This window comes from Solanum verrucosum, unplaced genomic scaffold (genome assembly GCF_900185275.1).
Source record: "Solanum verrucosum unplaced genomic scaffold, falcon-dt-bn FXZP01000128.1, whole genome shotgun sequence".
In the NCBI taxonomy this organism is placed as follows: domain Eukaryota; kingdom Viridiplantae; phylum Streptophyta; class Magnoliopsida; order Solanales; family Solanaceae; genus Solanum; species Solanum verrucosum.
In genome coordinates this window covers 863,045-923,142 of record NW_026020327.1, presented here as the reverse complement: position 1 = coordinate 923,142, position 60,098 = coordinate 863,045, and the positions used below count along the sequence as shown (strand labels likewise).

Below are 60,098 nucleotides of genomic sequence, written 5' to 3'. Positions count from 1 at the left end.
CATCTTACCCCTAAAACAAAACTTACAAAACTTTCTGAGCGAATCTGAATCTAATCAGACCCTAATATAAGTATCGGCTATCCCTCCCAAAATAAAGTAGACAAGAAAGAGTTAGCGTGACATCTATCTCTAAACATGTATGATGGTAGGTATATATGGAGTCCATTAATTGTTGGAAGAAATAACCTTTATATAGAATTGTTAAGTTGTAAAAATTTGCAATTTTTTTAATTGTAGATTACTTTATGGTTATATATTTGTTTTGTTGGGTCAATATCAATTTATTGTTATGATAATAATACATAAAATACAAGTAAGTTCCACTCATAGAACAAGTTCATGTGATCACTCAATTTGTTGGTTTTAATTAGTGATAAGTTGTTTAAGTTTGTTGACCTTAAAATGTCGAGTTATTTTTTGATGACGAATTTTTTTTTACTATTCTAAGGAATTGTATTTTCTGAGATATTAACGTATAGTTCAATGATGTGAAATATAATTTTGTGACTTTCTTAATATGGACATAGTTTGCCAAAAATAAAAGAAGGGGATTCAGACGGAAGAGATTATTTGTACCATATGAAAGAATTATATTAAAGAATAAATAGTTACTATTATTGTTGACTAATGAATTTTTTTAAAATTTTGTGTATTTGAATATTTGTAATAGCAATTTATAAAAGGTAATGGAAATATGTGATTATTAATGCAGCGCTTTAAGATATTTCTTTATCTTTTTGATGAACTATGATTTGTTTATATGATAAGATAGTATATAAAATAAAAAATATTTTGATACTTTTCACAACTTGTATAATTTTCATGTTTATGAAAAAATAAAATACCACTTAAAATATTTAAATTTTATGTTCAAATAAAACTTTTAACTTTATATCAATCTAATATTATATCGTGTGTCCAAACTTCCCCTAATTATGGTTCTTTGATTAGTTCAATTTGACTTGTTTGGATTGTTAGCAACTTATAGTTGTTTTTTTTTACTATTATAGAAAGATGAAGAAGTAAAAATATTATTATCATGATAAGTTGGCTTTTATTACAACTTTAATACAGTAGTTGTAACATGTGAAGTTGTTAGCATATTTTTCCTTTGTTTGACAAAACAATAAAGTCATATTTTATTTATTCCACATTTGTCGTACATAGAGATAAATGATTTTACTAAACTTGTGGTATGATTGATCAAAGTTTGATAAGTGACATGTAGAAATCAGAGTCTCAATCGATTTACATCGCTTTTACTCAAAAAAAAAAATCCTCAAAAAAGAAAGCAATAAGTCAGTCTACGCAAGGACTAACAAAATTGAAACAACTAAATTTTTGAGTCATCTTAATGGATTCAGAAATCAGTGATCTGGTCTTAATCGAAGTCAATTGACTCACATAGAAAATGAAATTCGCTTTTATCATTTGTGAATTAAAGTGCGGATTAGTGCATGTTCGCTTGATTCAGTCATAGTCTCATCTGATACGCAGTCAAAGCCTATATTTATTAGATAAAACAAAAGGGTATGGTAATAACCTTACTCCACAAATTGCACACTTTATTCATTCACAGTGGAGTCGGACTAAATTTGAATTTGCATCGAAAAAGTCTCACATTAAGTAATAAAGTGGGAGACTCAAACTCAAGACCTCTGATTAAAAAAAAAATTAACTACTTACTACTCTGCCATAATTCTTGTTGATAATGTATCTTTATTAAATATTGACATAGAAGAACAGTTAGACGATAAAAAATTGTCTATAACAATATATTGCTTTATTAAATTGTATGAATTTACGATGATCTTCAAGTACTACTGCAACAACAATAACATTAGATTTTGTCAAATCTTTTATCATAATTAGAACGAAAAAGGGTCAAAATTGCCGCCGAACTATATGAAATAGACCATTTATACCCTTCGTTACATTTTGGGATCAAAAATGCCCCTGTTGTTATCCTAAGAGACCACAAATACCCTCAAGAGTTAACACCCCAAATTTTTGTTGACGTGGCAAGCCACGTGGGACTAATCCTTCCACCTAAGCGTTGCCAACTAGGATTCACTACAAAAGAACTACACCTTTAGCGGCAACAATAGTCGCCACAAAAGCCCAGAAAATCGTCACTAAAAGTTTTTAACATTAAATTCTAATTTTGTGTTTTTTTCTTCATTGTTTTTAAAAAACCAAATATGATATCGATTAAGTAGGAGTTTGAAGACACAATATGTTTTATTTTTATGTCATATGTAAATGTATAAAATGTACAATGATGCATTATATATATATAGTAGGAGATTTGAATTGAGAAGTAATTTTGATTATTTTTCGTAATAATATTGGATGTTTTTAATATGGACATTGCAAGTTATTTATTTTAGAAAATTAGGTCGCAATCGAAAATTAATTATCATATTTTTTTGTTGAAAAAATAGGTTTTACTAGCGAATGGTTGTTGGAGCCTTAGTCCCACTAAAAATCACTCATAACCTTTAGTGGCAATATTTTGGGATTTTGTGGCGACTTTGTCGCCACTAAAAGTCAAGTTCTTTTGTAGTGAATCTTAGTTGGCAATGCTTAGGTGGAGGGATCAGTCCCATGTGGCTTGCCACGTCACTAAAAAATTGGGGTGTTAACTCTTGAGGGTATTTGTGGTCTCCTGGGATAACTGCGGGGGTATTTTTTATCCCAAAATGTAATGGAGGGTATAAGTGGTCTATTTCGCATAGTTCAGAGGCAATTTTGACCCTTTTCCGTAATTAGAATTATCTTTTTGGGTAAAAAAAATATCTCGTCATAAATTTTTATATTTGGTTAGGTGTGTCAAAAATGAACCCAAATATAGGTAATCCGTTCAATCCGTTCAAAATTTGAAGGATTGAACTCAAGATCAATCTCAACTCATTCAAGCCTTAACTCATTTTTAAGAGAATAGTCAATTGAGCCCAATTCAATCTTCATTTTCAATCCGTTTTAAGACTCTTTATGTAATATATGTTCCTATATTGAATGTATGAATTATCATCTATTTAATATCTTTTAAGATTTATCTATCTATTTGTAACTTTTTATAAAGAAAAAATCTTGAGTTGAAATTCAAATTGTAGTTATAAAAGTTAAATATCAATATGTTAAATTATGGAGATTAAGCGGATCAAATTGGGTGGGACAAGATCCAACCCGTTTTTTAAGCTCATTTGAGCCTAACCCATTTGAACTCAAAGTAAATTTGGGCGGGTTAGGACCCAACCTGATTTCTATTTGAACCCATTTTAATATCTTCAATTTCAATCCAACCCGGTCATTTGACATCCCTACATTTGGTTTAATTTTTTTAAAACTTTATTTCTCACAATAACATAATAGAATTCACGATTAAGTTGTTTCAAAAATTTTGTTTAACAAGCAGAAAATTTTAGTTTTTTTCCAACAATGAAAAAAACTGTTTCTGCTTCCATTTAAAAGCAGTTTTATTGATTAAATGCCTTATTTTTCAAAACAGTGTTCTCTTTTTTTTTACAAAATAAATGTTTTTGACCTTCTAACAACAAAAATTTTCACAATTCAAAAGCTGAGGTCATGATAACACACACCCCGATATCCCCCAAAATAGTGTGTAAGCCGGAAAAAAAATCGATCCAAATCTAAAATTAAATTAACTGATTAAATAAAACAATGTTTTTAAAAAAAATGATTTGATTTTAAATTTCAAAAAATAGATAATATTTCATTATATATATATATATATATATATATATATATATATATATATATATATATATATATATATCATTTTTATAAACATTTTGTATAATCTTTAATCAACATTTATTTTTGGTATTTACTTATATCTAATGACTTTAGGCCTTAAGCTATATATATATCATTTTTTATAAACATTTTGTATAAACTTTAATCAACATTTATTTTTGGTATTTACTTATATCTAATGACTTTAGGCCTTAAGCTCATTTCTTAAAATTGAGACATGAAGCAAAATCAATTTATGTAAAAAAAAAAAAATTTAAAGAAATGAGACTTTTATCTGAACTTATTTTTATGAAAAAAAATTCTAATAAACTTTATTCACCTAATTATAACTTATAGAGGGGCTTTTAAAATATAACAAGTCATGTTCCCAAATTTTAGAATTGATAAGCAACTAGGGATACTAATTCTGATTATGCATTTTACTTTAATCAGTTATATTTTTGTTAATTAAGCTACCACTTTCTCCTCATTGTTAACTATACTCACATTAATCCCTCTTATTCTTGGTTAGCTTATATTAATATATAACAAGATAATTGGGAAATAGACTAACTCAATCAATGTAAATGGAGAGATTAGGTTTTATGTTCACCTTTTTCATTTGTTCACTTTTTGAATTTTAATCATATATAATCAAAGTTTACACCTATATGCAGAAACAAATTTCAGATAATAATATTTGAAGTATCAAACTTTCAAACTAAACTTCAGAAATTAAAAAGACTCAGGTTTGATAGTTAGACCACGACAAACCTACTTCAAACTTTAGACACATATTTTTTATATTCAATGTTTTTTTTTTTTCATTTGTGTATCACAAAAAATTAATACAAACGATATTTGTGTATTTATTTTAGAAGTGATATAATGTGTATTTGTGTATCTATGTTTTATTTCAAACATAATATGTGTATATGTGTGCAAGATTGGGAGAAAGAGGAGAGAATCGAGTGAGATTTGAAGGAGAGATGAGATTGTATATAAGTATATCTGTGTATCTCAATTTTAGTTGAGATACATGTTATATCGGAGATATCATGCTCGTCTCTCTCCTCTATCTCTCTTGATCTCGTTCATCTCTCTCCTCTCTAAACTAAGCTATGGACTACAATTAGGCAAACTATAGTTATTATTCATAAGTATGGTCCAAACTATAGTTATTTAAGAAAATTCCTCTAAAAAACTTAGGAAAATTTACATAAATACACATCTTATTTTACCATAATCTCTAAAATTATCTACCATTTAAAAAAAATTACAAAAATCTTCTTTCGGATACATCTATGTCCCCTCTTGACTACATCCCTATTTCTTTCAGATACATTTCTCCCCTCTATGATACATTCATCCCCCTCCCGGATACATCCCTATCCCCTTTCAGATACATCCCTCTCATTAAGTAATGCATTATTTGCAATACATGAGCTATGTATCCGAGATCCTATAATTTTAAGGAATTTTGTAATTTGTAAAAGAGTAGGAATAAAATGTAGTAGTAATTATTTGAAAAAATTACAAAAATCCCACCTTTTAATTTACTTATTACCATTATCCCCTATAAGTTTTACAAATCTCCAAAATCCCTTATTTTCGCGAATCAGATTAGTGTATCTCGCGCATTAAATTAGTGTATCAGCGCTTATATTATTGTATCTCGCGCATCAGATTAGTGTATCATGTATAAAATGTACATTAGATTTGTGTATCATGTATAAAATATAATGTATCTTATTTAACGATTTAATGTATCTCGCGCATCAAATTAATGTATCAGCGCTTATATTATTGTATTTGTTTGAGGAATTTCTGTAATTATAAACTTTTTAAGGGATATATTGTAATTTTGCCTTAAAAGTATGTTATTTTTGTAATTTGCCCTAATTATTTGTGCACTTGGCCCTACAAGAAATGTACTTAAGGCCCATACTTCACATGCCCATAGCTCAAAAGCCCAATGTATAAAGTCTAAAAGCCCAAATATAACGCCCAAAGAAATGTATAAGGTCAAGCGTCAAACATGGTCCGATGTTGTGTATACTACGTTGTTTTCCCCCAAAACAGCTCCTTCCTTCCTTCCCCACTTGTAAGCAACTAAAAAACACCATTGATGATTCATTCTTTGTACAAAATATCGAGAAAAAAAGTTCATTTTTTTACCTTTTATATTTCACTTTTTGGGTCGTTTTCAAAATTTCAAGAAAATGCAAGTAATACCCAAATGGCGTAATGTTTTGATCTTGAAGAACTCACTTATTCAATCCACAAGAATAGTATCTTCTACACAATCACCAAATACTCATTTGAGTTCTTTCCATTCTACCTCAATTTGCTCTGAGAAATGGAAAAATAAGTGGAATTCTGTGAGTTTTCTTGCCTTTCCCTTTTCTTGTTTTTGCAGAAAACAATGAAATTGAGGTTTTTTTTTTTTTTTGTTTAGTTTGTTGGCTATATCGTAGGTTTTAGGTTATGTAATTGTTGTTTGATTTAGATACGTGACATTAATGGATAAAGTTTTGATCTTTGATTGTTGTAGACTAGTAGCTGCAAAATAAAGATTTGATCTTTGATTGTTGTAGGCTAGTAGCTGCAAAATAACTTTCTTGTTTGTTTAATAACTGTGGTGTTCGAGCCAGCTTTCGTGCTCCCACGAGATATCTGACACCTCCCACCAACAATAGGTACTAGGTAACTTTGTTGACAAGGCTAGGCATATGGGAAGAAATCACCTAGTGTTTTTGTTTGCTTGGAGCAAAATAAACTTTCTTGTTGTTGTAATAGTTGCACAAGTATTTGGTTATTTGAATTGTTTTAGCTTCATAAATATATCTAAACTAGCCTATTGATTGAAGTTTCTATGATTGGACTATAATGTGAGGGAAGAATTACAGTGTTGGTCAAAGTATTTACTAATTGAGGAAAGAAAGAAGATATACACGTTTCAAATAGTGAGAAGGGATTAATATTTGTTGGTTTCTTAATTTGTTTGGTTGGAAGCTATTTTCTTTTTTGTTAGCTCAATGATTCATGAATTACTAAATCGAAGACGATTAATTTGCAGTTCCTTCAGTCGTTTCTATCTTGTCCTTGTCCCTTGATTGGAAGAAGGATTAACTGGTCGTACAAATTTGTGCAATTTTCTATGGGGTTCTATAGTATGTACATTTTGCTATTTTTTTCATATGGAAGTGTGATGATCATTCTCAAGAGGTGCTTTAGGTCATTTAGTTTAGCTGCTCCGCCATTTTAAGCTTATCCTAAAATTATGTGACAAAGTGCGATTTCAAGGGGAGTGATTTCCTTCTTTCAGCACTTTTGCAGACAGTGTCATTCATGCTTATAAATTTCCATTTGCAAAAAGACAGTAACTATTTCAATTTGTGTGTCCTGCACGTGTACAATACGGTTCCCCATTTTAATTTAGATTACCTATTTTCAGAAGTTTTGGAGAGCGGATAAGCTTTTACCTCTTAACAGGTTTAGAGCTAGGAAATGAGCAATTAAACAGTTTTATTTCATGCGAAAGTATCTTACAATGACTTGAGATTTAATAGTGTGTGGTGGAAGCAGTTAACTAAGTTTTTCTAGTCTTTAAAGTGCTCTTTTGGAATGACTTCAGTAGGATCTGAAACCTTTGTCTGTAGAAGTAGTTAAATAAATTTGAAATAGTTCAGTATTTCACGTGCTGCATATTCCTTTATTTCTCCAGTCATATTTATCGGCTTTAACCGCACCTCTTTGCTAGAGGAGAATCCAAGATTTGAATTTTATGGACACTGGATTGTAGGACAACGAAGGCAAGTGCTAAGTAGTTCTGAATTTAGTTCTTGTACATATTTACTGAATTTCTAGGAACATATATAGTGCTTAACAAAAGTTACTGGTTCAGTCGAACACATATCATAAAGCCTACATCCACCCTTGCACGTAGCCATTAAATCTCCACCAAGTTATCTGTAGTTGATTTTCTTATAGATAATAATTGTTTGATTCTATTCCTTGCACCAACACTCAAGCCCTCTACGTGCGAGCAAAGATATGGAGGTCTAAGCATCTGCATAAAATGTATCTCCTCCACAATTTAGAAATAAGTAAGAGGCTTCGGGGATGGTCTCTGAATCTGCCTATGTGTCTTCTCTTAAGTCAACAAGGCTTATGCTTTTGGTTATCAAAAGCAAGGCTTATGCTGGCAATTTATCATGGTGTAGACAAGCTGGTCCTTTTGGCTAGTAGCAACTTTTCACCCCCTGAATTGGCGAAAAAAGGGTCCTTTATAAATTATAAGCACATTGAAGCTTGCTCATAATGTTCTTTTGATTTCTTCCAGTATTGATCAATTTCTGGAGGACACAGAATGATGTTATCTCACCTTAGCCACTAGAATTGCTCAGGCAATAATGCATAGCGGAAATATACTCAGCACCTCTTATTGGTTCCAATGAGACAATCTGAAATGGAGAATGTTTGGCTGCCACTTAAGTTGACTAATCTGTTTTAGACTGTTTACCCATTTCCAGGGGCCAGTTCATTATTTGAAAGCAGGAATTGGTTAATTAATCAAAGGTTTTTGTCATATTCTTTTCCCAGTTTCAGGCTGGCGGCACATAGTATGAGTATTAGAAAACAGAGGCATGCATCAAGCCAATCACTTTTTAAGCCGGTTAATTGCTGCCAAAACCTCAGTCTCTAGTTTGAACATGGTTAAATCTTGGCGCCAGTTCACCGTGCTCTTAGTGAAATAAATGGGCTAAATGATTTTGATTAGGAAATAAGATAAGGATTGGAGTTCGTTTGTCACCTTGGAAGGCGTAGTGGTTTTAGAAAACACTGCTTAAATTACACCAAGAATGGAGTATACTTCTTCCTCCTCTATGTGCTATGTTTCAATTCTCTATTCTAGTATTAAATGAAAAGGTTTTTCCTTGAGTGTGAGGGGAGGGAGGTGGTTTGTTCTATGTTTGCTTGTATATGTAGTGTCAGTATGCTCCCCTATCCACCCCCACCCCCCAAAGAAAGGGTTCCGATACTCCCATTTGAGACTGGTAGATATAAGGAAATTATTGTGTTTCTGCACTCAGTTTTAGCATTCTCTACTCATTCACAATGTATTTTCATGCTTGTTACCTTTAAGTTCAAGCAGTATCTTTCTTCAGTTTGCATATGTGACCTTTCATAAATTATTCCTGCAGGATTTTAGAGGAAGTCAGCAGCCAACTAAGGTAAATATCTTCACCAGCTTCCAATATTATAGTGTTTGAAATTGGCTAGGATTAGAGATATCATCACGAGTTTTTTTCGCTTGCTTTTCTCTGGTCAGTAATGTATTCTTTTTCCTAACATTTCTTTTTCTTTCCATGTAATACATCTATTAACTTCTCTTGTCCTCCTCGTTTTCTTATTTATCATCCAGCTTTTCCTTTATTTTTCAGAATTATATCAGATATGAAACACGTCAAAAGCGTGCTGACTCCAAAAAAGCTTTGAAAAATCTTCTCTTTTATGGGGCATCTGGAAACTCTTTTGAGGTAAATATTTAATCTTTTTTCATTTCATAGATATGGTAAATCTTAGTCTTAGTTATAATAGGTCAACTATTACTGTCTTTGATCAGGGATTTCTTTCTCTTTATGGAGTGACATAAAATGTTTTCATTTAAAATAATTTCTTTGGATTAGTTTGTTTCCTGAATTATTTTCCGGTGTTTGGTTGGACATAAGGTAGGTGACCTGAGGCAACAATAGAAGTGATACGGGGTGTCATTCCGGTAATCATTTTGAGTATTGAAGGTTGATAGTAGTATTTACTTGGTAGTTGAAGACTTGAAGTGATATGAAGTACAAGTTGAAATACTTGCAAATGGGACGACGTACACACTCATTTTCCCTTTTAGGATATGTTATTTTTTGTTGAAAAACATTTTTAGCATGTGAAAATAACCAAACGCTACATTTATCAAGGGAATCATCTTCCAAAACGACATGAATACATCCTAGATTGCTATTGCTGACCTCAATCATTGAACGCAAGGTCATTTTGTATCTTGGAAAACTGAAAATCAGTTCTGCTATTTTTTCTGTTTCCGGTCCTTCCCAATAGGAGTTCCTATGTTTTCCATCTTTTACCAAAAGCAGGCTAATAGATAGTATTTTATTGATAGATAAAATTTGTGATATCATTAGCTTATCACCAAGGTTGCTTTCACATATGTATCGGTGTCTAAAAGAAACAATTACTATTTACCACCTACAGTGGAATGCGAGGAACCAGTTCCCCCAAAAAGTGGACTAAAGCAAAAAGTCAACTGCGATAATCAACTAAAGAAAGAAAGTTCTTCCAAGAAGATATGTCATCATCATATAAGGAAGAAATATCTTTGCACCAAACGAAGTGTTGTCGGATCAACTATATGAATCCTGATTATCCATTTCTTACCATTTGGATTGATTTCTTTCCAATACTCAATAACTTAGAGGTTCACCAACACTAAAGGTCTAAACTGGACTAAAAAGACTCCTAGCCAACATTGAACCTAATGTAGGCACACCATCATGACTAAGCCTTAATCTCTTGGTATGCCCTACTTCTTTCCAGTAAATACTCCAAACATGGGAAAAAACAATTTATAGAAAAGGTTTCCTCTTCCTTTGCGACATCGGCTCCAGCTAGCAAACATCCGGTCGCTAGTAAAAGGTGGTCAGTGGTGCGATTCCGCAACTGTCAAAAGAAAGCTCCAGCAAGAAGCAGCTCAACCCCGTCACATTCTCTGTACAATAATTTCCATGAAAATACTAACGTAGTTTCCAAAGAACTGAGGGAAAAGTTTGAGACCTATTCTTATGTGTTATTTTGTTTCTTCTCTTTTCTTCTTCTAGAACATACCCGCTTTCTCACCTCACCCCAACCAAAGGAAAAACTGTTTTATGTCTGCTTCCGAATGTGACGCTTGTTCTGTTCACGTAATCTAAAAAACTGTCCTAATCAACCACAGAAACTTCAGTCTTTTCAACGAATCTCACATGTCCTCTGTCTGCTTTTGAAGTGAACGAGTAATCTCTTAGGAGGATCTATGAGGGAACAACTCATTTTTGCAATTGTAGCATCAACTCACATAATGATCAAAGTTATCAAGGTCTAATGAGGATAGACCAAGTTCAGTGTAGTAAGGCGAATCACCTCGTATATAGAAGGAAAGATGGAATCACATAAGCAGTGATGAAATTTTCACTTATACCTCATCCCATGTATAGTTTGTCTTTGTTCTTTACTACTTTGCCTTTCTCCCCCGTCGCATCTTGACTCTGTTCGTGGGTTTCTGCTTTCTAAGGAAGTTATGGTCTACTGTAGTGTACTGGCTTAACTTCCTCTGTGGTCTGAGCCTCCAAGGCATGAATGCCACCTTTTCTGGTTTAAAGTCCGCATAGTATAATGTGTTCAGCTTCTGAACTTTAGTATCTGATCAATTGCATGCAAGTACTCTTTTTGTATTAAATTCTCTTCTCATTTCACTATTTTTTACCTCAAAATTTATTCTACTCATGGACAATATGCTATTTTCTTGTTGAATAATTTACTAGAATGAATCTTCAACAATAAATGATAGATGGGATATGGATCGGGATGATCGTTCAGAGAAGAAAAGTGAATATAAGTCCGCTGCTCGTCTTAGAGATCGCTCAAGGAGAAGAATGCGTAAGTTTGTACTCTCATTTCACAATTGGGTCTCTGCTTTTAATGAAAATTCTTATATCACACTTAAAAAATATCAGTGTGTTTCAACCTTTGGCCCCCTTCTTGAGATTCTTAAATTCCAGATGTAACTGAAACATATATTGCTATTGAAATTTGGTGCTTTGACCTAATTGGCTTGGTACTTTTTTGGAGCTGGGATAGTTTCGAAAGCTCCTTTACTGCCCACCTGCTAGCTGGACTAGTGGGGTACCTATCAGGAAACATACTGAAATCAATGCCTTTTCAGATTGAACACAATGCTCGTTTTCCAAATAAAAAAGGCTTATTGGCCGTGAGTTGGCTGCTATCATTCTTAAGTAAAATAGGATGAACTTGCCTTGCTTTGCATTTTTTCCATCTAGGAGTTGTATTGCAAGGATTTGAGCTGCTCAAAGTAACACTTGAAGTAATGCGTCTTTAAAGAATGGAAATTGGACTTGTTATGTCTGTCACAAAGTTATGTCACAACTCTAGAGAACCTTCTGTTATGCTTTCTGATTGCTAATCTCTAATATCTTTACATGGCTGATGATGACACAATACTGAGCTTATTGAAGGATGCAGGTAGCCTTCATTAACCCGTTAATTATTCGTTTTTAGGAAAAATGAAGAAACGGAGATTATGTGAAGAATTCGATGAATATCCTGAATCAGTATTCGAAGCAACTTTTGGTAATAAGTGGTACACTTGGTCTTTTAGGCCTGGTAAATCATCTAGTTTTGAAGATTTGTTCTCCCGAAGACAAGAAACAGACTGGTCAGAACAAAGGCATTACGGATGGGATAATGAAACTGAAAACGAGACACATACAGAATCCAAAAATGAATCGTGTAATATAGGGTCTTACTCTGAAAGAACAATTCTCGGTTTGCCCCCAAGAGGTCCTCTGAAGATTGAGGATGTCAAGAATGCGTAAGTTTTAGTAGTTTTGTGCTCTCCATACTCGATTATATTGAAGACTAATGTAGACACTATTATTGTCCTTGCAGTTTCCGTTTATCAGCATTAAAGTGGCATCCTGATAAACATCAAGGCCCTTCACAGGTTAGCTTTACAATTTCTATGTTTGTCCTCGTATGCGATAAACTTATTCTTGTAAACACCTGTTAAAGGCTTTTAGTAGTTATCAAGTGAGAAGAATTTCTTAGGACGTCAAAAGGAAGTATATTTTGAAAATGTATATAATGGTCATTAAAGTCATCTTGCTGTTCATGGTTCTGGCTTGTAAAATAGATGAAGATGAGCAGGATGAGGGTGAGCAATAGAGTGCTTTCTTGCTGTCTTTTAGTTTCAAGCAACCCCCATCATATGTTAGTCATGTTTATTGATAGAGAAACATCCCACTTTGTGGGACTACACTGAGTATGTTATTGTTGTTACAGCGGGTTACAATAGCCTATCCCACTTTTTGGTGTCAATGCCTTTCTTGAAACTTTGTTCTGGAATTTAGCTACTCATTCGTATTCTTGGAGTCCTCCTCACGAGATGAATCATTGAATTTGTGCAGGCAGCAGCAGAAGATAAATTCAAAACTTGCGTTACTGCATACAAGTCATTGTGCAACGCGTTCTCCCCAGCTTAACCTTTATCTGACGTATGTATGGTTTCTTTTCTTCAAGTTTCAGAAGCGAAAATCACCATTCATAGTATAATAATAGCTAGCTGAGTCTTATGTATTCTAATTTAGTTCTGTATGATTACTTCCATCACTCTGGCAATAAGGGAGGGGCCCTTTCTTTCCCAGCAGAGTCATGAAAATGTACTTAATAAAATTTTGAAATCTTGTATACAACCAAAGATCCATGCAAACATAAACCAGTTACTTGGTTTCTGAAAATAGGATGTGATCATACCAGTACTATCGCATCGGATTCCCTCAGAACTTTGAAGTTAAGTGTGCTTCGATGAGAGTAGTACTAGAATGGGTGGCTCTTGCTTGGTTGCTTTGCATTCTTTTATAATATTGTAATTTTTTGGTATCTCAACATTTTGTCTATCGGCTAAAAGAAATTTCACCAGCCTAGTTGTAACTATTGTTGGCGTATACTCGATGTATAATGTATATAGAAATTATACATTGACTATACATAGTATACTTGCTAAAGTTTTTTAAAAAATGAAAATATCTTTCTTTGGTTTTAAAATCCTTGGGTTCTCTCGAGAAGTGGGAAAGAGATTTTACTTTAATAATTGTGAAGCTCATAGATTGGCTTGGCAGTAATAATGATTTGTGCCTTTTTATGACAGCAATTTCAAAACTATTATTACATGACTTTTGTAACACGAGAATTCAAATTTAGTCAAACTCTCGTATGAATATAGGATAAAAAAATTAGAAAAAAATCAAAATTATAAATAACTCAAACTTTTGAATCAAATTTAGTTACATGATAATATCTATTAGATGCTATTAGAATTTAGTCTTTTGTTAGTAATACCTTGGTTTTGAACCTATTGTTTTTATACAAGTATTTCATGTTTTCATAGATTTATATACATGTCAACAAAAGTATAGAGAAATTTTATTATTATTAACTTTTTCTTTTGTATTTTGTACATCGGTAATATGAGTCGAGTTTAAATGGTAAAATATAATCCGTTAAGAAGATATTCCTTTTATCCAACAATACTTGTCTACTATTGACTTTACACATTTCTTAAGAAATTATAAGGCAAAATGGTCTGGTAGACCCTTGTACTTGTATCAGTTTGTATTCTGAACCCTTCTACTTACCCATTTGTCATCTGGACCCTTAAACTCAATAAAACACAATTTATCGAACCCCTCTGACCATTGACCACGCTTACGTGTCTTTAAGATGGCTGAGTTGGCGAAAGTGTGTGACTTCACACTTCTTAAGGCAAGTGAGTACTATATTTCAGTTTTAAAAATATTAATAAAAGAATAAAATAATACAAAAATTAAAAATTAATTAAAAAGTCTCCATCTTCTTCACCCACTCCACCTTCATTTGCAGCCATCTACATGCCCCGACTCTTTTTTTTTTCATACTATTGTCATCGTCTTTAAGAGATCTTGACATTGAAGCCTCCTTAAGTCCATTGAATCACCGCTAGTGGGAGAGGTCGATGGTGGTGGTGCTCGTCGGAGAAAACTAGTTCGCAGTTGGGTGAGAGAGACGGTGCTAGTCAGTGGAGAATGAGGCGGGTGAGGGTTGGAGGATTTAGTTACGACAACGAAGAGATTTTCTGCTAGATCTGCAACGCCGGCAATTTAGGTTGGTAGTTATGTGATGGTTGAAGGAGGAGGAAAGAAAAATAGTAGATTTTGTATGTTTTAAGATGGAAATGGGGACTCATCCTTCGAGAAAGAAACGCACCAGCAGCTTGATCTCCTCCATAGAAGCGCCACCATTGTCAAAGTTCAGAAGAAGTTAAAGAGCTTATTGCCTATTCTATTTTGGAAATATGTTGGGTTTCTTTTTTAGCTTAAGGAATAAATTTAAATTTTATTGTTTTACTTTTTATTAAATAAAACACAATTGATTTTTAAATAAATAAATAAATAATAAATGCAGGGGCGGCTCAATGCTTTGTAAAATAAGGCATAGCCTTAGGCCCCAAATTTTGGGGGCCTCAAATTTTTATCAAGAATAAATTACATGTGTTAATATTTTATAGAAAAAATTGATTATTTATGATAAAAAGTATAATATTTTAAAAAATATATTATTTCACCCACTTTAACATCTTTTGTATTTTGTTAAAAATAAGAATTAATAGTAAAAAGTGTTGAACAAAGTGAATTACAAATTATTTTTATTTGTTTTTAAATTTTAGTTTCAAGCATATTAAAATGGGGGTATACCAAGTCATCAACTTCTTGAGATTCTATGTTTCTACTCTTATCTTTATTCAATATTTGTCAACTTATTACTTATAGAATTATGTTAACAATTCATATAATAATTGTCTTGAAAGGATGTTTTACAATGTTGAACTGATAAAATCTTATCTAAAACTAATAACTGAAAAAACAATATTAAATACTAATAATTTTCACCTAAATAGTGTAAGAAAAATAAAAATTAAATAAATACATATACGAAGTTTGTTTATATTTTAGACCTCGAATTGAAATTTAGCTTTAGGCCCCCAATTACGTTGAGCCGCCCCTGAATAAATGATGTGTAATTTTAAATCTGACGTGGATGATGATGTGTCATTTTTGTTGAGAGTTTGAAGTACATGCAAAGCCAATGAGGTTTAAAATGCTAAGTTACATTGAATTTAAGGGTTCAATTGACAAATAATTAAATAGAAGGATCCAGAATACAAATGCATACAAGTACAAGGGTCCATCAGACCATTTCACCAAACTATAAATAGAAGAGTAATTTTACTATATTATCCTATGAATATAATAAATACAACGTATTGACAAATGCAATAAGAAAAATGACTATAATTAATGATAAGAGACTAAGGGTAAATGAGAAACCAAGTATAAAATTATTCATTGATTTCGTAAAGTGGACATGAATTGTTGAACACCCCAAAATAGTATAGTGGACAACTATTATTAGACATAGGGGATAGTTGGCATCCTTTCACAATAGAGTAGTCGCAGTATTTCTCTTGGATACATGCTACTAATATACTCCCTCCGTCCACAATTATTTGGCAGGTATACTAAAAATAGATGTCCAAGATTAATTGTCAATTTAAACAATCAAGAAATAATTAGTCACTTTTTTCCAATTCTACCCTTAATGATTGTGTAGTTCAATTGAAAAGTTATGTGAACTTTTGGTATTCTTGATATAGTAGGGTTATATTAGTCAAATTATACCTTGTATTAAATTTTTCTTGAGGGATGTGCATGACCTTATCCTAACAAACAATTGTGGACGGAGGGAGTATAATATATTGTTTCTTATACTTCAATTATAACACTATTTTATCACAATTAATATTTTTTATAATATTTAATCATAATTTATTCGAAGGCATTTAATAGGTTTAACAAGATGGTAGAAAAGTGTTAATCCGTCATGTGGCAGCTGTCTCATTAGTGAGCTACTTATTACAAAGTGTTAAATTCATTTCATTTTCGTTTTGCGTGACATAGTTTTCGCATTTAACTCTATTAAAACATACCTAAAAAGAATATACACATTTATTAAACATTCAAAACCACTAAAACAACAACAACAATAATAATAATAATAATAAACATTTCAATAAACACTCATATTTAAAATAAATAAAGTTTGATTTTATAAAGTACAATTTTAACTAATTTTAAAAAATCAAACACGTCAAATGTCAACCTGAGTCCAATAATATAAAACGAAGAAAGTACGCACTATTTAAATTAGGGATAAGTGTCTGAAAAATACTCAACCTTAATCAGATTTGATGTTGCGATATTAAACTTTTATGAGAATCTATTACCTCTCTAGACTATTTAATACCGTATTTTAAATATATATATTTTCCCACGTAGATATAAACAATAATGCAAAATCATAAATAGTAATGTGTCCACATGGACACATATATACTTTTAAAATACACTATTAAATAATTCAGGGATAAAAATACGATATTAAATAATCTAGGAAAATAATAGATCCTCATAAAAATTTAGTATCGCAACAATAAATTCGATCAAAGTTAAAATATTTTTCAGACCTTTATCCCTTTAAATTACTACTCCACATTTAATTGAAGTATCGCGTAAAAAAGCAACCAAATACACATATACCAAAAATCCCACTTTCTCCACTCTACCTTTCCTTTCTCCCTTCTTATATTGGAATTTAAATTTCCAAACTATTCAAAAAGATCATACTAATATAATAATACTTCATTTGTTTGTTTTTTAGTTCGTTCAAAAAATAATATCATTTTTTTATAATTAAAAATAATTAAACTTTAAAATTCTCATTCTATCTTGAATGGAACAATTTATAACCAATCAAACAAGTTGTGAAATATATTATAGATCATAAATTTCAAATCTTCTTTCTTTATAAATTATATGTCAAGTCAGACAATATCACATCGATACGAGAGTAAATAACACACAAATCTCTTTCCTAATACTTTGTTTGTCCCAATTTATGTGGCACTATTCATTTTTTAACAGTCAAACAGTTTAAGTTTGACCGATAATTTGCGCATGAAAATTTTAATTTTTTTGAAATAAAATTTATACATTTGTAAACTACGTAAAAAATACTATAAGTCATAATAATTGATAATTCAAAATGTTTAAAACATCTATGAAAAACTTACAATAAAAAAATAAACTTATTTGATTCTCGAAATTCGAAAAGTGACAAGTATGATATTTTAAAAAGAAAATCTAGAAGCACCAACCTACAAAACAAAAATGTACACATCCATAATTTTAAATAAACAAACTACCAAAAAAAAAAATTCACAACCCATAATTCATCCAATTTTTTAAAATTACAATAAATATTTTCCATCAAAATTCCCAAAATTGCCCCTCCCCACCCAAAACCCTAACCAAAGTTCATTCTTTTGAAGATCTCAAAAACAGAGTATTACAACAGATGAAGAAACCATAAATCCATAAATAAAAATCAAGAACCCAAAATGCAATGCCCAATTCCTCTTAAACTTACCAAAATAACTCTCTGGTGGTTCTTGATAATGTATTTCAAATTCATCCCCAATTTCTTCAACCCCACCATTGTTAATCCTCATCTTCAGTTGCCTTAACCTTTCTGTAGCTAACCCTAATGTCAATTTATGACATCTCCGTTGATACTTAAACCCATTTATGCATCTCAATGTTTGTGCTACAGATACGTAGAAAATCAGATGGGATAACGAGAGAAGCCCAATGGGTATCCAACAATGTCGGCATTGAAGCTTCGGAGAAAGAGCTTGACCCAAGAAGATTAGAGATAAGAAGACGAAGAAATGTTGAAACATCTTCCATAGTTCCTTTTTTTGTAAATCGATTGCTCGTTTTTTCTCGAGGGTTTTCTCGAAATGGAGCTGGATTATTGTGTTGATTGCTTGTAGAGCGGTTTCTTTCTGGATCAGATTGTTTGGGTGGTGATGGGTTGGGGCGGCATCGTAATCCGCCATTGGAGAAAGCTTGAAAAAAAAACAGAGAGAAATTGGGGGGGTTTCGGAGTTTAATGGTGACAGTGTGACTGTCAACATGTGGGGGATGATAGTTGGAAGGTTATAATATCAAGGTGAGAGTAGAGTTTAATAACTACGGTTTATTTTTACTTGTCATGTTTTATTTTACACGTAAAAATAGGGCATTGATATTTCTATTTCTTTTTTTGGTTTTCCATCCGACCACATTGGAGTCCCGATTAAATTTGGATAGACTGCGGGACTCATTCGAAGATAGCGCTCCCAACAAAAAAAAAAATTGTATCCAAGCTCGAACCCGAAAGGTTAAAATATCAAGGTGAGAGTAGAGTTTGATAATCGCGATTTATTTTACTTGTCATGTTTTGTTTTACACAACAATAGTTAGTAAAATTATTATATTTTTTATTATTTTTATTTGTTTTGGCTTTTCACTCGGTGTTTAAAGTCCATACTGGAGTCCCGACTAATTACGGGGTTCATTCAAAGGTGACGTTACTAACATGATTTTTTTCATAAAGATTCGAATTCGAAAGTCTGATTAAGGGTAAAACAGTCCTATTACTACACCACAATCCATATTAATATATTTCTGCTTATTAACTCAACGGCATGGAAACGTGATGGGGTGGGGTCCATGTTGGATTGTATATGGATTACAGGATTAGTATGAGATTAATTAATTATACTGTTCTCTTGTCCTAAAAAATGCTTGTGGGGTTTTTAATATTGTCTTAAGATATTATGTAATAATTTCTTTATTTAATTATTTTATTTATGTGTTATAATTATGATATTTGAAATGACAAGTATTTCAAAAACAAGATTATTATAACAAGGACCATAAGTATTTTGAAGCAGAAGAAATATCAACTAAAAATTAGTTTAAAGATATTGCATGGACAAGCTAATAGGCACCTTAATTATTTTATTACTAGTTTTCTTTGATCAAAGTAGAAAAAAAATGGATTTTGAAAAGATTAACCTAAAGTTCTTTTAACTCTCTTAGACAACTTATAAGAAACGGAAAATACTAGTATATGATTTCATGAGAATGGGAACATTATATTACAAATTATATACATTAAAATTTTCGAAAATATTACAGTTCGATCAGAGTGTGTAGTCTGGTTTTCATTTTCTAACAAAGTTCTCCACAAAAAAATAATCTCAATCTTTATTTTGCATATTCTAGTCAATATGCAATGTGTATATCTAATATATACATGTATATATTAAATCATGCATAAGTAATATCACGTTTGGTAGTTAGTTAGGAGGTAAGTTATTGATGTATAAAATTAATAAGTAATGAGAGAATGTATGTATTATTTTATGCAGCATAGAAGATAGAAGGTGGAATAATTAATCTTTGCATACTACTAATACCTGCATAAAAAAAAATACATTCTCTCGTAACTAGTAATATCCGAATAACTCTAACCAACTACTAAACGACCCTGAGTATATGCCAATAATCCTGTATACACTGATTGTATATTGGATTTGATGTAACAATTGGTCGTTTGTTAAAGTGTTTGTTGGGTTAGTCTTTGAGTTTTGGGTCTCACGATATGTTTCATGTACCCACTTTAATATGGTTGAGCCCAATGTGGCCCAACTATTATTATTGTTCCCAACTATTTCATTTGATCGATTTTCAATTTTAGTAGAAATTAAATGGACATATGAAAATGAGAGATGGATAATTGTATATATGTATAGATAATTATAGTTGTATTAGTGAATATAATTGAATCGATGTTGTATCAAATTTGACTGTATTAACAAAATATAATTTATATCTACAAACATAATTGCATCAATGTTGTATTTTTGTAACTAACAAACTCATTTATATTCATTTGTATTTGTATGCATTTGCCATTTGTATTTGTATTTATTGCACCGTATGTTTATATTTTGTGTTGATGACATGTGTATTTATATTTATATTTGTTACTTTGTGTGTTTGCATTTGTATCCATCTGCTACTATGTGTATTTGTATTTGTATTATTGCATTGTGTATTTGTATTTTGTATTACTGAAATAGAGCATTTATCTGTTGACATGTGTATTTATATTTATATTTGTTGTCTTGTGTGTTAGTATTTGAATTCATTTAATTTGCTATTATGTGTATTTGTATTATGTATCATTGAATAAGATTTGTATAGTTGATAGTTATCATTTGTATTTGTATCATTGACTGTTAATTAGCATTTGTATTTGTATCACTAACCATTATTATCATTTGTGTTTGTATTGAGAAAGAAGGGAGGAGGCGAGGAGGAAGGGCAGAGAAAGGAGAGAGGCGAGTGAGGGTGCATAAAAAAAGGAGAGATGTGGGGAAGAGGGAAAATTGTTATTCAATCCTAACAATAGCTACAAATTATATTTATTTCAAACTATAATCGTGTATAGCAAATACACATCGCATGTTTGTCTTACTACGCAATCTTTTCTTATTTCTATACTCTATTTGACATTATGTTACATGTAAGTAATAAATGAAAAATCATGATATTCGCAGTATAAGAGTTTTTAATGTATGCATTAGCATGGTCAAAGATAAAATTGTTCTTCAAATAAATCTTTTCCACATCTTTTTCACTTTATTTGTGGGGGATATTTTTGAAATTAAATTTAAAAAAAAATTATGCGATGCATGTTATTTCTAATACCAAATCAAATAATTATATAAGGAATAATCTCATCATAACTAATACCATCATTATTAGTGTTAGCATTATTAATACTCAATATTCAACATTTTTCTTATATATATCCCCTATCAAATGATTCCTTAATAATTAAAATTCAAACCTACAAAATAAACTTATTGATACTCTATATTCAACATTTTTCTTATATATATCCCTTATATCAAATGTTTCCTTAATAATTAAGATTCAAACCTACAAAATAAACTGACTTATATAACTAAAATTTGAATATCAAAATTAAAATCTTCATTAATAAAAAACAAATAAAACCTTCATTATCTCCTGTTAGATTTAAGTGACTTGTTAGTAGAAGATCTTGTCCAAAGGAAAAAAAGAAACAATTTTTTCGTAAACTTTATTAATTGTTTAAATTCACCGTTTAGTTGCTGGCTTGTTGCTGGGCAAACTTAAAACTAATTTTTTTTTATTAATAATAAAGCAAGAGTAGAAAATGAGACGACTTTATTGACATGGTTATGGTGTAATGGTGGGACTGTTTCATCCTTAATTATAGATCACAAATTTAAACTCTGAGAAGGTCATCTAAATTCTTGTTGACAAATTAACTTATATATATAATTAATTATTCTTTTATATATTTATTTCTTTAGAATTCAGGAGAGTTTGGAGGTTGACAATGATATCACACATCATATTGATGCAGTATGGATGAAGTGGAGGCTCGCATCTGGGGTCTTGTCTAATAAGAAGGTATCACCGAAACTCAAAGGTAAATTCTATAGAGTGGTCACTAGACCGACTTTGTTATATGGCGCGAAGTGTTGGCAAATAAAAAACCTTCATATTCAGTAGATGTATGTTGCGGAGATAAACATGTTGAGGTGGATGTGTGGTCATACTCCTTGATAATGTTAGAAATGAGGATATTCGTAATAAGCTAAGAATGACCTCCGTGATGGATAAAATAAAGGTAGTAAGATTGAGATGGTTTGAACATGTGAAGAGAAGATGTACAGATGCACTAGTGATAAGGTGCAAAAGTTTGGTTATAAAGTGTACAAGGAGAGACAAAAATATGCCGAAGAAGTATCAGGGAGAGGTGATAAGACAAAATATGACCCAAATTGAGGTTACCAAGGACCCAAGTAGGAAAATATGGAGGACACGCATTAGGGTAGAAAATTAGCAGGTAGTGTAGTGTTGTTTTACCTAGAGGGGTTAATATTTGTCATTGTCATTATAATAGTATTATTGTAGTGTTTGTGCTGATCTTTAATTATTGCACTATTTTGTTGTTATATGCTATGTTTTGGACAATTGTTTTGGTCTTCCGTGTATTGTTACTTGATATTTATTGCAGTTGAGTCAATGACCTTTCAAAAACAACATTTCTATCTCTACAAGATAATCATAAAATTTACGTACATTATATCTTAATCATTAATCCTGCTTATAAAATTCTTTGACGGAGGCACGCTTACTCCCAAAGAAAAAAAAAAAACGAGAAACGCATGGGAATATGGGATGGACGGTAGGGAGTGAGGGGACGGCAGCATGGGGTCCAACAGTCCCTAAGATATTTTTCTTCCTTTTTTTTTTTTAAAAAAAATCTCAGAATTTTTTTTCTTGATTAATAATTTTATAATTTGTATAAAAAATCATGTTTTATCATCATGTGAAACAATTATATTGAAAACAGTAAATTATTTATTATTATCAACTAGTAATTTATTATAAAATTAGTGCTAAGGGTGGTAGAACGAACTCTGAGATTGGGACTATGTTCATATCTAGAACTTCAAAAATCTCTGTACATATTGACATATATGGTAATAAAGCTTACAGTTACCAAAATTTTATTTTTTTTATAAAATTATGTGTCATTGAATATTGTCATAATAATAATTTATTTACAACTTAAAAAACGGAAAAAACCTTGAATTACGTATACAAACAAATTAACTTCAAATGAGAATTTTAAATCATATCCAAATACAAACTAAATATAGTCAAAGTTTGGCTTCTCTCTTATTGATTGATTAAAAAATTGCTACATTACTGCGTTTAAAGTCTACGTTTTCATTTTGTTTTTTTCCGATTAGTCATAAAAAAAAATTAATATAATTTTTTCAGCTGAATATATATGAATCTGTTTTCGTAAATTTCAAAATAATGGTTCTTTACTTTACAAAATGTAAATTTATTAATAATCTTTTATATTTTTAAAAAAGGAAACAATGAATTTGAAAAGTTTGGGTAATCTGGAATTACATGTTCAAATGTTCATGTGAAATTTAACTTCAGATTGCATATTCAAATGTGAGGTTAGTAAAATATTAAAATAATTAAGAGGTAACATCTCAGATGGTCACTCAATTATCGATTTTTTCTCAGAAAGTCACTCAACTATGATTTCTTTTCTCAAAAAGTCACTGAACTTTGTAAGTAAAACACTCATAGTTGAGTGACTTTCTGAGGAAAAATCTATAGTTAAGTGACTTTGTAAAAAAAAAAATCATAGTTGAGTGACTTTTGAGTAAAAAATCAAAATTGAATAACTTTCTGAAAAATTAATTGAGTGACCATCTGAGATATTAACTCAAATAACATTCAAGCTGTAATAGAAATGTTTAAATGAGTGCTCTTGTCAAGTTTTAAAAACATTTCTAAATTTGCCGTGAATTATTAGTTTCATTCCTGAACTATTATCAATTTTAAAAATATTTGCCAACTTGATTAACTAAACTTAAACAGATCCTCAATCTTGCAACATAACTGACATACACCCTTAAATCCTCACCAAGTTTAGAAGTGTTTTCAACACTTCTTTTGATTTTTTTATTAAAGACATCATGCTCCTACAAGAATTTGAGACCTCTTGTTATGTCAAGTAGCTGATCAGAGATATATCTAATTATAATTAATCAAATAAAAAAGTATCTTTAAAACTATTACTAATAATTAGTGTTAAATTCAAAGGTGTTTTCAATATTTCTATCGAAACAATAATAAGGACCCTTTTGAAAATCATTTAGTCAAAGTATACTTCTACAACAACTTTTTCACTCTTACCCATAAATCCCTTCAACAACAACAACAAAAATAAAAATCCTTATATGACAACATGTAAAAAGTATATTCTCAATTCATACAAACACAATCAACTATTTTGAACTAGTACACACATGGACTCATGGAGGATGGTTGAGAAACCAAAGCCTCAAAAGAAGAAAATGTATACTATATGCTATATATATAGTCTTAAAAGAAATATCAAAATCACACCAAAGCTAAAACTATTCCCTCTGACACTATTTAACTACTAACAGCAAATGATTAAATATACATAACTAGAAAAAAAGAAAATATGCCACTTTCTTTGTGTGTGCATTTTTAGTAAAAATAACTTTGTGAATGGAAAGTTCCTCCCTCACACTTAATTGAATCTTGAACCCACATTTCCAAGGCACATTATTAACTCCAATGATTTTGTCCCACTTCCTAAAAAATGGTACACTAACCACAAAAGTAAAAAAGAAAAACCTTCTTGTCCTTCATCAAACTATTATTTCCATTATTGTATTGCCTTCTGTTCAACATTCTGTTCTTTCTGATGCTTGTTGTTGCTGTTGTTGTTGTTGCTGGTTTATTATTTGCATTAGTATCTCTCCGGCCTTCATATTGGAACCCGGATTTTCTATAATGGGCAATTGTTTCTTGGACTTGTTTTGATAGATTGAATCCAATTGATGAAAATAAGGACATGTTTTTGAATCTTCTGGCCTTTTCTTTTGGCTTTCTTTAACTCTTCTATAGTACTTGTTTATGTTCTCCCATTTCTCTTTACATCTCTTCGCGTTTCTATCATATCCAAGCTTCTTCATACCACATGAGATGTCTTCCCATAGAGGTCCTTTTGATGATCCATTGTCTTGGTATTGCAAGTCGACGTTTGTTCTTAGCTTGATCAAGGCTTCCACTTCTGCTTTAGGCCATCGAGAAGATGAATTCGTTTGAAACGAGTTTGAATTCTCACCAGCACTATCAATCTCTTGTTTGTCGATGTTTTCCTTGTCGTTGTCTTGTTGCATAACATTCTCTTGATTTACGATAGTTTTCATTGATTCACTCTCTCGTTCCTCGGTATGCCTATGGGATACTTGGGGTAAATCCATTGGTAACTGTAGTTGAATGGGTTGCTCTGAGATTTTCTGCAAAAAAGCAATCACTGCTGCGTCTTTCGCAGCAGAAATTGCTCTTTCGTGAGCTAATGCTTCTTGTTCTTTCTTTAATCTCGCGATTTCTTTCATCTTCCAAGCCTCGTCCCTCGCTATCCTATCCTTCTCACATTTTTCCATTGCTTCTAGAAACTTGTTTTGCAAGTCCTCTTGCTTGTCCAACACTTCCTTCATCAACCTCTCAAAATAACTAGCCAATTTCCTTTTCTTCTTCACACTACCATCGGATTCTTTCCCCGAGGACGAGGTCGTGGACGTGGATGTGGACATGAACTCCGGATTAAATCCCCGAACTCGACTAAGATCCATTCTAAAATCCTGACATCCATTAGCAGCTGGTTTTATCATTGTCATCGGCATAGGCATTGGCACTGGCATTGTTTCCATTCTATTGATTTGGCTATGGTTTAACGGAGGCGATGAAAACAAGGATTGGCTATCTAAAAGCTCTAATTGCTCGAAAAATCGATAGTTTTTCCCAGTTTGTCTACCAGATCTACCATCTTTCGTTCTCTTATGATACTTATAAATGTTCTCAAACTTCTCCCTGCATTTCTTCGCATTTCTATTATACCCAAGCTCAGCCATCTTCCTGTCATAATTAACACAAAAAAAATCTAATTCTCCTTCCACTTCAAAAACCTCAAATTTTTCCCCAAAATCAACAGTTGAAAATACAAAAATAGTTAATAAATCAGCTTAAAGTTTGACTAATTGGTGTGAAATTGAAAATTGCATGCCCAGACAAAATTAGTGCAAAAAATTTTTACCTAGAAATTTCATCCCAAAGAGGGCTTTTGAGATTGGAATCACGAAATGCAACATCCATTTCCGATCTTATTTTGAGTAAAGCCAAAGTTTCTTCATGTGGCCAACGATTTCCACCTGAAAAATTCTTATCTTCTTCCTCTGAACCACCACCGCCAACACCGCCGCCGTCATTCTTCAGCTCCGCCGCTTCACCATCGGCGCCGGCGACGGCGACACCAGTAGCTGTATTCTCCAACAAAACAGAACTTTCCAGCATTTTTTTTTTCTTCTTACAAAGAAACTTCTCAAAGTGAAAATTTCTCTTTGGACTTTATTAGTAGTAAAATAATTGAGGAGAAGGCACTTATTATCCCCTCTCTCTTTTTTTTTTTCTTTGAAAAATTGGATATTTTTAAATTCAACCCCCAACTATTTTTTTTAAATTTTGTTTAAGGGGTCAAGAAATGTTGAATGGGGAAGTGAATTGATTTTAATTTTTTCAACCACTTTTTAAATAGGCAAAGGGATTTTAAAGAATTGAATTGAAGTGGGACATGTTAATAAATTTTACAAGTTGTCAAAAGGTTTATTTGGTAAAAACATGTGTAATTTAAATTTATCTTTTATTTTTTGACTTTTTTCTATTCATTTTATTGTGTTTGAACTAAAATAAAATAAGGGCTAAAATAAAAAGAGTAGTCAACTTTGCTAGGGTGGAGTCCAAAATTACAGCTTGGATACACCGTGAATATCATGTTTGGAATAATGTGAAAAGATTGGGGTCAACAATGGATGGTAAAGAGAACAATCAAGATTTTTAATTGCTTCAATTTATGAAAAAATAAATAAAATTGATCCATCTTTTAAGTGTTTCATTTTAAAAGAATTTATTTGATGTCTGATATTTCATTTTATGATTAATTTAAATATCCTTTGTAAAAAAAATTCATTTCAAGATTCGAACTATAATCACCATCTCTTTTAATTTATATACTACTAGAAACTAGAAATAAAATCTAAATTTTTTATACTTAATGTATTTTATTTTATGTGATATGTAGTATCTTTCTAAAAAAAAAATCTTAAAAAATACTTTTTTATATCTTAGAATAAACTTTTTTAATGAAATAACATTTGTAATAAAAAAATGTCAAATATATTGAGACCATGAAACTTTTATAATAACGATATAATAAAAATGTCAAATATATGAAATAATATTTGTATTATAATTGATGATAAGAATAAATTAGAAATTACGTGTAAAATTCTTCATTAATTTCATAAATATACCAATATTATTAGATATTTCAAAATAATACGTAAACAATTATCGTTCAACAGAATAAGTAATAAAAAATAAAAAAAAGGTAAGAGATGGGTCATGGTTATCAATTTGGCCATTTGAGGAGATAGCAACAAGTGGAAGATAAAGATGAAGTAAAATTTTAAATAGTAACCTCTAAAAATATCTTCAATTTCCAACTTGGGATTTTGTAAGTTTGTGCCTTAAAAGCTACTGCTAAAATTTATTTATTTATTTTTTAAAAAGTCGGCCATACATATAGCCCACATTTTGGCTTTTCAACCTTTTCCTCTTTTATTTTCTTTTCATACCAAAGTTTTATGGGTGAAATTGTGGAATTGCCTTTTCCTTGTGTCAACAAGAGTTTTTTTTTTTAAAAAAAAAAAAAGAAGAAGAAAAGTTAACGTATACATCGTTGGTTTAATTAGTTTATTAATATAATTCAATGTATTAATAGATATATTTTATAAATTAGATAATTGGACGGCTTCAATGGCGTAGTTATAGCCAATTCAAAGTGTCCAATTGGATATCATTGGTTGAAAAATTACATTATATATATATATATATATATGTCAAATTCTACGTATAAAGAATATACATTTAAAGTTGAACAACCTTCATAAAAACTATGTCTTTGGCACGGTAATAATGGGTGTCCATTTGAATTAAGGAGTTTTTTTTGTTTTATTTTGACAATCACACACCATTATCATTGGACACCCTTAATAAATTTCTGACTCCGTCACTGGACGCCTTGATCTTACAATTATCTATTTTTTATAATGCGGGGCCCATAATTACGAAGAGAAAAATATAGGTATAATTTGTGAATATGCTCTTTAACTTGATTTGAGCTGATATTTTTGCCCTTCAATTTTGAGTGTGCGCAAGTAAACACTTAAATTTGTATAAAATTGAATCAGTAGACACACACGTTATATGTGACATATTACACATAAAACGTCATGTAGGATGTGAATTGCCACATAGGACGTAATGTAGGATGCATGCGTCCACTTGATCAGTTTTATACAAGTTTGAATACCTACTTGTGCACACCCAAAATAAAAGGGCGTAAATATTAATTGAAGCTAAGTTAAATGACATATTTATGTATTATGCTAAAAATATAAGTAGGTTGCATTTGGTTATTGATTAAGTTTAAGTGTACTCTAACTTACCAAATGTGTCAAGTTTAAGAGTTATTTAGATATTTAGCAACAAATAAAACAACTAAATTGTTGTTAAGTAAAAACTACTTTGTTTGATATAGAAAATCAGATGTTTAAAAAGATATTTTTCCTTAAATAATAAATTGGTATGTAAACAAGAAAATATATAGATAGGAGTTAAAGTGAGTGGAGAAAATTGGGAAATAATGAACGAATACGTAGATATTATAATTGATTTTGACCCTTTTTAGCAATTGTTTCTGTATAGCTTGGATTAAACTTCCTTCAACTAAAAAAAAAATTAAAAAAAAATTAAAATAATAATAATATTGTCAACGTTCATATAGTTAAGTTTAGGAAACACGAAAAAGTATTTGAATACTTTGAAAAGCAAATGTAATTTTTAGACTCTCCTCAATATTCCATACTCGTTTTATATGTTGGTTGATTCAATTTCACGCTAAAAATCTCATTTTAAGAATAAAATGTTCTCTATTATCTATAAACATAATTCATGTTTCATATTCATTGTTTTCTTCTATAATTTATAATAATCTTAACTTAACACAAATATTCTCAATGATTAATATACCCTATTTATCTTTCCTTTTAACTTTTTTTTAATCTTTTGCACTATTAATACTTTTCAGGACGTGGCTGTTAATTACACATTACTAAATACTAATCGCATATAGTTTTCTTCTAAAGCAAAGTATTCAAACTTGAAATTTCTTTTCAACCTTTCTTTAGTTAAAAATAAAGCTTTATCAAGTTACTTTAACTTCAAATTTTCTCCTAAATTCTTTGTAACTTCTAATTTTTCTCTATTTTTTTAGGTCACTACGACACGGAACGCTAAAGTCAATCAGTCAAAATATATAAATTATATGGTGTAAACGATAATAAATAAACTTTTTATATCAGTTAATTCACTTACTCACTTACAAAGAAAAAGAACAAATCTATTAACAAAAGTGATTAACCGTGATTCAATTGGCACCTTAAAGTTAAGACTAAGGGGAAGGAATGTTGATAAGTTTGAATTACTAAATTCAGATCTCGTATTACATGAGTCCATGTAGAGATGTCGCTTCCAACCAGTGGCGAATTTAGAGCCAAAAGATATGGCACTGGCACCCGTGGTCTCATCGTAAAATTAGATAATTTATATATATATTTTCTAAGATTTGTATAATATTATATTTTGGCACCCGTACTACAAGAAATCTAAATGGTCCACATGATTTAATGTTGAGCTTTTGACCTTGAGGATTAAGGATCAGTTTCCACATCAATACATTTTACTTGGTGCATTCTTGTTCGAAAAATCCTAAATTCGCCTCTGCTTCCAACACAATTCTCTTAATATCCAAAATTTAAACTTCAAATTTCTAATTAAGAATAAAATAATTTCACTATTATACCAGGACAGGACTAAATAAAAGTAAAGTTGATGGAAGTAACATAAAGTTGGCCTTTGGGAAAAGGAAAGAGACGACTAATCATAGAGATAATCAATATACTTTTCATGGAATTCATTTACGTAATCTCGACGCCAGGTCACTTTCCTATAATTAATAATACATAAAATTTTAAAATATGGACAGTAAAAAATTATTATTATTTTATTCATAAAAAAAAGGAATCTAAAGTAAGTGTGTCATTTTCAAACTTGCCAAAGAGTGAAGTAATTATCTTTGAACCAATTATCAACCACTTGGAGTGAATCTGTGGTTGTAACTTGCATACTGTCCCACACGCTTTACTTTTAAACGTATCAAATACAATTCTTAACACGCTTTCCGTTTCATATTACTTGTTCACTTTTTTATTTATGTGCTCTTTAAAATGTTATGAATAAAATACTTACTCTTTAGATTTTCTAAACACAATTTAATTATGTGTCTTATCTATCAATATTAAAATTAACAAGGAAGGAACTTTCGTAAAACTTTATTTATTTATAATTTCATAAAGAATTAAGAAAAATGAATTTTTTTAATTAACTTTATTTTGATTTTGTAAATTGAAAATTTTTTTTAGTAATATGAACAAATAAATATGAAATTGAGGGAGTAATCGACTATACAAATAAAACATATCTTGGGTTGGTCGTTCCATTATATTAACTCTCGTTTTGATAAAGTGGTGTAAGTTAATTACTCTTCATATTTAGTTAGAAGTTTTTTGGTGCAAATTCTATGTATATAGTTTATTTTAATAAAGGGCATTTCATTCCCCAATGATCAAAGTAGAACATTTTTATGTGAGTTTAGACTAGTTGAATCTCTAAATCATGTATCAAAATTCAATGAAAAAGATAACTCTCATCAAGTTTTCAAGTAATTTAATATGATTTGAAACTAGGTTAATTTGAAATTGAAATTTTATTTAGTCACACAATTTAAATTTCTTAATTTTTTTTCTTCATAAACATGAAAACTTCATGTGAGCGCTATCAAAATTTGCATAAACTCTTATACAATCTTACCAATTGAGATGCATATTATAGTTCATACATAATGTATCAAGATATCCTAATTAAAGACGAGTTAGTAAATCACATATCTCTATGTTTTGTTTATAAATAAATTAAATACTTATGATGGCATGTTATTACAAACTTTCGAATTCACATAATTTTACAAAGATATACTAATCCAATAAATACCAATAGCAACAACTGGCTCACATATCTAAATTGTTGAGAGGGGTTGCACAATTTAAAGGGATATCATGTTTGTTGGGTTTAATTGAATTTACCTTGTTCAACGATTGACCTTATGACAACAAGAAAAGACAATCTTATACTATATTCATGTGATTTCTTTAATTTTCTACTAAAACATGTGAATTTTTATTGTGTCCCATATCACATTGAGTGAATCAAAACAGTAAGCCTACCCATATGTTAGTTTCTCTCGAAGATTGATGCAATTTAATAAAGCATCTAAGCACAATTCACACGCATTGATCAATCAAAAGGATTGTCGTCATTCCAACAACTTATCTATCGTATCATACATTTCTTGCATTTTGTTAATTATCAAAACATATACTATGTATATATAAATTCAAACAAGAATATAATCATCTCCGAACATAAATAACAAAAATAAATAAATTGAAACAAGAAACCCAAGAACCATAATTTTCCATCTTAATATCAAATGATATGATGCATTAGATGACTGAGTCTGCTCCTCCATTAATCAGAAGTCTCGATTTCTATATAAATTGGGCTGACCATTGAACTTAGATGGGCTTATACTCTCTATAACTTTGATAGGGCCTGTAAACGACCCGCCACCCTAACCCGGCCCACTTCATTATACTTTTATAATTAGGGAAAAGAGCCCTAAAATATACAATCAAATAATCGCATTTGAAATTTACACAGAAAGAGAGAGAGAAAGCGCCATGGGAAGTGAAGAGGAGAGCACAGTGAAGGAGCCATTGGATCTCATAAGGCTTAGTCTTGACGAGAGAATCTACGTTAAGCTCCGCTCCGACAGAGAACTCCGTGGCAAACTTCATGTATGTTAACTGTTTCCCCCAATTTCTATTGGCCGTTGTTTGTTCTATCCTTTTGTTGATAATTTATCTGTTGAATAGTAGAATTGAGCCTTACATTGATGCACGTTGGTAGTTTTTTAAGTTTTGATCTTGGTAAGTTATGTTGTACCTGTTACCCCTTTTGCTTCGTTTTCTAGGGTTTATGATTTTTCTTTGTTTTCAATTTTCTTTCATGTTCAGGTTTCCGTTTCAATTTGTTTGACTGGTTTTAGCTTGGTACAGAGTTTAAGAAAATGAAAATATAATCTTGCTGTATTGAACTAAAATATGTTGGATATACCAAAATACTGGTCTTAAACATGCATGTGAAGAATTAAAATTAAGGAGTTACCAGAAAAAAGTAGTATTTTTTTTTAATACTGACTAAAAAGTGAAGTAAGACGAATAAATTGAAGTCGACTGAGTAGCAGTTGACGGAGCACAATTATATGTGTAGGGCAGAAGCCAATGCATAAAGAAATACTGTTTAATCTTGTGGTCTTAAACATTATGTGGAAAATTAAAATTAAGGAGTTAGCTAATAAAGAAAGAGCTATTCTTTTTTAAAACTGAATAAAAAGTAAAGTCAGGAAACAAATTGAAATGGAAGGATTAGGAATTGACGGAGCACAAGTATATGAGTTGGGCAGAAGCCAATGCATTGATGGGATATGATTTCAAGCATTGGCCCATCAATCGCTAGGCTGGCTGAGCTACGTTATGCTGAGGGTGGTCAGGTGGACCCCCTTCGCCTATAAATGCTACCTAATATGGTTATATATTAAAGTTTGTACACCTTTGCACTAACTTTATTGGTAGCTCAATGGTTGAAGGCGTTCCTGAATGGCCTAGTTACGCAAGTTTGATTCCTAGTAGCTGCAGCAGTCTTATTTTTTTTAAAAGCAACAAACAACCAAACTCACACCTTAATATAATGGTAATTGATTATTTTCTACATCTATTAATTAAGCAGTTATAATAGTTAATAAATCTGCTATTAATGTGTCTTTGACTTTCTTTTACTTTTATAAAATATTTAAATAAAAGTAATAAAACCTTAAAATTTAAAATTTATTTCTTTTTAGATAGAGCCCTCCTCTCTTTTTCTCCTTTTTCTTTTTGCTATGTCCATTCACTCTTTCTATAATCTGTTTTGCATTTCTTGCGAAGTGTTATTACGGTAGGAAATTGAGGATGACTCGAAGTGTATTCCAATATAGTACTATGTGTTCTAAAGGTTTGATTTTTCATGTTATATATGAAGTTCTCAAGAATATAGACATACCAAATATTCTTTCGGAAACAATATATTAAAGAATATGATGGTAGGTAGGTGCTAATTGATGAAGAATAGGAAAGAGGGTATATAAAGATATTAATGCACTGTCATTATTCAATCAAGTAATATAAACATGGGGAGATCTCGGGTTTCAACTATTGTGCATGACCAAGTTATGTAATGTATTGGTATGCTGTTAATACATAAAACACGTGTAGATTATATGCAGTCTACAGCAACTGAGGACTATCTTTAAGCGGCTGGAGGTGAAGGGAGATATGGACAATTGTATTCTATTTTTTCTATAAAATCTCTTTTTGCATGATAGGATGTGATTTTCTGTAGTGTTAGCATTTCAGTAGAAAACAAGGGAGACGTTCTTTCTTTTTACTCGGATGGGGTTATGAGTCACTAAATGTTTACATGGAATGAAAATAGTAGAAGGAAAGCAGCACGATCACTCTCATGTGGGTGTAAGAAATAATTTGGCAAGGCAGAATGCCTATTTTGCTGATAAGAACGCCTTTTGAGAACTTCCATTTGTCATTATCTCTTGAATAATAAAATGTCTGAAAAATAGGAATATAAGGAAATAAGTAGACGCAAGAAAGGAGACCTTATCTGTGAAAGGAAGCAACTAACAGATAAAGTAAAACTAGACTATCGTCAGAGCAAATATGTAAAAGCATCTTTACCCAGTGTCAACATTGTAGATGGTTGGGTGTGAAAGCTTTGACAAATAATGGTGAGAGGGGAATAAGCAGTGACCTGTTTCGATCATCAACGAACCCTACTTGCAGGCGGAAAGGCATTAGATTAAATACCATAAACCTGCATGTTAAGTGGAGATTGTGTTTCTTGTTTGCCTGTTTCTTCAAATATCTGTTTTGCCTGGTCACTTAGTCCTGAGAAAAAAATATAAGACTATTGTCAAGTTGTTGCAATACCAAAGAATGCTGAAGAACAATTACATGATGTTCCTTGTTAAAAAAATGGGAGCAATTACATGATGTTGCTGGAAATTACTGAACTATGTTATGGTCTTAGGGGATTATCTTGCTATTGCTCTGCTTTAAGGATACTATAATTTGTTTTTGTTTTCTGATTCTTGTTAATTTCACACGCATCATAAGTTCCAAAAACTCAATTTGATTTACAAGCATACATGAATAATATTTTAGTTTTGAAAAAAAAATCTTGTGTGGCGACACTAAGCTGTCATGTGGTTTCCTTTTCAGGCTTATGATCAGCATCTTAATATGATTCTAGGTGATGTTGAAGAAATTGTGACCACAGTTGAGATTGATGATGAAACATATGAAGAGATAGTTCGGGTATGCTTTATTTCTCTTACCTTCTCTTTCTCTTTTTTTTTTTTTTTGGTTTGAAATTAAGATATATTTCTTCTCCCCTTCTCTGGTCATTGCAATACATCATTCCAATTAGCATCAGACCCTGGGTTGTAATATGTTGGAAAGTGGACTATACCTAGTGCTCTGTACAATAAGCTGGCTTTGACGGCCACCTACTCTGTTGTATTTTGTTTCATTTCTCCCTCAATAGTATTCAGTAGTGATGCTCCACCATTTCTTTCATACCAAGGGACATTTGCTTTAACTTGTCTAATCCCCCCTTGGAAATTAGTGAATGATTGGTGTACACAAGATTTATTAGGCAGTTTATGTACTTGGAATCATCTACGGCGAAAGATGTATCACGGAAATTCCTTTTTCCAACTTAAGCTGCTAAAAGGTTTTTTCACTAGGTGATGTTTGGGTCTTGAAAAATGTAATTGTAGTTCCTAAGCTGGGAGTTACTGAACGGTTCTAATGTGATGCTGCAGGGGTACTTGAGAAAGAGTGAAACAATCTATTATACCCTTATTTACACTTCTTGAAAATTGTAAAAGTGTATGTTGTTTCCCTCCAATTTATTTCACTTGAATTCAAATAAGTGGTTGTAATTTTGAAGTGAAAAGTTGTCATAAAGGTAAAATTGTAACTTTACTGTGCTAATCATTGTTGCCTTAATCTGTGTGTCATTTCTAAAGTGGACAACTAAAAAGGGACGGAGGGAGTATTCAGTAGTGATGCACAATGATTTCTTTCATACCAAGGGACATTTGCTTTAACTTGTCTGACCGCCCCCCCCCGCCCCCCCTTGGAAACCAGTGAATGATTGGTGTACACAAGATTTATGAGGCAGTTTATGTACTTGGAAACATCTACGGCGAAAGATGTATCACGGAAATTCCTTTTTCCAACTTAAGCTGCTAAAAGGTTTTTTCACTAGGAGATGTTTGGGTCTTGAAAAATGTAATAGTAGTTCCTAAGCTGGGAGTTACTGAGCGGTTCTAATGTGATGCTGCAGGGGTACTTGAGAAAGAGGAAAGAAAGAGTGAAACAATTTATTGTCTCCGCGTAGATAGAACATTGTTTAGCACCCAAGGAGGTGGCCTAGAGGTCAATGAAGTAGGTGAAAACCTTGGAGATTAGGGTTCAAATCCCATCAGAGAAAAAGCATTAGGACATTAGGCGATTTCTTTCCATTTGCCTAAGCCTTGGTGGATAGAGTTGTCCTGTACCTATGCTGGTGGGAGATTGCAAGTACTTTGAATAGTCAAGGTGCGCACGAATAAGCCTTGGACACCACCATTGTTAAAAAACATTGTTTAAGTAGTAGCTAGCTATTTAATAGAAAGGCAATTTTGAAACTCTTTCTGGGTCTATTCTTTGTATACCTCATGAAGTAGAAACCTAATTTAGAAGTGGAGGGCGGAGCCCATTAGTCAAGACTCAAGTAAAATAGAACGTTTTACGAAGCATTGCTTCCTTCATGTGGCTAGTGTAAATTAGTGAGTTATATGGCTAGATGGAAACAATATGTTTCTCCTCGTATGTTACATGAACTCAGATAATAGTCTAAAATAAGAATGGATCATGCTAGAGAAGGCCAGAGAACACATGTATGTGCCAATACCTGATTCAGATCTCATCCACAGCATATCAGGTCATCACAGACCTGGGTGTGCCAGGTGAACGAAAGAGTCAGCCTGATTTACTTTTTGAGAGAAAGAGGACATTGTTCTCTCCTGTTTTGTTTTCCTTTTGTACTGTAGAGTGAGATGTACTGAGAGGAATTGGGTTATTGTAGAAATAGCCAGAAGTTTTGAATGGTCGATTCAGATTAATGGTTAGGATGGAAGTTAACAAGGAGAGCTATGTGGTGCAGGAAATTTGGTACATGTATGTGCACCACCCCCCCCCCCCCCAAAGAAAAAAGGAAGAGTAGAAACAGTTGTCTCGGTGATTGGTTTGTGTGCAAAAGATAAGGAGCCAAGTCCATTGCTGTAAACTCTGCTAGTGTTATGGCTTTAGATGATGAAATGAACTTTAGTTCTTAGAAGATAGGTGCTCCTTTTCCATCTGAAGTTTCGAGAAGCTTTCTACTCTTATTACCACTTGTAGTAGAACTAGGGGTGTATCCTAAGGGTCGATTCACGTGCATGCATGCTCCCTTTGTTAGACCACGTATAACAATATTATAACTCTTCAATACTACTTAAATACATTTGTGTGTAACCAAAGCTTAAAGAGTCCAATGGTTATGTGTGTGCACCTCATAAATTTCAGCTATTCTTTAAACTAGGGTCCTAAAGTACTTGTGCACTTTGGCAATAAGAATCAAAAGGTTGAAGCCATCAAATTTAAATCCTTATTCGCTATTAATCGTAGTGCACCCATCTTGTTGAAATCCTAGATCTGCCCCCATTAGTAGAATGTATTTATTTTGGATTGCTTTTTGCAAGAGTAGTTGTGTGTATGTTTATGTCAGTTGGGGAAGCATGATTTTCTACTCTTTCTGCACACTAATGATTACAAAATCAGCTGACATTGATTCTCTTGATTGTGTTTTAGGCAACAAGACGGACCATCCCATTCCTATTTGTTCGTGGAGATGGTGTCATTCTGGTGTCTCCTCCACTCCGGACAACTTGATAAGGAGAGGCATAGTCATGTATGAAATCTGCAAGCACGCTACATTTGGTTGACTCGACTATTGTGTGGGGGGAAGGGTGGTCTGTGATTTTGTGTAGTACATTTGTTTTTCAAAGCACACATGATTACAACGTTGAAATCCTTGTGTCCTTTCTGGCCTTCGATATTTGTAAACTGTGCTTTATATGTTTACCTAATTGAATAGGGCCTGATGAAACAACTTGAACTTCATATTTCTATGTACAACTGCATCTGCTTATCAAAATAGGGATTGGTCGCAAAGTTGATTTTCAGTCCTCTGTCAATTGACTTGACAACATGCTCTAACTCGAATCTGTCTCTTTGTGTGTGTACGCGCGTTGATCACCGTGTAGTGTGTACAACTTTAAAATGAGAAAATTCTCCATCCTAGTTGACCTGTGCTTTTTAAGTGATCTCACTCACTGGTAAATTCTTTCATGTTTGTATTATTCCTTCTTTCAAGGCCAAGTAGATTCCATGGGTTTTGCAAAAACCAGGAAACTGAATTAAGCAGACAGACTCTATTCATTCTGTGTCACTAATTCATAGGTTAATTATTTACTGATTGTATTTAGGGAAAATTAAAAAAAAATAACTTCTCCTCCATTGTTCTCTCCTTTCCTCATTGTGATGATTTATCTTATTCGAATTGGATTTCTTGGAACATATGCTTTCTTTTTTTGTCGTCAAAGATCCCCAGTCTTTTCATTAATGGACCATTTACCCTGCTATGTTTCGCCCATATAAAATTGTTCGTAAAATGGGCTGATTTTGAAAGATTCTTGGTTCAAGTGTAATAAATTTAGATATAAAGGAGACAATAAAGAGAATATGACAAACAAGGAAAAGTCTACAAGAGAGGAATCAAAACAACAATAAAATAATGTGATAATCGAAACACAATAAATAAATATACAAGGATAAATTATTAAAAACAATAATAAAAACAAGAACTACAATAATAGAACTAGTATCATTGCAAACATCAGTCACCCTAAGCAACACAACATTGCACTATCTACTTTCTCTCCTAATAACGTGCCTTCAACACCTTCTCCCGACTTCACTTGTGAAATTTCATTGAGCATGTAATTGTTCTTGTTATTGTTATAAATTATTTGTTTTGTCGTGGGTAATTTCCACTATTCATTATGGAAAACTGTTTGAACATAAATTGATGTATTTTTTTTTGAATTTCAACATTTGAAATTCAAAATTGTTTTCACACTTTTCACTTCAAATCACTCTTAAAGACTACCATTCTAATTTATGTATGTTCATGTTCAGATACAATTTTTAATTTTCAAATATTATTTCTAACTTGAAAATAAAATAAAAATATTTTTTAAATTTCACAATTTTTATATTCGAAAGTCCACTTCATTTCAACAATTTCTTATCACATTAACCTCTAAAATTTATTAAATATTTTATTAAGATAAAATACTCACCTTTAAATTTTTTATCGAGACGAAAAATACTCCCTTTTAAGTTTTAATCATCTTAAAGGCTTAAGGGTTGTTTGACATGAATGATGGGATATATTAAGTTATATTTTCTAAAATTAGTTATTTCGTCATATTATATATATAAATATAAATACATGTAAAATAATTCAACTCAATATTATAATACAAATATAGTGATAAATAAGTCCCCCACAAACTAATATCCCTAAACAAACCTAAAGTAAAGTTAACTCTACATTCTACATATTATGTCAGATTATTATCCTTACGGGAGAATAAAAGTATAAAAGAGAATATTTCGGCTATTTTGCTCCAAATTCCTTCTGTAATACAAAGTACTAGTAACAAAGAAGGGCGGTGCAAGGGTTAGAGAGATCATGGGGGTGACGAAGGAGCAAGTAGAATCTTCATTGACGGCAAAGCTCAACCCTTCTCATCTGGTAAATTCTCCCCTATATATATGTGTGTGTTCGTTTAATTTGTTGAGTTCATACTAGTTTTGATAGGAAATCTCAACTAAACAGGAACTTGGGGTTTATCATGATTTGGGAGTTCCATGTAGAAATTTTGGTTGTGAAAAGTTGAAAGAAGATTATGGATAAATAGGTCAAAAAATACATCTTTTTCAGTTTTAGATTTTAATTTAAATTCTAACTTTTCATCTGCCTTGATTGGGGTTTTGCACTATGAAGTTGATATTTGTTGGATTTGGTACTTTTCCAAACCTAGAAATAGAGAAGTCTCAGCTGAATGGTTGATGTGGAAGCTTGAGACTAAGATGTTTTAGGCTAAATATCTGTCAAACATGTACATTAGTATTCTCTTCTCTGGTATGTGCTTAAAGGTGTCAATTTCAATCAGTTGGTATTTGGTGGATTTTCGAAGAGTTTTATTGCTTAAAAACCAGGGAAGCAAAAGCACAACAGATGACAATCTGCAAGGGAAGTGTGTAAGAGTGAGGTGAGGAATTAGGCATGGAGTTGGATTTCAAAAAGTTGAATTATGTAAAACAACTCTGAGGTCGTTTAGCTGAGTTTGTTTTCTGGTTAGCATAAGTAGTAACTAGTATGTGCAAAGGACATAGCTCGCCGTATAAAATGGCTATGGGAAGTGTGGGGGCAGTTAAGACCCCTCATTCCACACACTCTCCACACCCTACCCAACCGAACTGACAAAATCGAGAGGCACTAAGAGATTGTCACAATTTTTACACTCTTGGTTTTGCATCTGAGTTGGAGTATAAATGTTAGTCTAACACATTTTATATGTCTCATTGTTTACTCATTGCTTCACAAATTTGTTTAACTATGGTTTTGACCAGGTATCTTGCTAACTATATGAACCAATAGTTCTTATTGTATGTTAGAGAATTTATTAGTTACATTTCGATCTCCGTAATTTGCTGTTCAGTATGGTTTTGTGCCAATAGGCCATGCGGGTGCCTAATTATTCATGATAGCTCTAGAGACTTGGCCAAAATCTCATAAGAGCTGCCCCAGTCCACTTCTCATATAGGTGAATTCATCAATTGTATACTGCCTTAAATACACCATTCTTAAGGACTATGAATTCATTACAAGTTTATAACTCATCCTCACAATTAGTATCAATTCAACACTCTCTTTTTGTGCGTAGAGTCAATATTGACTTGTTGTTACCATATGAATCTACTACATGGAATCTCCAATCACATAGGTTGGTTTGCTATCTTTATTGACAATCATATCAACCTTAACTCGAACTCTTTTGAGGTTTGTAGAATTAATTTTCTTCCCACAAGTTTAGTCAGAGGATCGGTCAAATTCACTTCTGACTTCACATAATCAATTAAAATTATTTCGTCTCTCAAGCTGCTTAACGGCATCATGTCTCAATTTCATGTGTCTACTCTTACAATTATAAAATTTATTCTTTACCGTAGCAATTTCGGTTGGACAATTATTATGAATAGACACAAGAGACAACATGTCCTTTATTAAAAGGATATTAACTAGCAAATTTCTTAGCCCCACAGCTTCAGAACCAACTAACTGCAAAGCTACAAACTTTGATTCCATAGTCGATCTAGCAATGATTGCTTGCTTAGTTGATTTCTACGATTTTGCACGCCTACCAAGGGTGAACACATAGCCACTAATGTATTTTGTCTCATGTAAATCACAGTTCCAATTTGCAACATCTATATGCCTAAGTTGTCGTCGATGAACTTATTTAAATTGGGAAATGAGGCTATATTCTAGAATAAAGTTTAAGTATCCTAGTGGACAAATGTGTTTAAGTAATAGTTGAAGGAAATAAGATTTGGAAATGAAAATGAATATGGAACAAAGTGAGTTACCTATATGCTTTACCTACTTGCTTTGAGTTATGTGCTTCACTTATGTGTTTCACCTACTTGTTTAGACGTCCTACTAGGTTGAGCTACTTGCTTGGACGTGCTACTTGGTTGAGCTAGTTGACATCTTACTTAGTTGAACTAATTGTTTGGACGTCCTACATGCGTGAGCTACTTGCTTAACTAGGGCGACCCAAGTGCTTAAGAAAAATTAATGATTTACTAGTCTAAGTAAGCAAATAGTAGGTACCTCCTTAAGAACAAAGGGCGAAAATTTAAAGAAGTCAAGTAGGTGCATCACTTACCTAAGAATCAAGGGCCAAAGATTAGAAAGTAGGTCTATCACCTACTTAAAGGCTTATGGCCCAAAGATAAGGACCAAAAGGTGGGCTATCTTGGGTCAGCCCAAGACCCATCTTCTCATGTCCATTAAAGACTATATAAATGTATACGCAACTTCATAGGTTTATTTGCTTGAGCTATGTGCTTCACCTACTTATGCACTACGACAATAATGCAAAAATTCAAACCTTATTAAAGTAAGAAATAAAAATCCTCTAGAGTCTATTACATATCGTTCTCAAAACCTGAAAGTCATCATATAAAGGACATTTAATCTCCAAATACTAAGTGTGGAAGTATCAAAGAAACCATAATAAATGAATAAAATAGTTTGTGTGAAAACTGAGGACATCATGTCATGATCAAGAGAATCCAACACGAGCTAGAAGGAGTAGCTCACCCTAGAATTTGATGTGTTGGAGACTGGCTAGAGCTGAGGGCAGTACACTCGTTGCACTCCACAAAGGGAAAACGAAGAACAAAATACAAGTAGGGATCAGTACAAGGCAATATGTACTGAGTAGATAGCATCGACTTTCTCAAAATAGGAATCAATATGAATAAAGTAATAATATGAAATGAACTATAACACTTAGTAGGTGGCAAACACAAACAACATGAACCAGTGACAATAATAATGAAGCAAATACGCAATTAATCACAATATAAGAACACTCATGAGGACTCATGCCTCCACACCACGCTCTTTTGGGAAATTGATTCTTTGAGATTGAGTACTTAAGTTAATTTAATATGTCTTCCTTTAATGTTACCGTGTCAGAATGTGACACCTGATCCAATAATATCATGTCGGAATGTGACATCCGATCCAATAATATCGTGTCGGCTAGTGGCACCAGATCTAACAATATAGTTAATTCATCATTCTTTCCACTTAACAATATTTCATTACACCTTCTTTATTCAAGACATCACCGTGATAGAACAAATTCAAGATTATGGATTTCACGGTCTTGGTATTACACACCAATCACAACAACACATGAATCATCCAAACCACAACAATTAAGTACACAGAAAATTTCACAGAATTACTCAATGACTATCATTCACTATTAAGAGTCTCTCTATCACATATAATAAATCATAACTTACCTCCATCGAATAATCGAAATAAAGCAAGCTAATTCCCTAATGCTTTTCCTTTCCTCAATGCCTCAGTACGTTTTCAATTTATCAAATATACAAATTCGCAATCGAGTTTGTAGACACCCATATTACTATATCCAAATTCCTAAATTTTGATACCAACTAAATACTAATATATCAAGTCTCATATGTTCCTAGTTTTTCAAGCCTAGGGTTAAGTCTCAATTCCTTTAATATCATAAATTTAATGGTATTCGTATAATAAATTACACCTAACATTTAATTACCTATCTCAATATATTACAACTTACTTCATAATATGATAATAAAATAATGATGTTTAAAATTGAAGCCACTGGTTATGAACCAGTGGCAACAACTGTGGACCCAATTGCAACCCTCAATTCGTTAGTAATCATTACACCACCAATCGACTAATTGATGTGCCATTAGCCATCCACTAATATTTGTCTCCACAAGGCCATTGGTGTCAAACAATTTCATAACAATACGAAAAACCCATGTGAAGTAACCAACACAGTTTCAACTCAATATATATATATATATATATTACTATGAAGATGTTTATGATTTCTTTGTTGGTTGTCATGAGCTACTTCATAAGATGAATATAGTGGGGAGAGGTTTGGTGTTGAGTTCGTGACATACCAATTTAGGGAGAAGCCAAAATGTGGTGGCGGTCTCATGCTAAGTGCCGACCAATAAAGGCGCTACCTATGATTTGGGCAACATTTTCTAGCTTCTTCATGGAGAAGTATATATCCCGAACTTTGAGGGACCATTATGTCTAGTTCTACCATTCTTAAGGGTTATCTACAATCACAACTACTAATCTAACATTTCGACAATGTTGTTAGAGGTTTTGTATACTCGGGTGTATCGCTCGATGGGTGGTCACCTGATCATTTCCTACTTTGGGTTAAATAAGTCTGATTCTCCCTTGATGAATACCTGATGTCTAAAGATCAAATTTTTATAACTTAAGCTCGTGGAAAGTTTATGTTGTGAGAATGGAAATATTGATAAGATATATGATGGTTTATGTATTATGAGTGTGTGGTGGTTGATTCAGGTTCACTTCTGATTGTAGCCAGTATGATTTAGGATTTTATCATGGTTATGTGAGAAAAGATTTGTCATGATGATTGTGTCAAGGTCTTTGAGAACATGTTGTAGACGTGTGTACGATTAATTTTGGGGTGGCTATTAGGAATAGTTTTTGTTGTTAGTTGAGTTTACATACTACAATAGATATCATTCGAGTATTGAGATGACCCCACTTGAGGCATTGTATGGGAGGATGTGTAGGTCTTCAATTGGTTGGTTTGATGCATTTGAGGTGAGACCTTGGGGTACTGATCTTTTGAGGGAATCATTAGAAGGTAAAATTCATTCAACTTAGAGCAGGCAGAAGGAGTATATAGACCGGAATGTCAGGGACATGGAATTTATGGAGGGAGAGCAAGAGTTGGTGAAGGTTTCATCCATGAAAGGTTTGGTAAGTGAGGTAAGCTCAGTCCGAGGTACATTGGGCTGTTTGAACTGCTTAAGCGTATGGGAGAGATGGCTTATGAATTGGCTTTGCCTCCAGGGGTTGTCAAAAGTACACCCGATGTTTCATGTGTCTATATTGAAGAAATATCATGGTGATGGAACTACATTATTCGCTGGGATTCGTTCCTTCTTGATGAGAATCTATCTTATGAGGAAGAGCCTATAGCTATTCTAGATATAGAGGTCCGCAAGTTGAGGTCAAGGGAGATTGCCTCTGTGAAGGTCTAGTGGGAAAATCGTCCGGTTGAGGAGTCCACTTGGGAGACTGAGGCTACTATGCAGAAAAGATATCCATTTTTTAATCGAGTCGGGTGCCCTTTCTTACCCTAACCTTTCTTTTGACTGTTTGGGGACGAATGGTGGGTAAATTGGTATCTCTGATGTAACGACCTGCTAGGTCGTTTTGAGTACTTGAGCTTCCTATTTCATAAATGACTCTTCCGATTGATTCTAAATGGGTATTTTGGACTATTTGTTAACTATAGTTATTCAATTGATGGTTAATATTAAATTATTAATATTTTGTTGATAATTCATGGGTCAAGTTTGAAATTTATTTAATATCATATATCACTTGCCCCATGTTTATTAAAATAAGTTAATGGGGTTGTTACTTTTTAGTTGGTTGAGCTACTTGCTTAGACGTCCTACTTGGTTGAGCTACTTGCTTAGATGTCCTAGTTACTTGAGCTACTTACTTGACATCCTACTTGCTAAACAAGGGCGAGCCACGTGTTTAAGGAAAATTAATGACCTACTAGTCTAAGTGACTAGTAGGTGCATCACCTCTTAAGAACAAAGAGGCCAAAATTTAAAGTAGTCAAGTAGATGCATCACCTACTTAAGAATAAAGGGCAATAGGTTTATCACTTACTTAAAAGCTTATGGACCAACGATATGGGACTAGATGTGGGCTGTCTAGGGTAAACCCAAGACCCATCTGCCCCAGCCCATTAAGGGCTATATAAACATATAAGCAACTCTATGGTTTCATTTACATTACACAACCAGCTCTCATATCTCTCTCAAGTGAGACAACCGCCCTAATTCCTTGTAGGGTTCTTGAATTCTTTCTTCAATTCCAGAAAATCAGTCCACTAAATCACCTTCTATCCTCCTTGACTTCAAGTAGATTGGAAAGTTTTTCAAAGGGAATAAGTGAAGGAAGTTATAGGACTTGGGCAGCCAAGCAGCCGCCTCTCATGGAGAGTGTGGATAATGTGGTCTTAAATGCCCCCACACTTCCCATAGTCATTCTCCACGGCGAGCTTTGTCTTTTGTGCATCCTACTTACGCTAACCAGAAAACAGACACAACTAAACAATCTCATAATTGTTGTACATACTAATTCAACTTTTTGAAATCCAACTTAATTTCTTACGTGATTGAGAGGGAGAGAGATGAAAGCTGATTTATTACAAGTGTAAATGACCCATGAAGCTACTTATACATTTATATAGCCCTTAATGGGCTGGGGTAGATGGGTCTTGCGCTTACCCACGATAACCCACCTCTTGGCCCTTTATCTTTGGGCCATAAGACTGCCTTCTTAAGTAGGTGATGCAACTACTTGACTTATTTACATTTTGGACCTTTGTTCTTAAGTAGGCACCTACTAGTAGGGTTGTGCAAAAACCGATTTAACCAATAAACCGAACCGAAAAAAACACTATTGGTTTATTGATATTGGGTTATTGGGCTAACGATTTTTAAACGGTTTTGCAAAATTTTTTATTGGGTTATTGATTCGGTTTTCGGTTTTATAATTTTTGTTAATGGTTAAACCGATAACCCAATAAGACTATGCTATATTTACTAGTCTTATTGTTAATGGTTAAACGATTGTTACTTTCACACTTTTTGTTAATGGTTAAACGATTGTTACTTTCACACTTTTTCCTTTGAATGTGTCTAATGTCTAAACTTGCAAGAAAAATGATTGTTACTTTTATGATTATTACTTTCATGCTAAATGCTAGAAAAATCATATGGTTTATTTGAAAATTTTCTTATCGTGTATATAATATATATGAGTATTTTCTTATTGGTTAAACCGAAAACCGAACCGTTAAGTACCATAAACCGATTAACCAAAAACCGATAAGAAATATGTTATTGGTTTGGTTATCGGTTTGAAGTATTTACAAACCGAAAACCGATAAACCGAACCAATAACACCTAAAACCGAACCGAACCGACCGATGCGCACCCCTACCTACTAGTTACTTGCTTAGACTAGTAGGTCATAAATTTTCCTTAAGCATGTGAGTCTCCCTTGTTTCAAGTAGCTCAAGTAACTAGGATGTCAAATAAGCAACTCAACCAAGTAGGACGTCCAAACAAGTACGTTGTCTAAGCAAGTAGCTCAACCAAGTAGGCCGTTTGCGCAAGAAGGTGAAAATGGTACATTCCATAGTACATCTGTTTGAAGTGAGGGAAAGGCGAGTGAGATATAGTTCATTTTTTAGCATTTCCTGATGGGAAAAGGTCCAAATATACCCAATACTTTTATTTATATTATATCCTTCCTCTATTTACCCTTCCGGTCAAAGGAGCCCCCACCATTATCTTTCGTCTGAAATGTGCCCCTCCACCTTGAAAGAGTTGGTCTAGCCACGTAGGGTATATTTGACCTTATCAATTGTTCAGGGTATATTTGACTTCTTCAATTGTTCTGGGTATATTTGGTTTACCTGGCTGACTGGCTCTATCGTGAAAAATGATAGAGCCATGCTGGACATCCGTTAGAGGGAGGGAAAAATATGGGACGGAATTAGCAATTCGGGGCTTTCATGAACCGGAAAGGGAAGTAACCGCAGGCAAATGTAAGACAAACCGAATATTCAGTGATAAAGTTGAACCTTTTTCCTTGATTTTGATCACTAGCCATAAATTGCCAGTCTTGGAAACAAACAGGGTTAGAACATTTAACATCTTAAATGATTTTCTAAAAAAGGAGCTAAACTTGTTGAAGTGTTTTCTAAAAAGGTGCTCTAATAAGTCCTTATCTCAAGAGCATATACCATCATAGCAAGATTTCAGGTACATCAATGGTTGGGGGAAGGAACTTAGGTGATGTTTGGTTGGGAGTAGTGGAGAAAGTGATCTCCACATCAACTTAGGGGTCGTTTGGTAGTGTATAAGAATAATGCAAAATATAGTGTATTAGTAATGCTTGTATTAGTTATGCTTACGTTAGATATGATGAGGTTTTTTTTATGCAATGTTTGGTTTGGTGTACTAAACATATTATGCATTACATAATTTTCTTAGAAAAAATATTGTTTACAAAAATACCTCCACAAATATAGTGGAGAGGATGTAAAAAAAGTTTTTGAGGGCAATTGTGTCTTTAATAATGTTAATGCATGCATTAGAACCCATTGCATTACTAATGCATAGAAATAGATGGTATTAGTAATACACTCTTCAATACACAATAGAGTGTATTACTAATACAAGCATTAGTTATGCATAGGTTAGAAAAGTGTACCAAACAAGGTACTAGTAATACATCACACTAAAGCAAGCATTATTTTCTCCAATACACTCTACCAAACGACCCCTTAGTGTTAATATAATGTTTGGTTTCACTTTTTGTTTCCACATAAAATTTAGGATATTTATAGTACAATTTTTGTTTCCACTTCTCTTGTCGCATAACTGATTTCCTCATAAGTTGCGGGTATCTATATATTATTTTCTGCAAGATAAAATGTGCAATAAGAATGTGGGGATTAGTCTAACATGGAGTAAAATTATACGATGACAAAAATAACAAAATATGTGGTATCCAATATTTATTTTGTCAAAAGAATAAAAAAAATATTTTTAAATATGCACTTTAGTATAACAAATCAAACATCCATTGAATAAATAATCCTTCCACTACAATTGTTGTATTATAACCTTAACCTTGCATTTCAATCCCTACATTACAATATCTACATTGCCATCCATGCATTTCTAATTCCCGTATAAATTGCTTCTAATCCAAACGACCCCTTAAAGCATTGTGGTACCTGAGATAGTTGCTCTTTTCCTGGAATATATATATGAGCTACCTATTATTTATGTCAATAAGAGACGCCATACTAAGATTTCAGGTACATTAAGGGCTAGGTGGAAGAACCTTAAAGCATTGAGGAACCTTAGAGCTTTTCTTTTATTGGAATACATATATGAACTACCTTTATTTTGTGTCAATAAGAGAGACGCCTGTCATGTAGGTTGCAGATCTTCTTTTTGTATCTAATTAAGTGTATGTCAATCTCTAAACATAAAGGTGCTATATAAATAAAAGCTTCAAGCATTACTCAATTTGAGGCATTATCTTTTAACTACACTTTCTCAATTGGAAAAGAATAACGAGAAGGAAAGCAAAGAACCAGTATTTATGTCAGGTTTAAGAGAGGTATGACCGTAGGAGTTTGCGGGGAGCATAACTAAGAAATAAGCACTGAATGTGGGCTAATGAGGCAAAACATCCTTGAAGTTGATATCCTGTTTCACATAACCAGCAGACACTGATCATATGTATATTGGAGCACAGGATCTTCATATGGGATAAATAATATGTAAACTTTGATGTATAAAAGCCGCTAATTTGTTTAGTCACCTCAGCAGTTTGTGGGCATGCTATAGTTAATTGTCTATTATCCTCTATGATAGTTATTTATTAACCGAATAGGAATGCTTTTCATCATTTGCTTATATATTTTTATCTGTACGTTTTGGCTCGCATATTTGATGTTCTTGGTTGTACCTCCTATTCTTGAGGGTTGAGATACTTGGAGTTCTATGATAATCCTGGAAAGCCAGTGAAGTTTCCTAGTCTATGTTTAATTGAAGATAACGTTGGATGTGGTAGTTCCTGGGTTTGATTTAGGTGTGCACACTTTTTTTGGGATAAGGGTAGATTTGTGCACTCATAAAAAACAACACACATCTGAGGTAGGGTTTAAATCATGCACATTGGAAGGCAAAGTTGCTTCTAACCCAACTTATGCATTTCAAGGCCATCACTTGGATCAAAAATGTCACCAGCATTAGTGCTTTGCTTTTAAAATTCCACAGGTCAAATGAGTGTGTTGATTAATTCCTCTTTGATCATTTCATGCACCATCTTGGCAATCATTGGAGAGTCAAAAGCACTACTCCATTACTTATTATGTTCTAATTTTTCTACCAAACACTGAAAAACCTTCATATTTTATTTATTCCATTATGTTTGCATAGTAAAAGTACCTAACAATTTCTTTTGATCCTTTATTTTTTTTGCAGGAAGTGATTGATATGTCTGGGGGGTAAGTTCTTATGCATGGAGTTGAAGTTCCATTCTTTTAGGATCTCTTTTCTTACGTTGGACTTGTTCTTTCTCAGATGTGGTGCAAAATTCTCGATAGTCATCGCGACAGAACAATTTGAAGGCAAAAGATTGCTTGAGAGGCACAGAATGGTTAATGGTGCACTGGCCGAGGAGATGAAGGAAATCCACGCTCTCTCTATTACAAAAGCGCTCACTCCAGAGCAGTGGAAACAACAGCAGGAATCTGAAATGCCTCAAGCAGCTGCTTAAATTAATCATAATCTAATCATCTTTATCGACGAAATGCTTGATGACTCAACCATATGGCAAATACTCCCCTATATCTAATGAGGGGCTAACTGTGTTATAGGTTAAGAAAACTGTCTGTCTATCATGTTTTGATTGAACTTGCTGGATTTGAGACTGTATGATAACTTTTAACTATTGAATAATGCAATAGCTCTGGGATTCAATCAATGGTTATTGCTTAGTTGACAAGTTTGTAACTATACGAGCCCGTTCAGCTTGTTATGAGCTCAGAACTTTACTGCTCGTGTGTTTGCCTATAGTTTTCGAGCTTAGCCATTAAGTTCTTACGAGCCTCATACAAAGCAGCGCTCCATAAGTGTGATGAGAAGTAGGGGAATCGGTCTCTTTTCAGTATCAATCCTTATTTACTACGTACATCGTTTCGTTTGTAAATAGCTCAGTTGATAGAGCATTGAGCTATTAACCTAAGGTTCACGAGTTTTGATTGTTCTTGCCAGAAACATCCAGTGCGATCAAATTTCAGCACAACGAAAATAATATGTGATTTTTTCATATTCATCCAAAAGGTGGAAGGAGGGAATTTCCGAACCATTTCTAATATGTAAAGGGCATTTTTTAATCTTTTTTCATTTTTATATTATATGAAGACAATAGTAGATAAGTTAATGCGTGTATTAGTAAGAATCGAAGTGGATTAGAGTCGCCTTTGATAGAAAAGTTCTTTACTCTCCCAAAGTGGAATTTCTCAGCATTAATTTGAATTAGTCGAGTGTCAAAGTAGGTATCGAACACCACTTCAAATATAAGTTTGGCAAAAAAAAAAAAAATTCTCAAATATTAGGTAACTACTATTGAAGAATCATGTTCCTTAGAATTTCAAGAACAAAAACTTGCTATCAACAAGACATTTAATCTTTGAATAAAATTCCTTTTCTTCCTTTTTTTTTTGGTAGATTTGACAACAAATTCTACAAATTAACACACAAATTTCTCCTCCAAAGAAGTGATGCTTGTATTATCATGTATAAGTCATTTTCATAATGCTTTTTGGCTCACTATTATTTTTTCAAACCTATTTATGTTTCAGAAAGGAAAAAAAAAAGGAAAAGAGGAATCATAAGAAACTGTTTATGTTACCTAAAATAGTGTAATCACAATATAGCCACAAATAATACTTTTTAACTTTGATAGAATATAACACTATTTCAAAATCTTTGTTGAAAATAAGATTCATGGGGTTTTGGATTAGACAATTGGAGAGGTAATTATCACTTTTAATTATGTTTTTTTTGTTGGATTAATCTATTGGATTAGTCTGGTAAATCAATATTAAATTTTCTTTTCTTTCCTAGTAATTAAAACTCATATTACTTGGATCGAGTTTACTATGAAATCTCAAATAAACATGACATAGACACAGTTGATAACATCTTCACCATCTAGAGTAACGATGAGTTGAAGAGCACCATGTATTGATAAGTGTTGAGACTTGAGGCCCCGTATTGACTATCAATTTAGATAAGTTATGACTCCATCATAAAAAATAAAAAAAAAACTGCACGAGCTCTCTCTCTATACGACTCAAGTGGTGAAGCCTCTTTCCTTCGCGCATGATTAAGTGCTCTTCTTGATCAAGATATAGGTGTAATTGGGCAATAAGGTGCTTGCTCAATATTTTTTTATTTTTCTTGGTTGCTAATAAGAAATACAAACTGTTAATTTACTTAAAATTTTAACACATAATTTAACATTCAACCAGTAAATGTTAACTTTTTAGAACTCCTTAAACTTAATTTGCAGGGTCGATTCATCTGAACTAAGTATTTTCGACGCGAAATATGAATTTATGTGTACAAATTATTAATATTGCAATAATGGTAGGTCCGAACTCGTAATTTTAAAACGAATTCAATGCTAAGAACTTTAAAAATTGATCGAATCAATCTAGATTTGCCTTTACTAGTTTGGTGGAAATTATCTTTGCCCAAAACTTTCAAAGACTTCAAAACTTTTCTTCAATGTACAAAATAAGGACAAGACTGATCATATTAGTCTAATCAAAAATCATATTCTTATATACACTCAAATGTCATTGAATATAAACCTAAATTTATCCTCAAAATGAATTTGAGAAAATCTGTCTATCTATAAAGAGAGAGAAAAAAAAAAGTTTTCTTCTAGTTCCGGTTCATGGTCTAAATATTCTTGGTTCGTTTTGTCACTTAATTGTTATATGATATGTTGATATAGTTTGGTTCAAACATTGAATACGAATAAATATTTTCCTTGCTTGCAGTCTTGTTAACTCGCAGTTAGGAAGAATTTAGTAATTGGACAAAGGGGATTAATATTCTACAAGGTAATCACACTTCTTAATTAATTAAATTAAGTTACACATCTAAATTATTATTGGGATGGTAATATATAATAATACGAGTAATTAAGTAACATCCTATGAAAATCCTTATAAATTTGAAGTAATTATAATTAGAAACATCTACTTATTTTTACATTCTAGGTCTAATTTGTTTTTCTTTAATCTAACACATATCAACCATGCCAATTCACACTGAAAATCTCATATGACCATCTCCAACCCACCTCTATTTTACTCTCCATTCTCTATATTTGGAGTGTAAAGTAGAGAATGGACACTCCAACCCAACTCTATATCACTCTCTATTCTTCATATTTAGAGAGGTGAATAGTAGTTCTCCAAATTTGGAGAACTACTATTCACACTCTCTATTTCACTTTTTGAATATTTTATTATTATTTCTATTACTTTCTAATTAAAATATTATTTTACATATAATATCATTAATTAAATATCTAATATTCATAATTCATTTTAAATGTAATATAATATTTTAAAAAAATATATTATTTAATATATACACTACTTTCATCCCGAATTAATAGTATTTTAGTTTTTTCTATTTTTCGTCAATAATATAATTTGATTTTATTATTAATTTTCACTATAAAGAATACACAAAATTAAAATGATAAGATTAAAATTTTTATTTAAAAATACAATACATAATATGATAATTTAAATACAAGATAACAATACAATACATAACATAATAATTTAAATACAAGATAAATACAATACATAACATAATAATTAATTCTCGATGAAACAAGAATCATGCCGAAAAGATGTTGAACGTGCATTCGTCGTTATTATGCAGGACCGTCACGTTTTTGGAGAAAGGAAGTGCTACAGGATATAATGACTACATGTATTATACTGCACAACATGATAATTGAGGATGAACGTGACCTTAATGCACCAGTTCAAGATGTCGTAGAGGCTCCAACTCCAACGATAGAAATTGTGGTAAATGAAAATCTCCGATTTGAACAATGTTTAGCTAGACATTAAAAAATTAAGGACAAAAACGTTCATTTTGAACTCCGTAATTCTATAGAGCATTTATGGGAGCAACGTAATAATTTCAAAAATTGAGTGTTTATGTATTGTATTTCACTTTTATTTGAATTTATCCATTAATTTGTATATTATATAAGTAATATTTTCTTGCAATTTATGTTATTTAAAAATTTAGAATAAAATATAATTTTATATTAGATAAAAATATTGAAAAAATAAAATTTTATATCACATGAAAATTATATAAAGTAATTATTGGGAAAAAGAAACAAAGAATTCATATTATGCAATAAGAAGATAAGAATGAAATAGAAATAATACTATAATATTGAGGAGAGAGAAAAAGGTTCTTTTTTAGAGAGTAAAATAGAAAATTGGATTTGAGTTGGTTATCTGAAAAAACAGAAAACTCTATATTTGGAGAGTAAAATAGAGTGTAGGGTTGGAGATGCAATTTGGGGCTCAAGCAGAGGCGTATCCAGGATTTTGAGATGATGGGTGCATTATTACAAAAATGTGGATCTAAGATATAAATTTGATCGGTTTAACATTTAGGTTCTTATCATTAAAATAATTAAAATTTTAGAATTATAGGTCCAAAGTTATTTTGACCTATCCAAACCACTTAGAGAGACATTACCCAATTTTAAAAAGGAAAATAAAACAAGATAACTAAAAGATTCAAATTTCTAACCTCACTTAGAGAGGTGCACCCAACATAATCACACGGTATAATACTTCAAGTGTGGGTTCACATATCTATATTTAAATATTTAAAATATATATAACACTATTATATATGATTTCAGGAGGGGAACATGGGTTCACGTGAACCCGGTGACCCCCTTCTGGATACGCCTCTGGGCTCAAGCCCAAATCAAATCTCTGAATAAGGATGAAACTAAGTTTATCGAATGCTATTTGTGAAATTTCATAAATAATTATATATAAATTTGTTATGATTAAACTTTCATCACATTTATTTCTTTGTTCATCTAATATTGGTACATAATATATTTAACGGTTCAAGTACTTTTGTGGAACTCTTCAATGCACAACGCATATATGGGGATGTGGACATGATTGACCATATTAGTCTAATCAAAAAACATTTTTTGAAGGAGATCATCATATTCGTATAAGATAAACCTAAATTGATGGAGCATGATGAATTGAAAGGAGAACTCAAAAAAGACCGTCTATTCATGAAGCGAAAGAAAGTTTTCTTCGAATTTTACATGCTCTACAAAATCATAAAAAGACTTGTCAAGACTCGTATTATTTTTATATGATGAGACATTGTTGGTTCATGTTCATTGGCTTCAAATATTTTTATTCTTTGTATATAAAGGAGATGGACAAATTGAAAATGCACCATATATTTACTTGCATTGTGTAGTTAACTCAATCGATAGAATTTCTTTTGTACAAGAAGAATCAAATTCTAATGAACTTCTCTATACATCAACCATTTATTCAACAGACTCATTAGCATTAAGGTTCTCTTCATTTCTACACGATATAATAATATACTCAATATAATTTAAAGTGTGCACATATTTTATTACTATCTTGGAAGATAAAGAAGTTATCCATTAGATCCCCGACTAGAAAACATAATTAAACAAATCAAAATGAAAAAATTATGACAAAATTTTATAAAAAACATTATACTATACGATGATAACTTTAATTGTAACAAGTTACAAGTTATGCTTTCAAGTTACGTGACCCCAAAATATCTAGTCAAAGAATCCTTCCCCTTTAATTTACTGTAGTATAGGCTTATCGGTAAAGAAGATTTCTTGTTTAGGTCCAAAAAGCCTGTCATATCCAATATACGACTTATTAGAATTTTCATTATGGATAGAGATATATGACATAGGCAGGGGCGGAGCTATACAGACATCTTTCGTTAAAAAATTACGATGTATATATAAGTTAGATTTTATATTTAAAGATTATATATTTAAAGTTGGATACTCTTGATAAATATTATGTCTTTGACACAGTGATAATATGTGTCCATTTGAATCTATAATTTTTGGGTTCAAACCCTAGATAATACAATGTTTTTTTTTTTTTGTTTATTCATCAAGCTAAATCGGATTGACGTAAGAATATTCATTATGGATAGAGATATTTGGCATAGGCATGACTTAAGATAGCACAGTCTTTAAAAATCCATACCATTTGAATTAATTACAAAAAAAATTCTTTTTCCTTCTCTCTCTTAACATCCGGATACATCACTCCACCTCTGTCAAAACATTACAACTTTATTTGTATACAATGTATTTGGTGCAAATCTTATTGTTGATAATAACCCCAATTATTTCACATCTAAATAAGTATGAATATGATTTATAGCTATGTATCTAATGCATCACTGATATATATTTTGCTATGCATCGGGCAAAAAAAACAATGTATCCGCGAGTTCTGAAAATTCAGGATTATTGTAATTTGAGAAACTTTCAGAAATTGATGTAATTAGCGTCCAAATTGTTGAGATTTCTGTACTTTATATAAAAAGAAATCTAACCACTCTTGATTTGATTTGATATTACTAAAAGGGAAAAAAAAGTCAGATTGAACCCAAACCAAATCGAAATAATTTGATACAAATCCAACTATTGAGGGGCTATTAAGGTAACTTCACATGCTTTGTAAGGGCCGATGAGTAGTTGACTATTTTTCATATATCTAAAATATCTTTCATCATTTTAACCCAAAAATTTCAAAATTTTCATTCTCCTATCCCCTAAGGTAATTATTATGTTTCATTCCCACAACACATATATACACTCTAACCTACAAATTATTTTATTTGCCAACAAATTCATATGCACGTTTATTCCTTAGTTTATATCCTCCATGAAACTATTACTAATCTTTTTTTAAAATCTCCTTTTGATCAACCTTTTTCTACAGTAAATTTTTATTTTTTTGGTTTGGTTATATTATATAAAATAAAATATTAGTAATTATATGTAATGATGTTATTTTACATTTATTATTTTCACTATGTCCAAATCATGAATGATTAAATTAATGGGTAAATAACATAAATTTCACTAATTTAGGAGCTAATTACCTCCCTTTCCATTAGTTTGTAACGTATCTTGATTTGTTCGTTATTGTGTTCATAGATGACATTCTTACCACAATTTGCATCTCGGATACATGTTAACCATATACATATAATTAACTGTATGTAAATTAGGAATGTACATAAATTACGGAGGAAGTCATGCGTATAACAACTTTGGAATACCTGCAGTATCACAAAATTCTAAAAAATTCAAAAAATCTAAATCCTTCCAAAAAAATTTAGTATGAGCAAACTTTACACTTCTTCTCCAGAATGTGAATTTTCGTGTATCTAATGTGTTTATTTTGTGTATCTGGTCTTTTATGTACATCATATGTACTTAATGATTAGATGTATCTAATCTATTTATTTTGTGTTTGTTTATGAATTTGATATAGTTTTTTTTTTTTTTTAAAAATATGTGATATGTACTTAAATGATTAAATGTATTTGATATGTTCATTAAATATATCTGAATTTTCTTTTATGTATCTAATGTAATTTATTTTATGTATCTGATAAAATTCACCTCAAAGCTAGCGAACTCGAAAAAGGAACAATGCTTGAAGGAGAAAATAAATAGATTTAATTAGATCCATTAAAATACGATAGAATTTTTGGTGAAAACTTGCAACTTGTGAAGGTACGTACAAGATCATTTTTCTATTTCTTATCAATCTTTGTGTCTGGTGGAGATTTGTCAATTACTTTGTGTTTTACTGCGTAGTAAATGGTTCCCCAATCCAAATTATTGTTGATGGAACCCTAATCGTATGCAAAATTAATTTATTTTATGTATAAAACTGACGTCAAAGAAGGAGAAATATAAACAGATTTCTCTAAGTATTACTAATAAATTAATTTAGCTTTTCTGGCCGATGAAATCAAAACTATGACCGTTAGAAGCTTTGAAGGTATAGTAATGGAGGTGGATTTTATAACATCTCGCAATTTGAAATAGCTAGGAAGAAGCTAAGAACTGGAAATAGTAATTTTTGGAAATAATGAAAAAATCTGGAAATTTGTTTAAGTTAGGAAAAGTGAGTTTTTGGTCAACTTCAAACGGCCATAACTCCTAACTCAGAATGAGTTAGGTGTACTTATAGATATGGTTGGAAATATCTTGGAATAATCTTTCCAACGCTGCTGAGTTTGCGCAATTCCAAGTTCGTATGAGTGAGTTATGCCCTTTGGAAGTTGGGCTGTTTAAATAAGGAAATGTCCAATCCGAATTTTTGAAGGGTATTTCAGTCCTTTCCCTATCCAATTAATTTAATTCGTTTTAGTGAATTAATTAAGGGTCAAATCAGAATGAGATCAGTTTAGTCAATTGGAAATTCACGCTAGGGCTTGGAGAAAAGAGAAAAGAGAAAAGAGGAGAAAGGAGAATAAAAGCTCAAATTTCACTAAGATCGTGCGATTTGGTGGTGGATTTCGCCAAGAAATTAATCTTACAAGGTATGTGAGTCTTTCATAGCGTTGGGTTCATTCACCCACGCGCCAAACATGTTTAGTTCAGCGAAATTCGTCCTAAAAGAGTTTGAAAGTTGATGTTCTTGACATGTATTCTTGAATTTGGATGTTGTTCTTGAATTGGGATGAATTGAGGAGTTTCTGAGATCTTTGAGTCGAATTATAGAGTTGTTTTGAGTTGAGTCCATATACTGGGTATCAGAATCTAAAATGAATTTGAGATCAATAGTCGAGTTTAGGTGAATTGGGGCTGTAAAACGGAGAAGGAAAAGGTTAAGCGTGATCTGGCATGCAAGTCCACGTCGCGGACTTGCTCCCCCAGTGACCAAAAATTTTCTCCGCGTCGCGGTTAAGATGCCGACTCCTCTGTCTCAAAATTTAATTTCGCGAGTAATTATTTAAAAAACCTCCGCGTCGCGGACTTGTTCCAAGACGATGATTTCGTGACTTTTCTCATGTTTAGCTATTTAAGATCATTCCTAAACATCATGTGATCCTTCCTATCACAAATCAAAATCCTTGAATCCATAATTCAATTCAAGGACTAGTTAAGAGTCAAGTCAAGAGCAGTTAAGATCAAAGTCTAGAGAAGTTCTTAAAGTTTCCAAAAGTCTTTTGCAAACGTTTTAACTTTGTTTTAAGATTTAAGTTTTGAGTTCAGTAAATAGTAAAGCTTGAAGTTCATTTCTTCAAAAGTATATGAGGACTATGTATTCCCAAAGGGTTTAAAATGTTTTCACATTTAGACAAGAAAGGAAACCTCGATTTCCAAAGAGCCTTCGGGCTAGTTTTCAGAAAAGAGTAATCGCTTTCTAAATGTAGCAAGAGGGGAAACTTTAATTTCCAAGATAGCCTTTGAGCTAAGTTTTTGAGCACTAATCTCAAATTACAGAAGAAGTATGTTTTAAACATAAAGAGTTGGTATCATATTTTAGGAGTAGTATTGAACACCGATATGGGGGAGCGTTTAAAGAACCCCCAGCCCCCATAAACCATGTAACCATCATGGGTAGAAAATGGTCCTACTTTTTAGATGAATCCTTGGTGCTTTTTTTAGCATAGACTAGTGGATCCACTTAGTAGTTCAGGTTCTATATCCCCGGCAAGGTATAGAGAAACTCCTATTTGGTTGTCGGTTAGAGAAACTCCCACAACAGTATTTTATATTTTTATATACATAAGAAATATTTGTATTTTCATATACAACCATAGTTCATATTGTATCTTTGCATACATATAGAATTATTATTGTATTTCTAAATACACAGAGTTGACATCATGTTTTAAACAACTTTTCTTTATGTTGCACTTGTTTTTAAACTGCTTTATATTGAAATGAGTTCAGTAAGTTGAGTTAAGTTATTCAGGAGTTGAATAAAGCTAAGGTAAGTATTTCTTTCAGATCCTTTTCAAGCTTAAGTTATGTTTCGCATTCCAACTTGCATACTCGTACATTCAATGTATTGATGCCAGTTCGCCTGCATCTTATTATGATGCAAACGCAGGTAATCAGGATCAACATCTAGCACATCAGTTATCCAGTTGAGCTTCAGAGTTGTTGGTGAGCCTTCTTGCATTCCGGAGGATCCCCTTTTTTCATTACTTTATCATTTTAGCTCATTAGGATGTTGTGGGCCTGTCCCGACATCCATCTCAGTTGTTTTAGAGGCTTCATAGATAGTCAGTCAGATGTTAGTTCATTCGTCATCATTTTGTTATTGGCTTATGTTCAGATTTGAGTTGCTATTTTAGCTAAGTTAAATGTTTATTTTTAAAATATTATGAGTTCAGTTTGAGACATGTTGAGTTATCTTGTATTTGGATTCTCTTTCTTATGTCTAAGTCTTCCGTTGAGTAAGTAAGCCAGGCCAAGGGTTCGATTGGGGCCAGCAATGGTTCCCGAGTGCCAGTCCCGCCCAGGGTGTAGGATCGAGGAGTGACAAACTTGGTATCAGAGCCCAGAGTTCAAGAGTCCTAGGGAGTCTATGAAGCCGTGTCTGTAGAGTCCTAGTTATCGGTGTAAAGCGCACCACATCTATAATTAGGAGGCTGCAATATTTAGGAAAAATTTCTCACTTCCTTCACACTCATTTCG

The 60,098-nt window shown here is 32.1% G+C and overlaps 5 protein-coding genes across 5 annotated transcripts; 3 read left to right on the top strand and 2 right to left on the bottom strand.

The window, feature by feature from the left end:
- The first annotated feature begins 5,825 nt into the window (after window positions 1–5,825).
- On the top strand, window positions 5,826–13,453 carry LOC125835908 (uncharacterized). The gene is made up of 7 exons (XM_049515011.1): window positions 5,826–6,140; window positions 8,967–8,996; window positions 9,207–9,302; window positions 11,352–11,466; window positions 12,106–12,418; window positions 12,496–12,550; window positions 13,014–13,453. Exons 1-7 carry the CDS (start codon window positions 5,982–5,984, stop codon window positions 13,086–13,088), a joined length of 843 nt encoding a protein of 280 aa, XP_049370968.1. The 5' UTR covers window positions 5,826–5,981; the 3' UTR covers window positions 13,089–13,453.
- Window positions 13,454–17,942: 4,489 nt separating this feature from the next.
- Window positions 17,943–18,626, bottom strand: LOC125835843 (uncharacterized). The gene has a single exon (XM_049514946.1). It carries the CDS (start codon window positions 18,596–18,598, stop codon window positions 18,032–18,034), a length of 567 nt encoding a protein of 188 aa, XP_049370903.1. The 5' UTR covers window positions 18,599–18,626; the 3' UTR covers window positions 17,943–18,031.
- Window positions 18,627–24,434: 5,808 nt separating this feature from the next.
- Window positions 24,435–26,757, bottom strand: LOC125835842 (trihelix transcription factor DF1-like). Its single transcript, XM_049514945.1, has 2 exons — window positions 26,314–26,757; window positions 24,435–26,135 (listed from the first exon to the last, which is right to left on the bottom strand). Exons 1-2 carry the CDS (start codon window positions 26,568–26,570, stop codon window positions 24,899–24,901), a joined length of 1,494 nt encoding a protein of 497 aa, XP_049370902.1. The 5' UTR covers window positions 26,571–26,757; the 3' UTR covers window positions 24,435–24,898.
- A 5,358-nt stretch (window positions 26,758–32,115) lies between these two features.
- Window positions 32,116–37,888, top strand: LOC125835839 (sm-like protein LSM3A). The gene is made up of 3 exons (XM_049514942.1): window positions 32,116–32,311; window positions 34,847–34,942; window positions 37,526–37,888. Exons 1-3 carry the CDS (start codon window positions 32,195–32,197, stop codon window positions 37,604–37,606), a joined length of 294 nt encoding a protein of 97 aa, XP_049370899.1. The 5' UTR covers window positions 32,116–32,194; the 3' UTR covers window positions 37,607–37,888.
- Window positions 37,889–39,398: 1,510 nt separating this feature from the next.
- On the top strand, window positions 39,399–50,266 carry LOC125835803 (protein BOLA2). The gene is made up of 3 exons (XM_049514905.1): window positions 39,399–39,536; window positions 49,742–49,764; window positions 49,841–50,266. The coding sequence occupies exons 1-3, from the start codon at window positions 39,474–39,476 to the stop codon at window positions 50,034–50,036; spliced, it is 282 nt and encodes a 93-aa protein (XP_049370862.1). The 5' UTR covers window positions 39,399–39,473; the 3' UTR covers window positions 50,037–50,266.
- The last annotated feature ends 9,832 nt before the right edge of the window (window positions 50,267–60,098 follow it).

Bases quoted from the DNA above. Each gene is read 5' to 3' on its own strand.
- LOC125835843 (XM_049514946.1), bottom strand. From the start codon at position 18,598: ATGGCGGATTACGATGCCGCCCCAACCCATCACCACCCAAACAATCTG.
- LOC125835803 (XM_049514905.1), top strand. From the start codon at position 39,474: ATGGGGGTGACGAAGGAGCAAGTAGAATCTTCATTGACGGCAAAGCTC. The intron at 39,537-49,741 runs GTAAATTCTCCC...TTTTTTTTGCAG, and splicing joins AGCTCAACCCTTCTCATCTG to GAAGTGATTGATATGTCTGG. The intron at 49,765-49,840 runs GTAAGTTCTTAT...GTTCTTTCTCAG, and splicing joins GTGATTGATATGTCTGGGGG to ATGTGGTGCAAAATTCTCGA.
- LOC125835908 (XM_049515011.1), top strand. From the start codon at position 5,982: ATGCAAGTAATACCCAAATGGCGTAATGTTTTGATCTTGAAGAACTCA. The intron at 9,303-11,351 runs GTAAATATTTAA...ATAATTTACTAG, and splicing joins CATCTGGAAACTCTTTTGAG to AATGAATCTTCAACAATAAA. The intron at 11,467-12,105 runs GTAAGTTTGTAC...ATTCGTTTTTAG, and splicing joins TCGCTCAAGGAGAAGAATGC to GAAAAATGAAGAAACGGAGA.
- LOC125835842 (XM_049514945.1), bottom strand. From the start codon at position 26,570: ATGCTGGAAAGTTCTGTTTTGTTGGAGAATACAGCTACTGGTGTCGCC. The intron at 26,136-26,313 runs GTAAAAATTTTT...TAATTATGACAG, and splicing joins CTTTGGGATGAAATTTCTAG to GAAGATGGCTGAGCTTGGGT.
- LOC125835839 (XM_049514942.1), top strand. From the start codon at position 32,195: ATGGGAAGTGAAGAGGAGAGCACAGTGAAGGAGCCATTGGATCTCATA. The intron at 32,312-34,846 runs GTATGTTAACTG...TTTCCTTTTCAG, and splicing joins AACTCCGTGGCAAACTTCAT to GCTTATGATCAGCATCTTAA. The intron at 34,943-37,525 runs GTATGCTTTATT...ATTGTGTTTTAG, and splicing joins CATATGAAGAGATAGTTCGG to GCAACAAGACGGACCATCCC.